Raw genomic sequence first — 72,089 nt, forward strand, 5'->3', positions numbered from 1 at the left:
AAACCTCAATCCTTTTTTTCCGCTGTCATGTCCCACGCAGGTGGAGGTTCGGCAGTTGAGCTGAGCTCCCAAAGGATGCTGTACTTTGTGTTATCACGCAGTTCCCTTGGGACACACGCTGACAAACTCTGCCTTCACACAGCAGGCCAACCCCACTCAAGGGATGCCTCTCCAGTCATTCTGTTTTTAACTGGGAAAAAAAAGAAATCCTGAAGATACATGGATTTTCTAGGTTCCATCTCTGGGGCAAATTGTCAATGTGGATGTTTCAACAACTGAGCAGGAAAACAACTGTCATGTTACGTTAATACCGTGGCTGGTTTTTGTCCAAGCTATTCCCATCTCTCAGCCTCCGCCCTACATGCATCCCGACGCGTTACTGACCCGATGCACATTAAAAGAGTGAAAACGGGGAGTTTGAGCATGTGCCTGTTGAAGTGAACGAGCGGGTCCCCTTTCAGGCTATCGATGTCAGCCCAAAGCGGGGAGAAGCACCATTTTTGCCACATGGGCTCACCAGAGTGTAAAAGCGACCGAGCGTGCGCCGCTCCTTCCCGCGGCAGCGCGGGCGGCAGGTGCTCGGCTGCCGGCGCCCGGGTAACCCCGGGGGCCGTGGGTGAATCGGGGGCTCGACGGGAATTTTTTATTTCCGCTGGAAAAACGAAAAACCGCGGGAGAAAACGCCCGCGCAGGTGCCCCCGGGCCCTCCGCCGAGCCCCAGCATCCCGAGGTCCGGGACCACCCGGGCCGGGACCCGGCGGGCGTCGACGCCTCGGGGCGGGCGCCGGGGAGCCGCCTTCCCCCAGCTCCCGGGGAGCGCCGGCCCCGAGGGGCTGCGGGGGGCTCCCTATTTGGCCATGCGGCGGGCCGGGGGCGCGCTGCCCCGCGCCTGCCTTACATGGGCCGGGCGGCCGGGCTGCGGCGGGGCTGGCCGGGCTCCATTCATGGCTGCGCGGCCGCTCAATGGCGCGGAGCCGACCAAATAAGGAGAAAGGTGGCTGCCCCGGCCCGCGGCGGCCCCGGCCGGCGCTGCCCCTCGGCGGGGTATAAATTGGGGCGTCTCCGTCGACCCGGCACCCAGGCTCTCCTCCGCAGCCCCCCTCCGCCGCCGGTGCTGGTCTGGTGAGTAGCGCGGAGGCGCGCGCAGCTCCCCCGGGCGGGCAGGGAGGGCCGGGCCGGGCGGTGGGTGCCGGTGGGTACCGGTGGTGCCGGTGCAGCCGCCGCCGTGCCTGCTCCCCTCCCGCCGCAGCGTTCCCCCGCCGGCGGCACGGCCGCCGCCCCCCGCGCAGCGCCAGCCCCCGCCGCAGCGCTCCGGGCAGCGCCGGTCTCTCTCCGATTTCGAACGCGTTCCCTCCCGCTCCCATCTGCGGCCCGAGGGTGCCACTCGAAGATGCCCGCATGGGCATCCCGCAAGCCTTTGGCGGGCCCGACTGAAAGCCCTGCCCGCCGGCGTGACCGAGCCACCGCGCACCCTCCCGGGACGAGTCAAATCTCCCGGCGCCGGCCGTGCCCTCGGGGAGGGCGGGCGGCCGGGAGGGGCCGCGCCGCGCCGTCGCCGGGGGTCTGGACGCGCCGCCGCGCTGTGTTTCAGGTCCGTGCCTCCCGCCGAAGATGTGTGACGACGAGGAGACCACCGCACTCGTATGCGACAACGGCTCGGGGCTGGTCAAGGCGGGCTTTGCCGGCGACGATGCCCCCAGGGCCGTTTTCCCGTCCATCGTCGGCCGCCCTAGGCATCAGGTAAGCACGGGGGGGGCAGGGGGCAGGACAGAGCCTTCCCACTGTCTCCAGAAATCGCCTCCACTCACCCCTTCCCTCCTTAGTTCTTCTGTCCTGCCCCAAATACCCTGCCTGTCCCTCTCCTCGCTGCTTGCGGCGGTACCAGCAACGCCTTTCCAGTTCTTCCCAGCGCTTCCCTCAGCTCCCCTGTCTGGCTGTCCCTTGTCTCCTTGCTATCACTCCCTTTCCCCCAGCTATTTCTAACTCACCAGCTTTTGCCTTGACTCTCTCCCTGCTCCCTCTCCTCATGAGCCCAAACGCAGCTTCCTGCAGAGCTGCTGCCCACTCCATCCCCTAGGCCAGACTGGTGCTGGGACTGGTTCAAAGGCCGCTCCATTGGCTGAATTTGCGCACGATGCAGCTTGTTTAAGGCCCTTCCCACCCATCCTGTCCCGGGTTTCATGTACAAAACACCTTGTTTCAATCGCCTCTGCTTCTTTCATCTGTCTCTGATCTTACCTTCTGGCCGCTCTCAGCCTTATTTTATCTGTTCCCAGGTCATTCTCCTCTTTTGTCACAGTTAAATCAGCACACAGAAAATACAGTGCTTTTTGTCCTACAGTTTCCTTGGTAAAAAGTTTGTGAGGCTCTTTTTTTTTAAAAGAAACCACCTCTAAAGTGTTTGCAATTTCTGTGTTGTCATTGTGAATACATTACTGCTGAGGCTCCATAGCAGTAGTAATGTTGGCAGTATCTTCCTTCAGTGGAAGGCTTATTTCCCTCTGTGTCTCCTTGTTTGTAAACTCTCTTTGCATGTCTCTCTGTATCTTTTCCTGCTCCTGATATTGTGCAGTTTGCTTTCAGTTAAACTTTTGGACCAGAGAAAAGTAATTGAAAATAAAAGATGTGTTAAAAAAGGGGGAAAAAATCCTCTCATCTGATTAAAGGAAAAATTATTTTATGAGAAAAGTCCAAGTTCTGTTGGCTTATTGTTTCAATGATGTGGATTTCTTTTCCTAAACAAACTTTTAGTGGAGTGACCTTTCTTGAAAATAGTTGTCTGTGGTGTATTTGTTGGGGTTCTGTGACGGTGTCTTCCTCAAATAATGCTTTTCTGTGTTTTCTTCTCTTAGGGTGTTATGGTTGGCATGGGTCAAAAAGATTCCTATGTGGGTGATGAAGCTCAGAGCAAAAGAGGTATCCTTACTTTGAAATACCCCATTGAACATGGCATCATCACCAACTGGGATGATATGGAAAAGATCTGGCACCACACGTTCTACAATGAACTCCGTGTGGCCCCTGAGGAACACCCTACCTTGCTCACAGAAGCCCCCTTGAACCCTAAAGCTAACCGTGAAAAGATGACCCAGATAATGTTTGAGACCTTCAACGTACCTGCTATGTATGTGGCGATCCAGGCTGTCCTGTCCCTGTATGCCTCTGGCCGTACAACAGGTAAAATAAAAAAATAAACACTGTTCATCAGGAACCTTCCTTCCTTCTCACCCTGAATAGAAAAGAAACTCCATAACACATTCAAATTTACAGAAAACTAGATATTTTCAGTTTATAGCGATTGATGACCACAGTAGTGGGAAAGCCGGTATGTAACAGCCTGTGGAAACAAAAGTGTTGGGCTCGTCTGCATTGCTCTCAGAGGGGCACTGTGGAACTGACTCTCCTGCCTCTTGTCGCTTGTCGTAAAGCAAAGGAGGAGGCATTCCTCCGAAGATACTGCAATTACACAAGTATTACACCAGTTCAAGGGTTTAAACTGGGCCCCAAAGACGCCCGTTACTGGATCAGGACAATCACTCTTGCAAATAAACTTACTGCTCGGTGTAACAGCGGTGGAAGGCTGTTCATACGGATTAGCTTAAAATATGTAAGGGACTACAGTTTTATGGGAAAGTTCACACCAAGCGGGAATGTCTAGGCAAGGAAAGGCAGAAGGAGTGGGCAAGATCTTTATGGCTAAAATAGAATGGTGCTACTTCATACTGCCTGAAAGATCCTATATTTTGTGGTGCTTGTTGCTGCTTACTGTGCCTAAAGGCTCTAAGTGTTTGCTCGGTGATTCGACTGCTCTCTGACATTTCTCTCCCAGGTATTGTTCTCGACTCTGGCGACGGCGTCACCCACAATGTACCTATTTATGAAGGTTATGCTTTGCCGCATGCTATCATGCGTCTGGATCTGGCTGGCCGGGATCTGACTGACTACCTCATGAAGATCCTCACGGAGCGTGGCTATTCCTTTGTGACAACAGGTCAGTCCTTCAGCCTTGCCCTCCTGTGAAAATCCTCATGTCTCTCTTGGCCCATCTTCTTCCTTTAGCATTTTGCTTATGCAGACCTTGATTTGATTCCCATCTATCTGCAGCTGAACGTGAGATTGTTCGTGATATCAAAGAGAAATTGTGCTATGTTGCACTGGACTTTGAGAATGAAATGGCCACTGCTGCCTCTTCCTCCTCTCTGGAAAAGAGCTATGAATTGCCTGATGGTCAAGTGATCACAATTGGTAATGAACGTTTCCGCTGCCCTGAAACCTTATTCCAGCCATCCTTTATTGGTAAGTGTTCCCAGGAAATTCTCCTTTCTGTAGGAGGTATGAGTGAATCGTGAGATCTAGAAGGTGTCCCGCTCCCCTTCCTGCTTATCTAAATCTGGCAGGGAATCAACCATAACTAACGAGTTAGATCATTGGTCCCTGTAACTGTGCTTAATGTGAGCTGGACCAGTGATTTGCTGAGCTCTGGGTTCTTCTTGCAAGTTTTAGATCAGGTTTTAGGGTCACAATATTTTAGGGAAAAAATGTAACGTTAGAATATCATCACGTCACTGATGGCAAGAGTAGCTTTCCGTGCTGTATTTGTAAGGCTTACACTTAAAACAGTATCTGACTCCACGGAGAAGTGTCTGGGAAGGAGAAAAATGGGATGAAGCTGTGTGTATATTTATATGCACCGTAATTAAACATTACCACGGTCAAGAAGGTAAGCTTTGCTGTTTGTGAGTGCAGCTGACGCATATAGCAAATGCTTATACTCTAAGTTCGGAGCAATAAATGCAGTTGTTCATCAGCTGACACCTTTCTGTGGATCTAGTGTCAGCCCTTTCAGGAAGCACCTGTTCAAATTAATAAATTGGAATGCAGCCTACAAACACTTGCTTCTGGTTTCTTTCTCCTTACCACCAAGCACTAGTATCTTGGTCCATGTCTTGATTACATCTTGCCTTGATGTTTGTAAGTGTTACAGACTGTTTTGAGTGGGCTGAAAAAGAAATGAAGTTACTGTCGTCTTCTTTAGTTCTGCTTCAGCTGCTTTCATTGTCTTTATTGCTGTCTTTTCTGTATTCAGCTAATGCTTTTTGTGAGTCACGGACATAACCTGATACTCATGTTTTCTATTCTATATAACTTTCTCCCATTGCCATATACTAAATGAGTTTATCTTGTGTGTCTGCCTCTTCTCCTACTGTGTAGTTTATCCTTCCTTTGCACATGCATTATGATTCTTACCCTTTCTAACAAATAATTTTAGTTTTCTTAGCTAGTTCTGTAATTCTATTTTTTGTACATAGCATTTAGTAATTGGTAAGTAATTTTACAAAAAAAAGTGTCATAGCAGTTCGTATTAATGATGAGGAGAAATGCTGAGAGTTGTCTTCACAAAGACACTTTGTATAATTTACTGATCTGCTGTCTTCTTTCTCCTCAAGGTATGGAATCTGCTGGTATTCACGAAACTACCTACAACAGTATCATGAAGTGTGATATTGATATTCGTAAAGACCTGTATGCCAACAATGTCCTCTCAGGTGGAACAACGATGTACCCTGGCATTGCTGATCGCATGCAGAAGGAAATCACTGCACTTGCTCCTAGCACTATGAAGATCAAGGTGAGGAATTTGTACTATAAAATGTGAGGAAGGATGGGGAAAATGTCCACATCATTAAACTGAGATATAGGAGCAACTCAAAAGTGAGATCAAACAGTTGATGGAGAAATGAGAAGAAATTCCATTTAATCAGTGTAATTATATTGATTGGAAACGAGTGTTAGAAAAGAGGAAAATATGGTTATAGATTTTATTAAGGAATATTACATGTATTGTACCAGCTGCTGAAGATCAATACTTTTGTTATAGAAAAGTCCTTTCTTTGCTTAAGGAAATATCTAGTTGTTTGTTATGTTGGCAATGAGGGTTGGTTGTTCAGAAATGTAACTGTTAAATGAGGATTTTGTTGCTTTTCTTTATCCTAGATCATTGCCCCACCTGAGCGCAAGTACTCTGTCTGGATCGGTGGCTCCATTCTAGCATCTCTGTCCACCTTCCAGCAAATGTGGATCAGTAAACAGGAGTATGACGAAGCAGGTCCATCCATTGTCCACCGCAAGTGCTTCTAAGTACTTTTCCCTCAATTTACTTCCCACTCAGGATGACGACAATATGCTTCTTGGAGTCTTCTGGCAACCCTTCCTGAACTCTTCAATCATTGTACAGTTTGTTTACACACCCCGTGCAATTTATTTGTGCTTCTAATATTTATTGCTTTATAAATAAACAAGATCTGGGACTTGCAACCTACAAATGATTGTCTTTTTTTTAATTATAAGTATTCTTTAGTTAAAAAAATAAGATTAAACACCCTGGGATATGGAAACTCCCATCAAACCTGTCAATGCCTTCACTGCATGCTTGTCCTGCTAACTGATGTAGGCGTATCAGGTCATGGGTTTCTATTAGTAAGAATTTATACTTTATAGTTTTCATTGTGGAACTTCAAACAAAAGAAGCATCATATATCAAGACTTACAAAGAAATAGCCTTGAGGGCAGACCCAGTAAGTGGAACAAATGGAAAGGAACCTCTCATAGTCAGTCAGTGGGTTTAGAAACATTCCTTCTGTTGCATTTATTATAACCCAAGTATTTTAATACTAATTTACTGAAAGCCAAAGTTTCTGTAAAAGAATTATGTTAATACATTTAGAATGTGATTTAGAACTAATTAGCTCAATCCTAGAGTCATACAATTGTTTTCTGTGGGCTATAAACATTTATGACAAAACATTAATTCAGACTGACAATTTACTCATCTCCCTTTATCTCTTCAAAGCCAGAGATAAAGCAGTGAAGACTTTACTGTACTAATGCACAAGAATCAAACTTTCACTGTATAAAATAAACATCCAATCGTTATAATCATGATTATTTTCACATCGTCATTCATATGTCTTAGGAAATTTTTAATCCTTAGTCTTTGCTATTCTTTGTTACTCTTTGACCCAGATACTACAATCATAAATTGCATACTTTCCATTGGTTTTTGTGCTCCTCACGATAACTTTTTATAACTCTGCTTTGTTTTTTTTTTTTACAAAAGTAATATCTAGAAGGTGAAGTACAGAATGATCTGGGAGATTTTCATCGAAACAATGGAACCAGTCAGTATCATAGTTTTAACGACATACAGACTGGAGTTTGCCTAAACTTGATTCAGGAAATCAGTTAAAACGTTTACCAAAGCTGTGCATGTAGTTAGTTAGGCATGTGCTCGGCTGAGAGCCATTACAGGTGTTTGAAAAGATTAGATTTCATGCTAAAATTATACTCAAACACTAATTTAAAAAAAAATTTAAAAGTGATAGCCAGTTTATACAGTTGCGGGGAAATTTTTTCCGTTCTCCCCACCTCTTCTTTTCTGGAAAGGCATTAAAACTGGCCATTAGATATGATCTGCCGTTAAGAAGAACTGATTTTACTGGTTGAATGTATAAAGATGTATTTAGTATCTGTCTTGAATTTACTTACCATCTGAAGATATTTTCCAGAGGTGCCATTGTCATTGGCTACTACTGGCTTGCAAGCGAACTATTAAAATATTTCTAGACATTTTTGCTTTCAGGCAGAGAAGGTGGAGTTGTTAAATATATAAAAAAATTAAATGTACATATGAAATTTTAAAACTTCTTTACAGATTAAACATGAATTTACACATTTTAAACAAACATAATAATGAAATTTTAACATAAATATGAAAATTTAAGCATAAATATGACATACTTATCCTCATATTGCACACAGTATCATTGAAATTCTGCTGTAGATAGGCCTTCTCACAGTATCATACAAATTAATTAACCTGTGAATCTGTTAAGGCAGAGTCAACAGCTTCCACTGTTTTCAAGGTTTCCAGAGTAAGGAATCACTCTGAAGTTCACACCATGGGGAAATTTTGTATGTTTGGAAAACATGGGAACATTTCCAGATTTCTGACCAACACAAATTCAATTATTCAAACTTCAATGGCATTTGCCTATCAAGTTTGCATACTGTTGTTCAGAACCACTGCACTTCTCTTGCTTGGTCTTGCTTGCTTATTTGAAAGATTCGGCTGGACAGAAAGGTCGTCTCAGGTATTAGTGTAAATTAATAGGGTGATACTGGACATAAATTGCAACTAATTGGAGCTTAAAATGTTAAGCAAGCATGCAAAGGGACATGCTAAGTCCGGCCCAGTGGATGCCTGCCTGACTGGCTCTGACTGACGGGTCAGGAATGGCAGGCATACAGCTGGCACCACGGTCGCGGCTGTGGTCAGGATTTCGCCCCTGAGCGTGTGGGCATGAGGAGGGAACCGAAGGAAGCCTCTGACTGCGTGACTGATGGAAAAATTAGTTCCGCAGACATTCTGGGGTTTGTAAATCACAGTTTATGGAAATGGAGATGAGCAGCAAGGATTGTGCAAAATAGTGATATGCTTGCATATATGTAGAATATGACTAAAAACTATCAATGCCTTGCCGCTTTTCTCTTCTTCTAGTGCGTTTCCAGATGTATTCAGTTTTAATACAATAATCCCATCTTTTGCCATTTAAAAATGTGTATTCATACTCAGTGCAGTGCAAATTTTAATAATTCAGTGGGATGGGAATTATGATAACTATTTACGGAAGCAAGGCTAGATCTTTTAAATATGGATAATGCACCTGATCAATTTGATTGAGAGGAATTTGAATATTAAGTCACATAAGCTAGGATTCAAAACACCGATAAGAGATGCCACTGTGAAAGTTTTTCCTCTGTTTACATTTTATAATAAGTCTTAATTACAGTGGTATACATTTCATAGGGCAAATGAAGATTGTGGAAAGGGATGCAGAAATTAACTGGAGAGCACCTGTACAACAACCAGTAAACTTCTTGTGGATACTTGCTTGAAAAAGGCAAATTAAAAACCGGCTATATCCAAACCTTGCTGTGATCGTCTATGGGGGGTCAACCTACAATCTTCACCTCTGAAACACTTTGGCTGATGAAGGCCTTGATATAAAATGATAGGCTTTTACTCTCTGTGTTGGCCATCCCCAGGCGCAGAGATAGATGTGGGCATGTGTCACTGAACCTAGTGCCTGAAGGTTCTTCCCTCCCCTCTTCTCCAGCTGCGATTGTTGCCCCCCTGCTCCAGGCTGTGGTCCCCGCAGGGTAGGAGTGGGAATTACTCACAGTCTTATCTCAGGCCTAACTTCTGGCTGGTTGTGCTACAGAAACTGATTGGAAAAGCAGTATCTTCTCCTACTACGTACCCTACTGCAGTTCAGTAACCCTCCGTAAAGAGAATTTTATAAACTGAAGGAAAAAATTTTCTGGAAGTTGACCACCAAGAGCCTGCGGAGGCATTTGCAGGGTTTTGAGACTAAAGCATCGCAGCTAGCCTTTGTTCCTCTTGATGATATTGTCTTTTGCAGGAAGGGAGAAACTTAATGTTTAGCCAAACTGACACATTCAATGCGTGCATTTTGACAAGCAGTGTGGATACATGGCAAAACCTCTGCCTGCCACACTGAAGCGTGTCCTGTTATTGGACTCTGCAGCTCCTTGTGACTTTGTATGTAAAATGGTGAGGAAGTCGTGCTGTGGAAGTCGTGCTGTGGAAGTCAGTTTGATGTGATTTTCAAACTGGGTAAGGGGGCTTTATTGAGTAATAAGGGCTAAAAAGTATTAAGAAATACTAATATAGGTCAGTAAGAGCTGGGACAAAAACTTAAAGACTTTTCTGGCAGCCAGAACACCACAGCCCAGTATTTCCTCTTTTGACTGAAGGATACTGGGGTTTGGACACTGCTGTCTGACCCACAGATCTTACAGAAAACTTTCCTCGAAGACTGAGGAGCATCTTGGCACTGAAGGAGTATTGAGGGATAGGATTATGATCAGAACAAAAATCTTGTAACTCTCTATGAAATATGTGTTAAGAATCCGAAAATCCTATGATTCTTCACAAAGAAATATTGTTTTTGACAGGAAATAAGGAGATATTTCAGAAGTCACTTGTTAGTGCTTCAAGGCTCTTTAAAAAATAACTGGTAGGAAAGCCATTATAAATTTGATGGAGTTGTCTACTTTGCACTAATCTTCTCTAAAAAGGCTGTTTTAGCTAAAGCTTTAAAAAAGTCCGCCCGAGGCAATGCACTATTACAAAAATTTTTAGCTTGAATAATTAAATTCTGTACAGTGATAATTTTTTTAATGTAGAATAAGAGGGTTTTATGCTTAAAAACATTAGGTGACTCTAAGTATATGTGACAGTCAGAGTAATCTACAATAATAACACAATACTACAAAAAAAAACAGAGAAAAACCTCTTCTCTGCTGGTTGGATAAACTGAATATGAGGCCCAGGCAGAGGAGGTTGTTTTCTTCCAGTAACAGCTGAACTCAGTCTCACCCTGAAGCATTCGGTGATAGAAGCCTCTGTCATTATCAAGACACAAGAAAAAGAAAAAAAATCTCAAAAATTAAGTGATTAGTAAATCTCACTCATTACACCCAAGAAAGAAGCAATTCAGGCAGTTAATGTGGCACCTTTGCTTTTTTGTCCTGAGGATGACTAGAATTGCTGAAACTGGCAAACTCAGCACTCAGAAATGTTAATTATCGGACAAATTTTATTATGCTGATAGATAATTGAAGGATGGATTTATTTTGTGATGAAGCTGTCCTGTGTGAATAAAGTTGGAGGAAATGGATTTAGTGGGCATTAGCAAAAGTTAATATACCTGATGGCAATCTTGTTTTTCATCATAAAGAAATAATTCACATAATACAGTATAACTGAGGTCTACCAAATATAGGGTAGTATGCTCTCTCAGAGGAGATGAATTATATTTTAGAAATATATTTTAACTGGGTGATATATATATGCAGAGAAAAAAGTGGACGTGGAAGTGCGTGAAGGTTTACTGACATAGATTTACATAACATCTAAACAGTATAGTAAGTCTGGGAAGGTACCCAATAAATTGCAGGTAGTAAGGCAGTAAGAAGGATCTTATAGAAGAGTTGTGAGTCTCTAAACCCCTCAGGCTGAGATCACCAGAAAGGGTATGGTCAATGATAATGAGGACTACCGAGCATTCTTTCCAAATGGTGCCAAATGCCTTATGAACTACTTCGTGGCTTCTGGACATGCTTTTGCAAAAAGACGATGCTCAAAGGGAAATTGAGGAGCTCCTGGGTGTTAGAGAGGGCCTACACCTCCAGTTCTTCTAGAGAGAGTGGAAATAGGTGGTTGTAGCAGCACAGCAACTCTTGCCACATGTTTCTCCTCTCCCACCGGCTCTCCGTAGCTGGCTGGGTCTGCCTCAGCTGAGAAGGGAAAGAAAGAAGGTGAAAAATCTAGTCCATTTCCTTCTGGTGAGAAAAGGGTCTGGGAGGCACATATTGCTGGGCCAGTCAGGGTGGAGAGATCTTCCGCACCATCCAGAAGCACAGGGATTTTACAGTAGCAGCTACCAAGGAAAAAAAGATAAGTTTAGGTAATTTAAGCCATATCCTCATGATTGTGTAACAGATGAGTTTTGACACTGAATTTCATACTAATTCTTTATTTTTTGTTTTGATTACATAAATTATAAGCTGTCTCTATTTTATATAAAAAAAGATCAAACCCAAATGCAAACAGAATAAGAAATGTTAATCTTAAGCAAGAAAATTGTCCACCTTGGGTCTTTTTTTTAACTAAGTATTTTTGGTTACTAAAAATGTTTTGAAGTTAACTGTTTGTGTGCGTGTGTGTGTAAAATGCTCTGATTCTCTGATAAGTCAGAAGGGAGAAGAATTCTTGCAGAAACAGAAGTCTCAGCGTATTTTAAAGACAAACCACTGAAGAAGCTGTAAGGAAAAAGCAATTTACGTTTTTAGCATGAGTTATGTCTTGAATTCAACACCTAAACTGGGAGGTCCTTCCTTGTCCTTACGTACTGTTTCGTTCATAATTAAAACACTCAACTCACAGCAGATAGCCTGTTCGTATATGTAGAAATGTGATCTGTGAAAAATAAAATCTGTGGTTTTATTCTTACAAAAGTTTAATGATTTTTTTGATCCATATTTAAAAAGCCATATATGTATTTGCAGGAATGAATATACAGTAGCTGTTCAATATATATTATGGCTTACTAAATGTCACAATCCATTGCGAGATACTACAAAATGCCCAGATATACTTTTAAATTGTAAAGTAGTGTATTGTAAAAACCAAAACCTTTAATATGTGACAAAACCTTTAATATGTGATGAAGAGGTTTACGAAAAGGGTCTTAGGCCTTACAAGTTTTACTGGTGTGGAAATGATTTTAGATTTATTTTTAATTGAATTGGAGCTCTCTTGTGCAGCTCATCTCTGTATGGCAACCAGACCAACCACAGTAATATGGTAGCTTTTGATCTTTTGCCCATGTATTTTGGCAGCGAAATGAAATGGACTTTGAAAGAGACTTACATGGAACTGATATCTTCACTGTACATAGCAAAATGAGTGATTATGTTGCACTGGTGATAGTCACGCTTGCATTTGGTTCTGGGTTCTCCAAAGTGTTTGCTGTAGTAATATATGCATGTATATATCCTTATACGTATGTATGTATACACATATATATGCATAGAAATTTTTTCCCTAAGTCTTCTCTTTAACTTTGCAGTGGAAGAGCATCCCTGGCTTGGTAACAAGTTTCAGAGACCGCATCTGTATGACATAGCATATGAGTACCCTGCCTTGAAAATTAACATAATTGAAGACGAAAGGACAAATATTTCATATCAGAAATATCACAGAGACAGTTGACTAAGAAGAAACTGTGGATATTTTTCAGGCTGTTTCCTAAAACAGAAGTTAATTTGTGATTTAGTTTTCTGCTTAAGGGAAAACCTCAGAACTTTGGAATTTTGAGAAAGAACAGAACTGAAGTGTTTTTAGTGATAATGTGAAATAGTCTTTCCTTCTTACAGCCCACAGTCAAAGTGCCACAGAGGTATGTTCTTCAGATGTAGCCTGAATGCATCATATACTGCTGAAAGTGTAAAAAGTGCCCAAAGTCATGTAGAGAAAAAGTTTGCAATGTCTGGTGTCACGTTCTGTACTTTAATGGCTGCAGCAATAGTTCTGTAGACTTTTCCTTTCTGATCAAACATCAGCTGTTGTCATCAACTGGGTGGACAAATTTGTTTCTGCCTTTTCATTTCAGCTTTGACTATGAATTCTGCCCATTGTACCGGCACCTAACAGAAGTAGGAAACTACCTTCTGACCTTCTTTTTGTAAATAAACTGCATAAGAAACTATCAGGAAGAGTATCCTGCAGGCTCTTCCTTCTGCCAAAAGACATACAAAGGGTTCCTTTGTTCATTCTGTCCATGCTTATTATGCAAAGCAAATAGATCATAATTTAAAATGCTAAAACGACTATTTATTTTATAAGTAATAATAGAGAGATGGTGATTGTGCAATCTCCAAATAGGGTTCTGTGGTGACAGGGAGACAGTGGGTGCTATTAAAAGCTTGACATTTATCACTCACAGTGGTTAAATTTATCATAGTATTTGTGGCATTTGCCAATCTAAGTATAGAGAATGCCACAAATACCACAGACCAGATAAATGCTGCTGTGCAAAACCCAGGAAACTGCTGGTGGTGCTTTGCTAAACCTACGGCACTCCATTTTCTGGAAATGCATTGCAGATGCTACTGGCTAGGAATTTCTCAGTACGGAAAAGGAAAAAGTTTGTTATGCTTTTCTTTTCCTTCATCTTGCCTTTTTAGACCAAAAGGTCTTTGGTATAGCAAATATGTCTTTTTGTAGCCTCCAGAGCAATGGAGACCCTGTCAGAGCTGGAGTGTTCTAAAACTTATAAAAAACAGATCATGGCATATTGTTCACACAGGCAAAACGGTGTCTGTCCAGTATGTGAAGGTTGGGAAATGTTCAACAGGAAATTATATCGAGCATTTTGTGACAAGCAACCCACTGTGCAAGTCTAGTTGTGAAAAATGGTTTTTCCAGCAGAAAATTGTCTTCAAGGACATAATTTAAGAGTTCTAGAGCTCCGTTTAAATCCTGAAGGACAGAATGGACATAGTCGATCACATTGTACACTTACTCTAAGACACACACACACACACAAATCATCATTATTTTCATTCATTTTTCCTTCACCTAATAAAATTATTTTAATGATGGTAGAGGAGATAAAGGCTTTGCCATTGTCTTACAGTGTTGGGGTTTTTGGAGTCCAGGTACCAAAGTCCCATTTGTACCTTGAAAAAATATTGTTTCTTGGCTTCTCCAGGATCACAGAGTGAACATGAAATTGACAGCTGCTCTCCAGTCTTGTCTGCTGTCATAGTTTAACCCAACAGCCAGCAACTAAGCACTAGACAGCCACTCGCTCAGCCCTCACCTTCCTGCCCAGTGGAATGGGGAGGAGAAATGGACAAAAGGGGAAACTCATGGGTTGAGATAAAGGCAGTTTAATAAGGCAACAAAGGAAAGACTAATACGACTAAAGATAATAATAATGTTAATAAGGAATATGCAAAACAAACTGTATGCAATACAATTTTTCTCATGACTCGATGACCAATTCCCAGTCAGTCCCTGAGCAGCCACTGCAGAACCCCAAAATCACGAATTTCAGCAAATTCCTAAAAAAGTTTGAACACCTGGACAAAAGAGGATTTGAACTCATGGAAAGGAGAAGAGCAGGGAGCTTCCTGCCCCCTGGCCAGTCCCCATTCATAAACTGAGCGTGACATCTATGGTATGGATTATTTCCATTGGCCAACTTGGGTATCTGTCTGGCTGTACTCCCTCCCAGCTCCTGCACACCTGCTCATTAGCTGAGTATAAGAAACTGGAAAAAGTCTTGATTTCAGAGAAACAACTGAAAACTTCAGCATTATTAACATTCTTCTCTTACTAAATCCAAAAAGCAGCAGCAGCTGAGAGGAAAATTAACTCTGTCCCAGCCGAAGCCAGGACATCTGCAGGTGCAGTTCTGTCCCTGCTGGACTAGAGGAGCTGCTGTGGTGCTAAAGCACCAGTTCTCAGAGGTATGAAGTTGTCTAAAGGGTGTTTTGCTGCAGCTTAAGAAAGCGTAGTAAAAAGTTGAAAGAATGTGGCAATATTTGTGACTAAATTCTTCATCTTTTGTGATGATGTGCACTTGATGCCTTAACGGGATTCTACCCCTGTAGGACAGACCTAAGCCTAGAGATTGATAATTTCCTTACCATGGAGCTGTTCAGACAGGCTATTTGATTATCTCTGAAGGTTTTGAATGCATCTGGTTACAGCAGATGGCACTGAAGAGTATATAATGAAATTCCTGGGCTATCAACGAAACCTCTGTGTTGCAAGTCAGTCCTGCTGTCAGTCCTTGACATGAACTCTTGAAGTTCATCTGGTGTGCATTCTCCCTCAAACTCCCTGCTCTTTCCCCAAAGACAATTTGCCTGGTGAAAGCAATGGAGGGAAGTACACTAGGGAAAGAGGATACTGTATCCACCTTCAGTCATTTTTATAACAATTTAAAATTTACCCTCATCGTAAGTAAGCTGACCTCTTTAAAAATCTCTTGAAGAATAGAATGTATTTTCTTCAGTGAGAATTATTTTGGAAGACTAGAACTTGAGATGTAACTTAAATGTAGAATAAAAATGCTGCACTGTATTCTTAGGGCCATAAAAAAAAATTAAGGGCCAAATTTTCAGCTCAGATAAATCAGAACATAGCTCTTGTTTTGAAGCCAGTAATACTAGTGGGGCTGTCTAAAGTGGGTGAGGGTATGGCTATTTTCCTAAATAGATTTTTTTTTTCTTCCCATGCTGTATATCTCCCATGCATGCTTCTAATTAACCATTGAATATAGTGGCTGAGAAGAGTCAAGTGGAGATGTGTAAGTTTGTCTTTATGAAAGGGCATTTCAAGTGGATCTTTAAAATTGTGTCTTGGGCTAGATTCTAGTGCAGCTTGCTGCAGGCTCTGAGAGCTAACTTAAATGCTGGTGTGTGCAACTTTTGAATTGTTTATTATGCCCACCAAAATGCTGGAAGTTTCATGTCTTAAAAGCAGCTGTATACTTCTGAATGTAGCTTTTGATTTCTGAGAAGATGACTTTCCTAATAAATATCAAACATAAGAAGCACTGTTGTGTTCTGCAATGCTACGCAGTTGCAGAAGACCACTCAGACTTTGAGTGATGTACTGCTTTTACTTTGCCTTTTCTACAGGTATTGTGCTTTGGTTTTCCTATTTATGTATTCATTTATTTAAAAATAAAAGTATGTTAACAAGGTATTTATAACCATTGTAGCAATGCACTTGATTTGTTCCAGAGCCAGTTGTGATAGGTCATACCCTCTCTGCAGGACCATCGTCACTGCCCTGTGACACAGGTATATTGGCACTTCCTAGTTCTGGAAAACTTGTTTTTCCCTGATGCCAGAGAAAAGAATAATTAAATAACTTTTATTTAATTCTTTTAATATATTCACTTTATATATCTCTCAGACCCACCTTCCCAGTGAAATAAAGCGTAGCTCTCATTTATGTCAAAAATATTGCCTTACTTTAGACTATACTTTTTTTTTTTTCCAAAGCCATCTTGAAAACTGCGTTGTTAGGGAGGGTTAATCACAAGAGAAGAGACCTTAAAAAAGGGGAAACTCATTCCCTGTTCTCTGCTTGAGGGTGTTTCTATCACCACGGCACAGGTAGGAGGCTTGGCACCCAGTGTAGTTTAGCTTGTTGGCCATGCTGTCTTTCAGAGTGAAATATGCTGTATTAATTGCATTTTCCATTTGACAGGAACTCTGCCCACATGGTGTGTATGACTCACCCACCTGTCCAGTTGGTGTTCTTTGGATTAATTGATCCATCTTTGAGCTCATGCTTTCTCTCATGCCTTGTTTGTCTTTGTGGCAGTCTTATTTGGATTTCGCACATTTGTTTTTGCTGCACGTACCGCCTTCAAGCCCAAGGAACAGTTTGCACTGACATTTCAGGTGACATGACACTGGACTTTGATAACTAGTTGGTGTAATTAAACTAAATATGTTTCACAAATATTTATTAAAACCCTGTGGGGACTTGGCTGTCATATTTTTCTCTCTTCCCCTGCACTAGCTTTCCTGTAAGCCTTTCTTTACAATACAATTTCTGCCCTAAGGCAGATCCTTCACTCCAAGGAAATATATGAAATGATGAAATGTATCAAACAACATTAATGAAATAAATCAGATCAGTAATTTGTCCATGACTTTTTAACATATTGCCTATTGACGTATTTTTAAACTAGGCAAGTATTTAAGTATTTATCAGCAAATATTTGAAGTCACCTGTGTATTTTATGTCCACTGGAACTATTCGATGGGTATACTCATATACTGAAATCAGGACTGGAAATCTACTGATTTCTGTTCTTCAACATCAGAAAAGTTCTGGTTTTGAGGAAAAAGTTAGATAGTTGCATCTCAGCATGAGGCCTTGAAATTCCTGTCTGAAAATGCTGTGTGTGTGTGTGTGTGTGTGTGTGTGTGTGTGTGTGTAATTTTCAACTGTTTTAATCATGTGAAAATCTTACTTAAATCTAAAGCTTAGGTGCCCTGGCCCTTCTGTTTTGTTGATTCACTGTAACCTGTCTTATTTTTTTAGGCAGAGTGAAGCCTCTGGGGTGAGAAAAGTTCTCCATAGACTCTTTCTTACAAGTTTCCCCAAGAAAGCCTGTGTTTCACCATGGCTCTGTGCTGAAGGAGGAAAATGACAGTATATCCAGATGGGGAAAAGGAGGCTTACTGTCCCGTGTCAGGAGGCATCACCTCCTGGTTAGTTTGGACACAGCCTGAGCTAGTCTGCTCTGAGTAAGCTGTGTGCAGAATGGAGATATTCTGGAGGTGTGACCAAAGAAAGTAAAATTCTGTATTTTGTTTATTGTGTGTCCAGCAGCTATGGACACATATAAATGTATCCTTCAAAATCTGAAAAACAGAAAATGTAGATAAAACCCGATGTAGTATTTGCAGTAAATCTTATGAATTGATACAAAACAATAGCTGATAAAGTTGTACACATCTTTACCCACTTGCATGCAAGTGTAAACACATGAGACTGTCTCACCCTGTCGTAGCCTTTGAAGTTCGATTGGTGAACATTTCAAATGGCCATTTCTACAGTTCAGCGTCTGTATTAGGTGTTCAGTGGGGTGAGAGGTGGGTGACGGAGCCTTTTTGGTTTCCCTTTCAGCCTCAGCTGGGTGTGGAGCTGGGCAAGCACTAGCGGGAAAGGTCCCCAGGGATGGGTCAGGCAGCTTCTTGGTGCAGCAGTCAGCGTGAACCAGCCTGCCCACACCAGGACCCCGAGTCTCCTGGGAAGGTCATAAAGAGGTGTGGATAGGGTAAGGTAAGATACGTCTTTCCATGCTGTTTCCCACTCAGCAGGACAGACACAGCTTTAGACTAAAGAAATCCTGGAGCAAGGTACCATAAAAAATATATATATATTTTTCCTATAAATCACTGGTGTTTGGTTATCTCACAGGAAAACAGCCCTCACTTTCTTACAGAGAAGTGTGAAAGAGGTTGCAAACAGCTACAAAGCAGAATTTCTAAATCTAAAACACAAACTAAATAGCTAGTTAAAATGAGGACAGATTTGCATAGGATGTGTGTAAATCAGTGCAGCCCTGGAGCAACTCTGACCTATGTGAGAAATTATGCGGGTTTCACTGTTATCTAGAAAAATAAACTGTAACTGCTACTACCATAGCAACATTACTCATAGTGCTGATTTGTCTTTTTCTTAAAAGCACAGAAATCAATCATGCACAATTGTAGGTGTTCTACAATGTTTTATGAATGATTCAATTTATCTTTTTCTCTTGTTGTGTCACAAATTCTTTCCTGGAGCATAGTCAAAAGTACACCATCTCTAATGGATCCTGGAAAATATAGTTATGAATTGAATATTTCAGAACATGATTTTTTTTTTTCAAAAATTGATAAGTAACCACTTCAGTTTTCTGTGGGATAAGAGAAATTGAGTACCATAATCACAACTTTATAAAACTCAGGACTCATGATTCACAGAGAATTTTGATACTCCAAATTTGACTTTGCTCCATTTTGGAACAGAAACATGACAGGAATTTCATGAAATGCTCATCCTGGAAAACTTTTAGTATTGGGAAGAGTAAAAACCAGTGTTCTGAAAACAAGGCATGCTCTGCAGCACTAAGCAGATGCTGTTTGTTAATAACAGTTGTGGAACTCACAGAAATGCCAGTCTGAATTACCACTTGTGAAACTCCAGATGTGCATGACTGGGACAGGTCCGGGAAAATATTCTGGGCCTGTGACTCTGTATTTTCTAGTGAAAGGGTATAGAGCTGTAGACTAGACTAAAGATTCTAGACTAAATAAGTGAAACTTTTGAATGTTTATAGAACTCAAATTCACTTGAAGATTTTTTTTTTATATTGTATGAACTCTACAAAGCAGGTCAAATTCTTCTCTCAAACCCATGACTATATGTTCTTGATACACTTGTACTAATGTCACTGAAAAGATAAGTCAATAGATTTTACCTAGGGCCTTACCTGCGACAAAGACTAAAATCACATAGAATTTAAATATATTCTCCCCACACAGGCCATTTAAATCACTTCAATAATCTTATAGCAGAGGATTCCTAGAAAATAGGATTGCCTATGGAATTCTCTATTAAATATTATTCAATATTTCTTTTTGCACTCTGTCATGCAAATAGACACCAATTATAAAACATATGCGTAAACACGTGCATTTGCACACACATGCCTATGTGCCTATATGCATTTATACATTATGTATCTGTAACAGATTCAATATCAAATATATTTTACATATTGTTATTTTAACTATAGAATCTTTGAATGACAGAAGGATAAAAAAATCTCTGCGTTTCTTACTGAGCTCCCGCTTTTCACTCCCATTCACTGACATAGTTTACTTTCAAATCAATCATTTGACTGCCCTAGTTATTTCAAGGGATTTTATCAGCCAGGCCTCTGAAGAGATGCTTTAAAGTAACATGAATTCCCTTCTGAGACTTGTGAGACGAGAGTGAGGGGCATCAGGAATACTGAAGACATATGGTGGTGTAACAATCAAAACAAAGGAAAGCAACTGTGCCATAAATCACGTTACTGAGCTGAAAGCAGCTGGGAGTACAGGGGTTAAACATTTGGATGAAGACAAATGTAGACAAGGCAAAGCAAAGCTGTAGGTCTGAAAAAAATCCTTGATACAATGCATTCATACTAAAATACTGAAGCATGATTTCTCATAAATATATTTTTTTCCCCCTACAGAATACAAGAAGCATCAAAGTGCTGCTTGGAGTTCCAATATAGAGGACTCTTTTCTTTTTAGTTGGTCTTATTTTTTGCTGTTCTGGGTATTCTGAAGCACTCACTAACTTTCTTATCATTCATATTCATATTCTGCCACTAGAGATTTAAAAAAGTTCTGGTGTAAATAAGATCTTAAGGGTTTTTAAATTCTGGGTCCACTAAAGTCAGTGGGAATTGCTACTAATACCATGAAAATTCACTACCATGGGATGAAGATATCATGATATAAATTAAAAAATATTTTTTCAATTTATTATTGTCATTAAATTTAATGAAGTTTCATCCAATTACAATTTTTCATTCCTTTTGATTTGTAAGGAAAAGAGGAAAATAAGGTTTGCCAAACTGAGTCTCACCAATAGTCTGTATCGGTTCTAGTATAGTGGAAGCATAATTGGGTAGTATTTTACCAGAATGCACTAATCTGTTACATAAGCTTGCATATCTTTTGGAATATGTATCTTTGAAAGAACAGGCTCTAGGGAAAAAACCCACAATTTTGTTATCAATGAAAGATCATTTTCATTCACATATTGAATTTATTATTATGTTAGTATGTGTGTATTTCTTTGCATCTTTACAAAGTGTACTAAATCTGGCTATATGGAATCCTTCACACTCTTCCGTGTCCAAGGTATTTTTGAAAGGCTCTTTCTTTAGTGAGTATGGAAGCTTAAAGTAGACTATAATGGGAATCCACAAGAGATTTGCTCGCAAATTTATGCTTAAGCCGTCAAAGTTCATGAAGCTGCATTAGTGGATGCTTTAGCAGAATAGGAGTGTTCTTTTGAGACTGGCGGAAGAGAGTAGAGAAAATCAGGAGACTGGCAGCAGATGATCTCGCTCCTGGATCATTTTACTTTTTTTTTTTTTTTTTTACTTCTTTCCAGAGCCTGTCAATTCATAAGGATTTGATTCAGTAACATTTTCCTCCTTCTAGTTGCAGCCTTTCTGCAAACAAACCAGAGTTTACTCTCAGGAGTTTGAAAGAAGTGCAGACCCTGCTGCACTGGGAGCTGTATATATGCCAGAAGTATATGCAATTGTGATTCAGTATATATGTCCAAATTATTTTCAAAGAAGTTGATCTGAGCTGTTAGTTTGTTCATGAGATGGTCCTTGTGGACAGCTGACAACACCTTCATGAGACTGGAGTGGTTTTGTCTGTCAGGGAATAAAATATTCTGAAACTGGAAAAGTATGATACTTAAGATTTGTTTTCTAGTCAAAGCAGTTACATTTAAGTATTTTAAATTATCTTAGTTCAAAACACTGTGGAATATTTAGTGAATATATGCTCCCCTCGTGAATATTTCTTATACTACACCTCTGGTGAATACAGCTATAGAAATTCAGCATGACAGATGAGCCCTCACATTAAAAGCTCGTGCATATTCACAGATTTATTCCTTCTTTACTGATAACTTTCACTGAATTTCTGAAAAACTTTCCATTTATATCAATCTTTGGTGGTAGATACGAAACCCTGACACATAGTGGAGTCTTATTACAATCATTAGGGTAACTATTTTGCCTCTTTATGCATTACAGAAAGCCCTGAATTCTGTTCACTTGAAGCCTTGCTTTCTCAAGTGTGGAGTGTATAAATGCAGGCGGTTTTCCACCCTCACAACAAGGAACACAAGCCCTTGCCCTGCTATTGACAGTTCTGACACAAACACTGTTGACCAGCTACAAGGAGTGTGCTACCTATTTCTTGGCAGCAAAATGGCAGTGTTCTTGAAATGGTGCTTTCCCTTGTGAAGGGTTGACATCATTAGCACATCCACATCTCATCCATTTTGGGAAGTCTTTACTTTTCAAACTGTAGGTAAAATGCACTTTCTGGGGTGTGAAACACTAGAGTTGTCTTTTGAAGGAATTTCGTTTAAGAAAAAAAGGCAGAGAGGGGTGTCTCATTAAGATGCACATAGCAGCTGACTGCAGCTGGGATTGCGCTCATAGAGTGGGGAGAGAATGTACGCCCAAATGCTCATTTTAATGAGCAAGAAAGTGTAGGTGGAAGCAGATGACCTAGATGATTTTATGAATAAAATATGTAATCTGATGTAATCATTTCATTAATACACACATGGCACCAAATGAAAACAGAATATAGCAGATGGTTATGAGAGTTCTTAAAAAGGCTTTTTCAGTTTAGTAAAGACGTGAATTTCATGGACTACTCCAAATACTGTTAGAAAGGAAGCACTCCTCATGTCAGTCTTCCAAAGAAAGTTTTATTCCTTTATGAAAATAACACTGAAAAATCCTTCTTTTGTGACACTAGCTAGAAAATGCCAGAAAACTTCTAAAAGAAAAAATTATTTTCTTTAGTAATAGCTTACAATTTTTAATTAAAAGCTCTTTATTTGCTCCCAGTCTGCTGCAATTGGTGGAAACAGAATAGATGTCTGCAATATAATAATGAAATACAGTAATTCATCATGCAGTTTTAGAATCTAATATGACATTTATTAATTTGCTGCAATTATGGATCCACTGAAAAAACTCCACAAAAAATCAAAGAAGGTTGTTGGCATAGTACCAACAATATGTAGATTTATTTTCTAATAAAATCTTTGCAATAAATTTAGGATTAATATCTGTCTTTAGAAGGAGGTAGTATGTGGGGAAGGTTTGTGTAAGATCTGGATTCTTTTTGACATTAGTTCACCGCAGCACAGAAAATAATGAAGCAGGGGAATACTGTGGCTTAGCACAGGGTCTGACAGCAGGTATGGCACTAGCCGTGTGGCTCCTTCGTCATGCCACCCAGTCACGCCATCCACCCCCAGGCTGCAGGGGGTCTGACAGGGGAGCCAAATGTGTCAGCTCTGCTCCCAGTGCGATCCGCTCCACACTTGAGGAATGTTCATCCTGCAAGGTTTGACTGCTCTCCGGGCCATTTACAGAACCAGATGAGGGCAAAAGGGCTGGATTTCTTAAGAGAGAATCTGGCCTACAGCTTCTTAGAGACAGATTAATCTTGGTTTAGCATCAAACTGAGGACACATACAGTCTCATTCTTCAGATCTAATCCAAGATCAACTCATTCTATATTATTTTATCATGAATTAATATTGCGGCAGTGGCAAGTTTGAACATACACAAACTCTGAAGTTTGCTTTTTGCAAAGCTTGTTCGAGCCCCTATTAGGAACAACGCAATTTATACTGAATTTTGTCTGTGGAGGGAAACTCATCCTTTCTGAATGCAAAGCAAAACAGACAAAATTACACTCTGCCTCCTAAAAGCCCATGTGTGGAGTGGGAAGCTGATTTTGTTCTCTTTGTATGCAACTGACCAAAAATACTGAACAGGACAGGCCTGGCCCTGCTGCAGACTGGTATTGCTGCTTCATTAGGAGATGGCTCTTTGTAAGATGGGAGACACAAAGCTTTTACAATCCTGAATGCTTGTGAATGAAATGTAGGCACGGTTTTCTAATGTGAATACCATACACTGTGCAATATGCATCCACATCATGCTTGGCAGCTTGCTGCTCTGCAAATCCGGACTTCACTATCGGCTGAAGCATTCAGAGGAATGGTGTAAAACCTAACATGAACCTTTAGAACCTGAAAATCTGCTTATGTCTACAACTCCCTCTTACAATCATGACTATACATAGTCTGAGCTCGTTGTGATTTAGACAATTTGTCAGGTAAGTCCACAGGTTGCTGTTATACATGTAATGGACAATGGAAATGCAAATAATTACATTCTTCATACACCTTTCACTGTTGCACTAAACACTCAGAGAACATCACTTTGATTCCTATTACTTCTGTTTTTACAGTAAGTCAGGACTCGGATTAAGGACAACAATTCTTGTTTCTAGAAATTGTACATGCAAGTTTGAGATTTATCAAACCCCTTTGATTTTCCAGTCACTTCAAACGTATGCTAGCGTTGTGAAAGAGACTCACGCTGAAATTACATTTTTTTTCCTAAACTCACTAAGGTCTGAAGCTCAGTAAACTTCCTCAAGTCTAAGGCCAAGTCTCCTGCATGTGAATATAGTTGGAGGTTACTGTTAAAAAAGGAGAAGTCAGCTATTTAGGAATGAGGTGCAACTCCTGTAAGAGCAGGCCTGAAAGTATTTAACCTTAAACCATATTTAAATCAAAAGCAATTTCATAACAGTGCTTATATGTTTGTAGCATTCATTTATATATCCCCTCCATGTCCGTGTCTGGGCTGTCAGCAGTAAGTAGAACTTAGCGCACACAGCAAACACCAACTAGCTGTTCATTAGTAGGCTAGTGTTTAATATGATCAGAACTTAATTCCTTTTTATTTACTGGTCCTAAAAGCTCAGATAAGTGGGTTTTCTATCTCCATGATAGAGAACAGCTTTCCTTTGTAGAAATTCTTCTATTTGTCTATGAAGCAAAATCGCCTCTTCTCCCTTCAGTAATTTCAGTCACGGGCTTTCCCTCTCTCTTTGGTTTACTGAATAGGATTATCATCATTAGCTTCTTAGCATATTCCCTGCTCTCTTTCCTTCTATACATGTATTACTGCTTCCTTTAATGCTTTGATTTCTCTCATTTTCATAGCTGTCTCCAAACAGATATGCTAGAGTCCATCTGAGGCACTCAGTTGTCAGGGTAGTTGGATAGATACTACAGTCCTCTTAAAACAAAAGAAACAACCTCTTCTTTTTAGTTATGGTGTTGCTGCAGCAGCAGGTTTAACAAACCACACACAAAAACCAAACGCGGGAATTGTGAGAAATAGCTTTCAAGAAGAATGAAGTCAGATTTTAAGGAAAAACAGTGATTATTCAGTCTTCCCAGTAATTCCCAGTAGTATGGGAAGGACACAATCCAAATTATTGAACGCTTCTTCACAGGCTCTTGACCGGGAGAGAAGAAAAGTCTACCCAACTCTGTGCAGAGGTACTCTTTGATCTTCTCTTATGTGATACTTCTCTAATTCAAAGATCTGGGGATCCAGTCAGGCAACTGACCCGACAGCATGCGAATCAGAGACCATCTGCACACACCGAATGACAAGACAACAAACCTTGGGGTGTCTGAAACACGCAGATGTCCTCGGCACAGATGAAGCATGGTCCTGTCTATTCAGAAATCACTTAACATCATTAATACAGCACGGTATTGGTTCATCAGACAGCTGCAAAGAAAACAAGGACTACACTGCTTACGGTGGCCTGAGCAGTTGCGCTTTTGAAAGAGACTGATTTTACTGAGCTTGGCAGCAGGAGCATTATGACCAGACTGACTGGAATTTTTCTTACCTTGCCTTTTAATAAGATTAGTATAGCAAAAAGAACGGCAGGTATGAAGCTGTACTTGATCTTTATGGAAACACACAGAACACATTTTACGCTTCTCCACCAGGGAACAGTAAATTCCAAACGGTGCCAGTGTTTTGTGTGGAATTGTTTGGTGCTGTCTCAGGTGCAGTCTCTAAGGGTATCTGCGAAATAAAAGATACTTTAAACACAGTATAGTAGTTTATGGGCATAAAATATGTGGACTGATATAACGCAGGGATTTATTCAAGCTACTTTATTCTTGTGCTGTCTAGGGATGCTTTATGTGAAGGTTTGGTGTCTTTCCCAGCACAAATGCAACCTCAGTCTTGGAATTCTCTGCAATGTCTATCTATGGGTTTCTTTTCTCCATAGTGATTCTTATACCTGTAGTCAGGGGAGAATCCAGGCGCAGTTTTAAGCCCAACACCTTCCAAGGGCAGGCAGCTCTAACAGCTCAGGGCATCGCTGTACGGCACCGCCGGTCTGCGAGCGGCAGAGAACACGGCCAGGCTCCGGGAGGGGAGCAAAGCCCAGCAGCCCCCGCAGTGCCCCCGGCAGTGCCCCCGCAGTGCCCCCGGCGGGCCGGCGTTCGGGGTTGGGGGGCCGCGTGTCACGGTGACGCCCTGGAGCCGCGTCCCCACCCAGCAGCCGGGGCCGAGGGAGACGCGGCGGGCAGCGCGTGCCCGGCCCGGTCGCCCCGGGAAGGAGGCGATGGGTTGCACAGGGAGCCTGGCGCCGGCCGGGGCAGCTCTTCCTCCGCCCGCCCTCCTCCTCCTCCTCCTCCTTTATTTATTTATTTCATTTTTGTTGCTGCATTTATTTATTTATATTCACCGGAATAACAAAACCGAGAAAATCCGCGCGCCGCTGCTGGCTGCTCTCCACCGACCTGTCAGTGACGCAAGCGGAGACTACTTAAAGGCAGATTAGAGGCAGCAAGACGCTAAAAGCCAACCTTCCTCCCTCCACGCCGCGGGTCCGCCGCGCCGCGCCGCCAGCCCAGCCCAGCCCGGCCGAGCCGAGCCGAGCCGAGCCGAGCCGAGCCGAGCCGAGCCGAGCCGAGCCGAGCCGAGCCGAGCCGGGAGCCCTCGGCGGGGCTGTGCCTCCAGCCGCCTTCCCGGCGCCGGAGCGGGGTTGACAACGGAGGGTGGGGGGAAGGCGGGCAGGCAGGACGAAGCGGCGAGACCCCCCCCCCCCCCCCCCCCCGTTTGCCGAAGTCTTTTGTCTCCGGATGAACAGCGATGGGGGAATGGACGATTCTGGAGCGGTTGCTGGAGGCCGCCGTGCAGCAGCATTCTACCATGATCGGGAGGTGAGGGCGGCTCGGGGCGGGGGGGTGTCCCCTTCTATCCGAGCCGGGCCGGGGGTCCCGGCCGCGCGGGGGGCACCCTTCGCGCGGGGCTCCTGCGGCGCGCGCCTGCGTGTGCGCGGCACGGGTCACCGAGGCGCGGGGACACCGCCGCTGCCGCCCGCCCTTCCCCTCGGGGAGCCGCGGGGCAGCGGGCGGCCGGCGGGGATATCCCCCCCCACACCCCGCCGCCGGGGTTCCGCTGCCGGAGCGACCCCCGCGCCGCGCCCGTGCGGTTGCCTTTTCCCCAGCGGGAGGGGGGGGGGGGTAGCGCTGCCCGCCGGCCGGGACCTCTGACAGCGGCGGGTCCGCGCGGCGGCGCGGGGGCGCGCTCAGCACTGGACAGCTCCCGGCGGCGGCGCGCGCTGACGGGGCGCTCCGTTGCAGGATCCTGCTGACGGTGGTGGTGATCTTCCGGATCCTGATCGTGGCCATCGTGGGGGAGACGGTGTACGACGACGAGCAGACCATGTTCGTCTGCAACACGCTGCAGCCGGGCTGCAACCAGGCCTGCTACGACCAGGCTTTCCCCATCTCGCACATCAGGTACTGGGTCTTCCAGATCATCATGGTGTGCACACCCAGCCTCTGCTTCATAACGTACTCCGTCCACCAGTCTGCCAAGCAGAGGGAACGGAGGTACTCCACTGTCTTCCTCACCTTGGAGAGGGACCAGGACTCTATGAAGCGCGAGGACAGTAAGAAGATCAAGAACACGATTGTCAACGGGGTGCTGCAGAACACCGAGAACTCCACCAAAGAGGCGGAACCGGACTGCCTAGAAGTGAAGGAAATCCCCAACCCTGCCATCAGAACTACAAAGTCAAAGATGAGGAGGCAAGAAGGCATTTCTCGATTCTACATCATCCAAGTGGTCTTTCGAAATGCCCTAGAGATTGGATTCTTAGTGGGACAGTATTTCCTGTACGGATTCAATGTCCCTTCCATGTACGAATGTGACAGGTACCCTTGCATTAAAGAAGTAGAGTGCTATGTCTCTAGACCCACTGAGAAGACTGTGTTCTTGGTGTTCATGTTTGCTGTCAGTGGGATTTGTGTGGTGCTCAATTTGGCAGAACTGAACCACCTGGGCTGGAGAAAGATCAAAATGGCAGTGAGAGGAGTCCAGGCAAAAAGGAAATCCATATACGAAATCAGAAATAAGGACCTGCCAAGAATGAGCATGCCTAACTTTGGCAGGACTCAGTCAAGTGACTCAGCTTATGTGTGAAGCAGCGACAGAACTGAAACACTGTGCCAGGTGGAACAGACCCAGATACCGTTAGAGAAAGGGACATTGCTTAGGCAAGCATTTTATCAAACCACCAAGAAAGCCATTAAGGTATTGGATCTGCACTTACTGAACTAGCTGCAAAATGCAGTGCTACGTAAAAGACTGAAAAAACAGCTATAAAACCATGCTTGACCTAGCCTTACAGTACAGCTACTATTATTCCTACTTTTCTTTCTAATGATTGGGTGTTATCTGTCGGTGGAGCGGCTTTTCGGTCATCATTAGGATGAGTTTACAGTTTGGACTGTCTGCCTAATTGTTGTAAATGTGTAGAATGTTAATATTAAAAGTCTGCAAGGATACTCTATATGGGGTGGGATGGGGTGGGGGAAACTGTTGCCATGTGCACATGTAAGCATGTTTTAGAAGGAGGGTAATCGCACTGTAAGGAACCTGACCACAGCTCAGTCAGGATGTCTGCGTTCACCTGTCTCACAGATGTCTTCTAGTATTTTGCTTGTCTCAATCACAGAGTTTATTCCTGGTGTGTATTACTAGCTATTTTCTATCATAGTTTGTGCATCAATTAGTTACGCTGAACAATAAATGCTGAATATAATTTTGCCATTTTTTTTTTTGCCTGTCCACACACACACACACACCAGAGCCCTTAATCATCTTACATTAGTTGTGATCTGCCAGATATGTCAGTACATTTCAGTTCATTCCCTCATATGTGCATGAATAAGATGGAGTTGGTTCATGCCAGCCAAGTTACGTATTTACCTACAATTACCTATGATGATACACATACCAAAGGAACAGAGTTCATTGCTTTTAACTGTGAACATATCACCTTCTCTCTGCTCTTATTTGTATAAGAAGTGCCATACTTAAAACGTCTAACTCTGTACTTAAGTCAAAAGGTTGTCTTGGGATACCAGATGGAATAAAGTGATTTTATACTCTCCTTTGTTTATTTTATGATATTTGTTTAGTCATTGCAATGGTGTAAAAAGCAGCCAATATCTCTACTGATAAATAAAATTGCCTTTGTTTTGTAAGCCAGAGAGATTTGTTCTGTAGTATTGTATACAACTGTAGAAACATACAGGGTCAAAATAATTGACTTAGAACAATTGTTCTTCCGGGTTTAAAGTGTCTTGTTGATATTCTAAATTCTAAGTGACAAAACCTGGGAAATCAGGACTATTTTTTATGTCTGTTTTCTCCTTAAGCAAGCTTTCTCTGTCTTTAAAGCCTGATCCAAAGCCCACTGACACCAACAGCCTTCTTTCTGCTGACACTAAGGGCAGCGCAGTTGGCCGCCAAGGTCACTCTGGGAATAGCCAGAGTACATTTACCTAGAAATGAAACAATTGCAGCTTTTCAGCCGGGAATCCAAATAGTAACCTCAGCTTTTCTGCCTTACAGCTGGTTCAAGAAATACACTGTTCGTGTCCCATCAGCTTACCAGTAAGCCACTGGGGCAGCAACAAATAAATCTCTGTTAACAGTAACCATTTTAGTATAGGATATGAAGTTTTTCTTAAAGATCTTATTTAATTCCCACAGAATTCAACAGAAAATATTCCACTGGCAACAGTAAAAGTTGGATCAGGACTAAAAAAAAATACAAGTGCATTCCTGACTAAATATTATCTGCCCTTTAAAGAAAAGGGCCAAAACGGTGCTGGAAAATTTGGGAACAGTTTATAACATAAGAAGAAGGAGACAGGGGCTCAGAGTCACAAACGGCCTTTTGATTGTATTTTATTTCAAGCCTAAAAATGGATTTTATCTATTTTGGCTTGGAGATAATGCATGTAAATCATTTCTTCTTGGCTTACAGTAAATACTTTAACATTTCATTCTTGTGGTTTGCCAGCATTGTCACTTAAAAAATTGTTGATTAATTCTTAGATAGTGTATTCACCATCACTTGCATCTGCAGTCTTTTTTTCTTCCACTGTGAAATGTAAAAAGTCTTTGAGAAGTGTCTTGTTTTTAAATATTTAAAAAATGTTTTTCCTTATGTATAAAATGAACAGGTTTTCCAATTTGATTATAGAAATCTATAAAGACGGATTTTTCAGAGGATTCTTTGTGATATAAATGCACACTGATATTGCTAGTTGACTGTATGCTCACTGGAAAACTGCATGTTATTTTTAGAAGGACAACGTGGCAGCTAAAATCTCCATCTGCAATATAACAAGCTTCTGAAGATTATTATTTGACACACAAATCCAAGTCTGATTTTCATTTTGCAGAGTCCTGAGATGGTTTGCAAAATCTGCTTTTGAATAGATATTGAAGAGAAAAATGTTGCTTGACAGTCATAAGCATCGTTTTAATGTTGAAGAAATGGGAGATTGTGTGCAAAGGGCTCGATCCAGTGCCAATTAAAGTTGAAGGAAAAAACCTCATACTGAATCCACTGGGCTTTGGTTCAGGCTCAGCATAATTTCCTGCTAGGCAGACGCCCTAATGTTATAGCTGTGTGGCTGCACAGCAGTTTTAATCAAACTGTAGTGAAGGTGCATGTCTTGATAGCTGTAAGGTTTTAATACCTTAGAATTCATTAGATAAGACCAAGAAAGAATTTGCTTATAGTAGTCAATGCCAGTGACTCAGTTCATTCAATTATTTTACGCAGTTGCACATTTTGTACTCCAGTAAGTTGGAATTCCTCAGAATTTTCCTAAGAGAAATATATAAGCCAATGCAAATATTAATTTATGCAGCAGGATCAGTGACAAAGTAGGCAAAGATTCATATTCCGATGAACATAAATGCCATCCTCCATATTTACACTAAATAGAATATGGCTTTTCATTTATCGGAACAGAAATGAAGTGGTGTCAAGAGATCAATTGTTCTAGTCTTCCTTTTCAATAGTAATTTTTCATTTTTTACCAACTACTTATTTTTCATGGGCAAGAGAAACACCGCAAACACTTTTTTATCAATGTATCATGTGAGAATCATATGATTAATGCTAATGGACTGTTTGCATGAAAGCTGACTTCATTTACAGAATAAATGCTTTAAAATTGCCACAGCACTGGAAAAGCGTGGTATGTGAACAGAACTGAGTGAACACGAAGCTGAAGGGCACATTGCTGGCCACTTAGGTCTTGCTCCTGCCTTGACGAAATGAATCAGTCTTGTCATTGACATCTATGGAAGAATCAGACATTAAATATGAAAATCGAGTTCATATTTGTTTTATTCATTATATACACTGGTTTGTACAGGTGGACAATATTGTATGTCATCATACGTGCAAACATAAAAATTATGTTCACTAAGCTCTTCTGGAAAACTACAATAGAATTAAATACACTATTGGTTCTGTGGAATTTTAAAATTGATATAAAATAATGATATTTCATTTTCACATAGGCTTGATCTTGTGCTTCTTGAACCCATGTGATTTCAAAAACTATTTATGTAGGGGTGTTGAACCATTTCAGCAGGTGTGTATATAAGTTGCAATGAGATTCTATAAAAAGATTTTTAAAAAATTAGGATTTTTTTAAAATAATGAAAACTAGCTGCATTTTTACATGGGGAAACCGAATTGACTGTTCCCATAAATAGCTCAGTTTTAGAGACCACTGACCATTTAACGGCCATTTTCCATTAGGAAATATAAGGCTTTTCATCTTTTTTAAGGAAATCTGAAGAATGAAGAGGTCAACTGAGATGAATGCATCACAGAAATGATGAGATGAATTTCAGTTTGTTTTACGCTAGAGAAGTCAGAAACACTCAGAAACTCCAAATCGGGCTCAGTGCTTATCCTGCATTTTATCTAATAGGGTAGGATATGGCTGCTGCTACTTAGAACCAGCAGAAAAGCTGTACATGAAATGTTAAGGTTAAATGTGAGGAAGAAATCTGTTCATCCACATCTAAAAGAATACATTTCTTGTAGGGCAAGAGGATGCATCAGGTGGACTTTTCCCCTGCATCCTTCTGGCTTTATTTTATTTGAATATAAATTTTCTGTCTTACCCCTTCAGTGAAACAGGTTGGAGGCTTTTGTTTGGTGTACAAGTATAGAAACGGGAATAAAAAAATTCAGACATATGAGGAGAAAACAGGTATAGCTTTTCCTCCTTTACAGTCTGGTCTTGTTCTTCTTGAATTCAATGATGAGGCTTTGTTTTCTGTGGGATCAAGTCAATTCCCAGCTCGGGGAAAACTCAGTTCCATTATTTCAGGAGATTAACAGGAGAGATTACACCATTTCTTTATTACACATCCATCCATGGACACTTTTGGATACTTCTCCCAGAAATTCTATTTTATTATAAGCTTTTAGAAAATGTACTTGATTAGTATCACCTGCTAACATCAATTTCTAAACCCCACCGTCCTCTCAATGAAATTCTGACAATATCTCCATAAAGAAAAATTGCACTAGGAAGTGCTTAACATTATGTCTATTGAAATGTACTGAAGAAGTCAATCAGGAGTCAGCAGCCCATGAAATAAACAAAGATATGGAGAATTACGTAGCACCGCATTATTAATAAACAATACATATACATGTGTATATATAAAGAGCTAAATATATGCAAGACTGATAAAATAACTTTACCTAAATTACATTACTGTGTTACAGTAATTTAATTTCATAGATGGATACAGAAGAAGTCAGATATCCCAAGACAGTTAAAAACTGTGCAAGTAATGCACAGGCGCATATTCTTACAACTATGTGCAATGACCTGACGGGGTATTTAACATGTAAAAAACCCCAACAATCACCCTTTTCCTGTGAAATTCTGGGCTATGTGCTATACTAATTGCTTTAGCAAGTTTAACTGAGCAGCTGTGTGTCTAAGTTATAGCTAAAAAGAGGCTTGCCTTCATTGCAGGAAAATCTATCAGCTTTTTCCTAGTGGTGACTGAAATACAGGACGAATCAGATCTCTAGCTTGTGGAAACCCACATATACAACAACCCCCTGATGTCCCCTCGAAGTGAGAACCTCTCCTATATTCAACCAAATGTGAAAATATGGTAATTTTCTAGTAGCCTACCTCCTTTGTGGATGTGGTGTGGCTAGAAAGTACAGAAAAGGGCTACCAGTACCTGGAGAATATTTAATACATCCAAAAATGATTAATAATTTCTGGACTTGTAGTTTCTTTCACTGAAAACAACATTTGCTGCATATCATTTATCTATATATATATTTCATGGTACATAATTAAATGTAACTTTCTTTTTTGAAATATTTCATTAAGTTTCTGATGAAATCATGATCAACACTTTCATATTTTTTTCCAAACGCAGGTTGAAATATTGCTCATTAAAATTGACTCAGTCTCTGTTTTTTAAAATCTTTATTAATAGTTCATCCCATAATTTAAGTCTGTTAGCAAAATCTTTTTTGAAGAGCACTAAATTAAATAAATATTTGCACCAGTAAAGCAGCGTTGCCTCTGGAAGAGAGGATTTCCTTTTTGATGATAAGCTTTGCCAAATCTACAAGTTTTTTTTTTAAAATTAATGTTGAGCAGGGATTTTATAACATATTAGAATTACAGGTTGTGAGGAGATAAGATTAAGGAAGTGTATATAACTGCAAATTTGGGAAAAATAAACAATGATGTGCATGTATTAAGGAAAAACACTGAGCTATGGACTTTTCTCTACTCATTATTTTAAGGATAAAAGCATGTTCAAAACACATTCAGAAGCAAATACACAGGATTCCTTACATTATCTCTTATGGAAGCAAAACAATTCTAGAAAATATATACACAAATATTTTTCAGCTTTTTCTTTGATGAATCTAAATAGTACATTACACTGTCTACAGCCATCATGAATACTAACATGCCTGTGAGTATCGCTAGCTTTAGTGAATCTAACAGATCTGGAGGTTTTTTGAAATGCACCACGTTCATCATTGGTCTGCAGTGAAAACAATTTTGACATCAGAAAGCAGATGGTACTTGACATGGATATATGTAGACATGGACGGAGTGATCAGACTTAAAATTTCACATTAAAGGGTGATGAACTTGTGATGAACATGTGTTATGAATGGAGGTACTGCATGGTCAGAAGAACAAATGTAAAGAGGCTTTCACGTTTGCACTGCTTGTGAGGTACTAGATGTTCAGGTGTTCTGAAGGAAGATCACTTCTGTAGGAATTTCTTTACTTTCTCCTTTAAAAAGAGAAAACAAAACCTGCTCTAGCAATGTCCTTTGAGTAAAAGTGCTTGTATTTCTGTACATGTGCAGCTTCTCAGAGGGGACACTCCACATCTGACATTGTTAAATGCCCACAAGCAAGTGTACTCAAGAAATATTTAGTTTACACATATGTAGAGATAATGATTCAACTCTTTACCACCATTTTCTCACATGCAAGTGGGAATATAATGTGTGAAGTAAGGAACTAATTTGTTGTATATGCTATATATTGGTACTAATTTCCCCAAAGTGAAACAGTTCATATTTCTACCTCATGAAACTATTCAGGTTTCTCTATTTATAAAATGGGTGGAAACTCACTTCTAAAAAAGATTTAACATTCTTACACTGATTTCACAGCTTCCTTATTTTTTTTCTGTGTGGTGCAAATTTTCTTGATGTATTCTTCAATGTAATGTTCTGGTTATTATTTGGATTGTGTCCCCAGAGATGTGTAATTTTCCTGGATTTTGTTTTTAATTATCATAATTAACTGAGATTCTGCACGTATTTTAAGGTATTGTAATTCTTAAAGAGTGTCAGCAAATAAAGTCCAGGTTTTTTGTAAAATTTGAATGAGGCAGACAATCACATATCATTGGAATTGTGGGTTTTGGTTAAAAAAACATTCAAGAAAACAGAAGGTTTTTATTTATCATTTGAATTATTTTTCCATTTTAAGAAATCATGTCTCCTGCATTTAGTCATATAATTTGTATGTAAGTAGAGGCTGAAGATTTTCTCTGCATTTAGCTATGTGGTGTGCATCTCAGATTTTGGTTTGCTTTTAGACCAGCAAGACCACAGCATATGAGCAATGAAGGGAATCACAAAGCTTAGCAGGACACATCAAAAAAAGAGGTGAATTTTAGTGATGTTGGTCTTCTAAATAACATACACTAACTGAAATCAGTCTTTATGGTTTAGTCACACATAAAAGAATAGATATCATTGTATATTGTCTGCAGTCTTACTAACAAAAAGGCAGTGTTAGTGACCACTGAGAGATTTTTGTTTTAAAATCATTAATTTTTGAATTTCTAAAATAGTTGTTTAAAAATCCCTTAACATGATGCAAAGATTGGAATGCAATTCTGAAATTGGCCCATCTTCTTGAGTTACTGAAGCACAAGTGATAAATACCTCTCTGTTGAAAAAAGACTGCTTTGCTTATATGCATGTACTCTTTAACTTTGCCTAGCTGGCAGTCAAGAGAGAAGGGGCTTTAACTTTGTAATGTTTATTAAACTGCAGTAAGCACATAGATAAAATATTTCTAGAACAATTTATGAATTTGGCAGCATGACTCTTATTAATATTAATGGGGGTAGTGCAGCCGAATCTTAGTGTATTAAGTAGAAAATATTCATCGCTGCTCTTTACTCAACAACTTGACCTTTACTGCAAATTAACACAATATTTTGAATAAAGTTTAAACTAATTAAACTTAGAGGCCCTCCTATATTCTTCCATGAAAACGCACATCAAGGAGAAGCTAGCTTGTCAGCATGAGCATATGGTTAGCTAAATTTAGCCTATTTTATTGAAAAGGTGTCAAATTCGATACATTGAAACTGTCACACCATTGGAACAGTGGCTTACACTTTGCAGTATTACAGTGTTCATACCGACACGTGCCAAAGAGCTCTGCAGCATCAGCTATTTGATTCCCCTCAGTACAGACAAGCCTATGAATTCCTTCCCCATGTTTCATGACCTTCTGCTTTGAATAAAACAGAGGAAAAGGAATCATGCCAACAGTGTGGTCAGGAGATCTGGCTGTGTTAGAGTCCCTGATCGTGCTGTCTCCTTAGCAAATGTGAGAGTTCCTAATACAAAAATATAAAAATGGAACTGTATTTAGGCTGTTGATCCTAGCCAAACAGGACTTCTGCTCAGAAACCCCTGCTACTCTGCTATAAAGACTATGAATGATACTATAGGGCTGTAACAGCTACTGGAAGGCCGCTGCACTCCTGTGTGCAGGTATTTAAATGTAATTAGCACCTGAGTGGCCACTGGTCAAATGCCTGTCTAGAAGATACTGTGTGGCTTGCATACCTGTTAAAAAGAGCTAACCCCCCAACTTTTACTGGCCGGCATCACTCTTCCTGCAGCTACCCATCACAAGGTAAAATGCGCTCATTCAAGCAACCGTGGTTCCTCAAAGTTTATCCTAGGACAGTGGATCACATTCTCACAGGAACTAAAACCACAGAACTGGCTCCAGTCTGTTCAGCAGCATAAGCAAAACCACGGGAGAGAGGGAACAGTAAGAGCTGGCTTTGCCAGTTTTCTACTGCTGAGGAGAAGCGGGGAAGGAAAGCTGTGATTACCGCTTGTCCTTGCCTTCACTCCTCTCCTCACTTCTCAGAGGCGGCTGTCACCTCACATATGCGGCTGTTCCCCGGGCCCAGAAGCTGTGGCAAGCTCTGTGGCTGTTCCTGTTGTTCTGTCCTGCCTGCTGGTGTCTTTGCAGGGACTGTAATGGGCCCAGCGACTGAAAGACCCTGGCAGTCAGTAGTTCTTGCTTGTCCAGGGGTGGCTTCATTGTCCTTCAGCAAGGCATCAAGCATTTTTCTCGTGCAAGACAGCTGCCTGCAATATCATGTCCCAGGCAACTCTTGATAATTCATGCATTCAATCCATAGCACAAAAAAGAGGGTTTAATAAACACAAGAGTTATTTTATGAAATTAAGGCTTTAATTTCTCAGTTGCTAAGAGATATATGCAACAAAATCCTTTATGTTGGATCATTCATCCAGAAATGCTGACTCATTATAGAACTAATGAACATTTCAAGTTGAATTCTACCTAAGAAAGCGTGAGGGTACTTCTGCCAATGCCAGTCAGAAATCCTTAGACTTACCTCAAAAACAACATAATACCACATGCAAATTAGAGTGAAGAGTAAAAAAAATAAGGGAAACATTTTCTAAAAAGTTCCATTTTAAAATAATAAACTACATATAAAAAAGATCTTCCTTCTTTAATTCTGATGAGTGTAATAAGCAACTGTCCCCTTGCTAATTTTTTTTTAAACACTTTTTATAACACTTGTCTGACACTGAGCATACTCAGAGCTCCAGGATAGTTCAATACTGAAGATGAACATACTTAAATACATAAATACATTCAAGTGTAAAATTATAAATTCAAAAAGTCTTCCAAAGAAGAAATACACAGCTGACTCTACTGTCTAGAAATAATTTGAACTGTTTTTCAAAATGGAATTTACCAAGAAAAATTTTAGACCAGTTCCAGAAGAGATTAACTTGAATTTTCTAAAGAATTGGGGGAGTGAGTTCATACGTTGACTAAAAACTGCTTAACGTATTGTTAGGAGAATAGCTATTTTGCTGGATCTGACAACCTTGAGAGCACCGAGGCTGCTGCAGTTCCGTGCCTCAGGTCCAAACAGAGGATATATTCCCAGCAGGCTCATGGGCACTGCGCACAAACACGTACATCCCTTACACACATGGCTGGCCCCACAGATCAGACAGACACACCAGGCACTCACAGGGACCTCATCCTGCTCTGCTCTCTGGCTGTGCAAGATGGAGGTGCATTAGTGGAAATGTGTATATACACCAGTACAGCGTGGATCCCTCCAGCTTCTGGGTTTAGCCTCTTGGTCTGCCCAGCAGCTGCCTCTGGATCCCAGTCTCCCAAGTTGCTGTCACCTGGACAGAGGAGCACCCTGAGGCTGCAGCCCCACTCCAGCTGCTGGTGCAGACCCCGCACTCCCACAGACACACATCTGAAGCTGGCCGGGACTCCCCTGGTCCCCGGCAGCCAGCTGCTGTAGTCCCATCCTTAGGGACAGGTGATACATGTGCACACTGGCAGGTCTCACCCCCAGAGACCCCCAGACCCCACAGTGTCCCCAGCAGCAGGCTGGGACTCCCTGGCCCCTGCAATAGCCATCTCCTGGCATGATCTTGGCTTTAGAGACACACACCCTTGGCTCCTCAGCCACTTCACCCACTCCCTAGCCAGTCTGGCTTGATCTTCACTTGTGCTCACACACCCATGTGTGCTCATGCGTGCTCTAATTGCTGGTGCCCAGGCTGCTGGCCCTGGCCCCAGTCCTGTGGCTCCACTAGGTTCCACTCACTTGGGTCCCTCCAGTCACCACCACCCAAGCACACACATGCCCCAGGCTGACATCAGTTGCTGGCACCCAGACCCCCCCCCCAGATGCACAATAGAGAGAGTAAGCCCCTCACCCAGGAAAGAGTTAGAGAGGGGTTTAAAAAGACAGGACAGACTGAGCTTGTCAGGTGCAGGGTATGGCCAGCCAAGCATACTGACCAGCAAACTACACCCAGCTGGCCCCTTTGTCTCCCCTTATCCTCACACTCATTCCTCGCCAAATCATCTAGATCCCTCCCCTTCCCCACCTCTGGTCTGTCCACTAAACTTCCCAGAATAAATCTTGAAATGCACTCCCGCTGCATCCCAAAATAAGCCCCACATCCCTAGGCACTCCCCCACTCCAAATTGAGGCAAAACCACTAAATGGTGCTCCAGGCTTGGCTCATCCTGACAGGCTTAATATCTAGACTCCAGTGCTGATGCTCTCCTGGGGTAGCCTTTCCTTCAAGCCCTTAATTTAGGTTCCCTTATTGCTGGTGTGCTCTGGGTTTGTGGAGCTGGGCCTTTTATGGGCTGGTGGCTCCTGTGATGGGTGTGGCAGGAGTTGGGCAGGGTATTATTTAGGCTGCCCTCACCTGCCATTATCTCTCTGTCCTCTTTTGCAGGCATGTAGGTGAGCTTTAACCACATAAAAATCTTTTATCATATGTTTATGTGGCTTTTAGAAGCTTTGATTTTCTTCTGTCAGAGCTCGTAAAAGAAACGGATGATAGAAAACTTCTAAAATTGCCTTAGCTCTATCTGTATGAGGTCATGCAACTTATAACTGCTGGAGTTTTAACTAACATGGTAAGCTTTGTAAAGAAGAAGCTGAGCTGTGCAAGTATGGAAGTTTTTTTTTGCTTATTTTGCAAGGGTAGTCAATCACTTCTTGTAATTTTTTTTCCTCAATTAAGTGAAAATATTTCACAGTAACTTCAGTGAAAGTTGGCTTCACGTTGATTAAGGATTTCATTCCTGATGAGTCTCCTGCAGAGAACAGGAATGGAGAGCTGGGGCTATTGACTTCGTAAACTATCTCAGCTGGCTCATCTGCAATACCTGTCAGCACCCTTGGATCCAATTCTCACTTGTCAAAGCAGCTTCTGTCCTTCAACGGTATGTGCTAAATAGCTTTCCTAGATTGAGACATTAAGCTCTATGGCCAAATCAACAGGAAGAATGCCTTGGCTTCTGTAACGGCAAGAGGATTTCTGAGTATTTAGGGTCACTCCCTCATCAAGTTTTAATCTTAAATATAAAAAAATTGCCCTTTTATCTATAGTATATTTTCAATTATTTTCTTCTTATGGCCAACTTTGTTATTGATAGTACATAGTGAAAATTTAAAACCAGGAAGATTTTGACCATCTCTCATTTAAACTATCTTAAAAACCTGAAGGGATAGATAGGCCTGTCTTACTGCTTTTTTTCTGGTTTCATTCGGTTTATTAATCTGGTTAGGTCAAATGATGGACTGTATCTCAACCCCTACTCTTGTAAGTCAATCCTTATTCTTCAGCTTGATGGCTGTTGACAGGTACAGAAGAAAGTATTTAAGAGGATATAAAATGCCTCTCAAATGTTCTGTTAGAATCCCTGCAATCGTCTACTTGAATATTTTTTCCCTGTTCTATTACAGATGGCAGGTCTGAGTTTACAGTGAAACAGACAGCAGCTCACTGCCTGCCCCCTTGCAAGGACAGTGCACTAAGTGCAGCATGCACGGAACAAATATAAGGGCATAAGCACCAGAATGAAAAAGAATGTACAGAAATGTTTGCAGTGTAGGTTGTGCCTTGCAGTCCGGACAGCTTTCACCAGCGCACAGAGGTAATAACTCCATGGACATTGTTAGGCTTAGTGCAGACTCGCATTTTCACCATGTCAAGTGAGAACCAAGTCTGGCACTGTTTTTACAACTAAGCAATGTCATAAAAATATAATTCAGATTAAATTTAATCTGTTCAGCCATTGTTACAGCTTTATGTCAATAGGAACTGTATGACAGTTCAAAATAAATATGACAGCTTTCTTTTTTTATTCTGGTCAGCTTGCGAGTTTCCCCCATGAACTCACACATGCATCAAAATGTTTACAGATATTGTGAAGATCTGTGGTTGTATTGACTCCTCCATGTTTAAGCTGCTCTTTCAGTCCTTACAAAAGGAAACATTATGAAAGATCCTTTTCATTGCACAGACATCTTAGCCCTTCCCTTCTATGTGGACTGTTCTTTGATAGCTGCTTAGCCATGGGCTTATTTTGACTTCACTCAGGTGACTTTAAAAGCTAATGACAGAAACACTTGTTAAGAGAAGTGAGTAGCTCAGCCCCATGGCACAGCAGAACATCTTGTTGTAGTGAGAGAAAAATAGGTTACCTTTATTTAAGGGTTGTATTGTGCAACCACTAGGGGTTGAATTTAGCAGTTATTCTTATTTATATTTACTCCACTGACCTGGCTGTACTCTGAGGAAAATTATACATGTCTGTAAGCCATCTGCTCCTCCTACCCCTTGCTGCCACTCACTCACTGTAAGGAGTACTTCCATGCTGCTGTCTCACAGGTATGTTCAGATGCTGTTATGAGCCTGGCTGTGGTGTCAGGTAACTTACACTGCACTGTCTGCCGAGCGCCATCCTGCTGAGGCTCAGTGGCCTCGGTCTAAGTGAACTTGGTTCCTTTACACTCTACTGCGGTGAATTTAGGGACCGTATCCTCTGATCTGTGGGTTTTCTGTGAACCTTTGGATTTTGGTGGAGCCACACTGTCATAAAAAGGGAAATGGTGAAGAAAAGCTCTTTTATTTTTCCTGTTATTGAAAGCCAGTGATAGACCAGGAGGTGTCAACGGAAATTTTATGAAAAATCTATTGCATGTTACATTAGAACGGAAACTAAAATAACAGTAAGTTCAATATGTGTGTTCCTTTATTGTAGCTACTTTTAGTTGCTTCTGTAAGGTTTATTCTCTTCATTTCCTTCCTTGAATGTGTAGGACTGTGGTTGCTTGTTTTTTAAACACAGCTTTTTTCATGGACTGTCTTTTGATAGCTAATGTACAAGTAGCAGTCTGTGGATAACAGATAGGGAAAAGGCAAAGATGACTTACACAATAGTAAAGTCATTGGCAGCGTCTATTATAAAGCTTACAGGAAAAGTGAAGGCCTAGGAAGTAACTTCAAAGGGCGGTATCTCTATGACTTCTAGTGTACTTCTCTTCAGTGGCTGAGCCCTTCTTAATAGTTAAAAAGCAATTCAAGCATCTATTTGAATCTGTTTGTTAGCTGATAAATCACACAGTCACATAGATCTTAAGTAACTCAGCTTTGTCAGGTTCATTTATTGTTCACCTGTATAACTCATACGTGAGCTTTGCTGCTAAAGCACATCATTACTACATCTCATCAATGTAATTCAGTCTTCTCCTGACACCCCTGTAACAAAACACAACGACCAAAATACTGCCCCTGGTGTTTCTGAGCAGCTGAAAGCTGTTTGGGAGAGATTTTTAGATAATTTGTCCAAAAGGTTCCCTAATGCTGTTTGCCAGGTTAAACTTGTATTGAAATATGTTGCTCTGAATTAGTTTATTCAAGTTAAGAGCCTGTAATTAAATGGATTTCACACATAATTCCCCCACCCTCTGTTTTAAAGTGCCACAGAAAAAGGAGTAAACTGAAAGCAAAAGTTCTTTCAAATTTGAGATCCACGCTTTTTGCCTACAGATGTGTTTACAACTCTGCAGATACTGTAGGAAAATAAAGCAAGATCTAAGAGTGACTTAAGGTTGTACATCTGCAGAAGGGCAATGGAGAAGTACAAGAAGCAGTTCTTGTGCCGGATTAGACATAGTGGAGTATTGTCAGCTCACCTCAGGTCAGGGACTGCACACAGCTCAAAGCCTGACAGCTACCTGGAAGTCCTGCTGTTGACATGCAGAAAGTTAGCAGAATCTTTGGACTGGGAAGGAAGAAGCTGAGGTCCCTGAAAAACATATAACATTGTCTATGTTCTTCCCGCGTGACGAGATTTGTGAGACTTATGGTCCTTCTGCATGGAACCGGCACTTGGTGCGGTTGCATGTGTTACAGTTTAGGTAGGACCCAGGACTGTCAGAATTATGACAGTTTATGGGTCTAAAGGGTCTGACTACTATACAAAACTCTAGACAAGAAGAAACATTCAGAATTTCAGTTCCTTAATTGACTCTAATCCTTTAAATCCAACCCCAGGAAGCTTATAACAGAATAATGTGTGATTATCATCAGCTCTCCTGAGCAAAACCAAATGAATAGAAGTGAATCTCATTATGCAAAAATCTTGAAGGTGAGAGAACTTGGTATTCCAAAAATATTCTCCATATGTAGTGCTTTGACACTTGATGAGAGCTTGATATCAGAGGGAAAAGTGAGATACACATCTAATTGCAGCCTTCTAGCTTCTGCAGAATGATCTGAGTGGATTACAATGTACCAGCTTTGCAGGTCCACTTTTTCCAACCACCAAATACAGTTTTGATCTTAGTGAGGAATGGATTGTAATCTTGAACTTGTTATCTTTACTTCCATGAAAAACAGTTGTGCGCATGATCTTGTTATGATTTCTTGTGTTTCATTTTTTTTTTTAATCAGTGGGAAGATGAGTTTCCATTTTTTTATAGTGACTGTTCATTCAATTAATATAGAGTCTTTCCTTATTAGTTTTTTCTATTTGTTTGTGATGCAAATTCCACATACTTTTTGCATATTTGTGTGAAGGAAACTTGAGACTTCTTTTACTGGTAAAACATCTTCTTCAGCCTAGGTCATTCTGCTAACTGATTTGCTTAATTTATCAATTTGCCTTTAGAAAATGAAAACGTTGTACCTGATCTGTTCTTGTTGATTCTTCGGCTTGACTGAAAGAGATTCCTGAACGGTGCCTTGGTGCAAGGTTAATTTCAATGACCAGCTTTGCTACCATGGTTTGATACTTAGCAAAGACAATGCCAAATAATTACCACTTTTGGTTACTTTCTTGATTATTTAGTGGGTATCGCATACAAGCATAGCTACAGGATTAGTGCTGCTGCAGTTCTGCTCTATTCCTGTGAAGCAAATGTTTCTGGTTTATCTATATGACACTACCATGTAAATTCATATCAGACCATTATCCTGACAGAATATCTTCTAGTAACTTTTGCTAAGTGTAACAATTCTATTTATTCTGTGTAATCATCCTTATTCATTTAGTGTTACTCTTGCCTCTATTATGGTCTCTCAATTGGTACATGGCATTTAACAATCCAGTGGAAATCTTTCTTCTTGAGCTGATTGGAGATAATCATCCTCTTTACCAAGAAATCTCTGTGAATGTTCTTTATAACCTGTTTGATAAAAATCTAACCAGCTTATATAAATAGCTGTTGTGTTCTATCACTGATTGCAATACAAGAGGGCAGAAGACAATGAAGGGAAGAATGGACAGATCGGGCTATGAAGCAACAGTTCTAACAGTAATTTATTCTTTGGAAAAACTTCCGTTTATTGAAACTGTACAGAGCGCTAGGTAGAAGTTTCATTTATTTGAATTTTTGACTAGTGTCAGAGAAAAAATGTTGAGATCTATACTGCAGGAAAAAATAAGGTGAAGAATATTGATGCAGATCCTTAACATTCATACAAAGTTAATCCTGATTTGCTAATCAACTCATATGAGGATAAAAATAGAAAAATAGAAGACAATGCTCTACCATATATATAAGATACTTATCATATTAAGTGTAGCTGTCATTCATATCTGATTATTCTATGAACATTTATACATGTACAAACCTATTGACTTCCTGTTTCTTGTGTGTGTATCTTAGAGCAGAATTTGGTCCATTGACTTCATCTGCTGTCACACAAAGTAACCAGATTTTTTTTGACAGGAAAATCCACAGAGGAAAAAAAAGGAGAGATCTGTATGAATTAATTTGCTTTAGGTACTTCAGGATGGAATTTAATGATTAAACACACTCTGTTCTCTGGTAAAAAACAGGTACCAGATGGTACGCATAGCAAAATATGTTTGCTTTATAGCTACGGGTTTTGAAGTAAAATACAACCTTCTTAACATCTGGCATACCACCTCAGGACATCTGAAAATGCACAAAGTGCACAGATATTATCATATTATGGAAGGCTATGTTGAGTAGATTTCCTCTGAATTTTACATACGTAGTGGCATGAAATAGTTAGGAACATCAACAGCATACCAAAAAGTATTATTTCTATGCAGCATTTTATATCTAATTTGTAGATTGCTGGCTGTGCAATACCAGCTTTCTTAGAATAGCTACAAATGTCATATGTAATTTATTCTGTAGTTTCCGCTGCTAGACAGAAAAAAGTACACTAAGCGTTATCTAAAAATGTGTTGACATGCTGGCTTGTATATAAATAATAAATACTATTGTACTATCTCCTAAGGGAGCTGTCAGAGAAGGAATCCGACAACACCCTACAGTATCTTTTCTTTTCAGTAGGGTTGACATACACAACATTATTGTTCCAGTCTAACAATGGATCTGCATAGGTCTATATATATCAGTAACTCAACAGAGTTATGGAACCATATGTATACATAAAGTTGTGTTCAAATTATTGCAGACTTTAGAGTGCTGTGAGTCTTTATTTCTAATCTGGTCAATTCCACAGCATATTGAGTGTCTGATTTGAAGTTCCCAGAATATCTAAATTCTATGGCATGTAGAATAACAGGGAGGTAATCATGTGGTCATATGAGTTCATATTTTTCATATCTAACAGCTGCCTTTTTTTCTTTCAAATGGGTGAAACATTTCTTTTAAATAAAGAAAGTAGGAAAAATACACTTTTCTTCTATTGTAGCTGAACTGGTGTAATGCACTTCCTGGTTAAATACTACTTAGCCAGAAGTGTGAGAGGAGTAAGCAGGCTGATATCCATGTTGGATTGACTTTAACTCCCCATTTCAACTGAACAGATGAGGGGCATGGAGCTAAGGCTTCAGGGACAGAAGGCAGCAGTAGTTCTGATGCCATGCTGAACAACCTGGAGGAACTGGTGGAATCTCTCCATGTAACATGTTTAACATGTATTCCAACCACCATTCAGGTGGCTTGTTACGTGGTGGCGAGTTGTTTGAATAACCACAGCAGAGCCTGACCGGGCAGGACAGAGATATTTGGCCAGGATAGCTGATGTGTGTGTGTTGTATAAAAGTGTCTCAGGTGTTCTAATGAAAACCAGCAGAGATAGTGTTATGTTTTCAGATATTGAGAATAATGTGGGAAGATTCTGAAGGATAATCGCCAGACTATGTGTATCTCAAGTTGATCAAATACTTACATGACTGCCTGAATACCAATACTTTCCTAAAAGAGTGTGGTTATATACTTTGCCATACTGTGGCCTATGAGTTTGGATATTTGTTTAGCCAGTTTTATTGAGCTTAACAAGAACTAATAGGCTGCAGTGTTTCCTTTGTCAATTTTGTTCGATGGAAATTTTTTCAGCAACATTGTGATATTTACAGGAATCACTGCTTTGCAACAACATTTTTCCTATGCTCAATCTGAAAATCAAAAACCTGAAAACAATCTCAGCTTTAGGTATGCATTTTTCAGAACCCTAAATACTACTCAGAATAGTTGATTTTCACTTCTGTCACCAGTCTCTGAAATTATATTTGATGAGAAACAAAACTATATTGCAGTAAGTTTTTCCCTCTTCCTTGTATTCTCAGGGACTGACACTTCAAGCAGTTTTGTTGACAGCACCTGTTCCAGGTATTAAAACAGTATCTGTGTTTCTAGGAATGACCATCCAACATTAGCGATAAATAAATGATGTGCCATTCCCAAATGAATCACAATAGTTTAGTTCAGTACAGAACCCAATGAATACAGGAATAAATGTTGCACTCAGAAGAGCTGTCCTGATTCAGACTCTGAATGAAGCAGCAGTCTTTCCTTTTCCTTTCGATCAGTCAGTAAAATTGGATAGCAGAAATTCACTATGCGAACACCTCTAGTCTTTGTACATTCTCCCAAATCCAGTCTGCAGAGTAGTCTGTAGCAGTTAGGACATTTTTATGGTGAAAATCAAGGCTGTTTAGTCTGAAGCCTGGTTCTGCTGAGTGCAGTCATTTAAATTCCGGTTTTGTTTCAGTTTAATCTAAAAACACAGGGAGGGACATGAGCATTTTGTGTCCTTCACCACAGCTGGGAGAACAGGCATTGTCAGCTGCACCACACTGTCATTCTGGAAACCTGCCATTCTACCGAGAAGTTTGGTGTAACCTTGCTGTTTCTTGGGGGCAGGTGGACTGGCGGGTTAGAATGCTGGCTGGCTGAATCACGTATGTTAGTTCTCTGTGAGCCATTTTAAAGGCTCTATTTTAAAGTATTGCGTATTCAAGCAAGTTGTGTAAATTTTTAAGAAAAAAAGGGATGGGTGGATGAGGGCATGGGCAGGTCAGTAGACTGAGTTCTTTTGCTTTCTTGACAGGCTGTAAAAGCCCAGTGGGACACCGAGGCAGTCTGACTCTTACTCTGTGTTACTCTTTGGAGCCTCCTGCCTGCTTCGCATCTCAGGGCGAGATTGGTGGTTGCCTACCAAGCGAGTTGCTTTTTTTGGGATGATGTAAGTTGGACCCTCAGAAGCAATATTCAGAGCCTGGCCAGAGTGGAGTGACAGTGCATTGCACCTCTCAAATGCACTTCTATTTCTGCTCCAATTAGAAGAGTGTGAGAGGTACTAACCTCATCTGACACTGCAAGTTGTCGTGTTTCCTCTGAACTGTGGCGGAGACTTGTGACCTTATGGGTATGTAACTGACCTGGTCTGATGACCACATGTGACTGAAGGAGGACAACTGAAGGGTTAAAGGCAGCCTTAGCTGAAAAATATCCACCTTAGAAGTGGGAAAGTGTCTCTTTGGGAACAAAACATTAACTTAAGCTGTTGTAAATTGTTCATTGCAACTGTGAGACTGTGGAGTGGGATTAATAACGTGTGTTTTATTTTTATCTGGAAAAAAATACTATGAGAGTGGTATCATAAAAGACTGATTGTTATCTTCAACTTGCTTACATGGGGATGCCAGAAAAAGCGAAAGAGAGTGGGGGGGAAAAAAGTAATGAAAATTCCTGGCCTATTTTTTGAGTACAAAGAAATCTTTATCCTTGCACTTCCTCTCAGTTTAAATAACAAGATTTATGTACTTAATTATTGAGCTAGTGTGCTTATAGTGGCCAAAGAATGAAGGTACGACAGGTATATTTGGTAGGTTAGGTTTTCCACATCTCCTGTGGTTAGAAAAAGGGAAATTCTTAATTGTTATCTTGATCCATGCTTCTGGACAGAAATAAACTGATGCATCTGTGAATTGTTAATATTTGATGACACAAGTGTATATTTACTGGGAAATTCCCACCTCATCCATTATCTAAAAGACACAAAAATATCCCCAAATGAGAGTACACTAATGTAGGTCTGGGGAAATTCTGCATCTTTGTAATTAAAATAGCAAGGCAAAGTGCAGAGGTATGGGTTTTGTGGTCCTTATAAGGAGAGGTACCCTCTCAATCTGTTTTAAGACAGCCTTTCTAATGAGTTTGATTGGAGGATAAATTCTATCTCAAGTATCATACTCAAGCCAAACAATAATGTCAAATGTTAACAAAAAGGTTATAGTGGAACCAGAACTGGGAGAAAACTTCATAATTAAGGGTCTCACATATGACATTATCAATTAAATAGTTCTGTCCGAACTGGAGATAGAGTATCTGGACTTCTCGGTTTATCAACTTTCCTCCTGTAATCCTGAAAGGTCAGCTGATAATAATTGCCCCACTTCCCTTTTATTCCAGTTATTCTGCCTATGGCAGAAAAAAAGCCATATGCTGGAGCCTGAAGAGCTTCTTTCGAACTCTAGTGTGAGCCAATACACACATTTTCATTCTCTCTACACTTTACTATGTCTCTTTGTTGAAGGAGGTATTGATTCTCTCAGATTTTCGTAGGCTTGTGGCAATTTTCCTCAATTTTCTGTTTCAGTTTCCCAACCGTCTTTTCCTTAACTGTGGGCAATTGAGCTATATCAGAATATACACTTCAATATCTATAAATTTCTCTGAGACTTTACTTAGCATAGATTAATTTTTGCCTTCTTTGGTAATCATTTTTGCTTCTTTCCCCATGTTAGTACCTGGAATCAATAAGGAGAGCTTGAATCACTAAAGTAGCTTCTTGATAGCACCCCCATGAATCTATTTCTCTTCCCACAACAGCCCAAAGTTTGGGTTATGAAGTACTTCAACTGAAGACATTCCTCTGATCACAGGAAACCAAAAAGTATACTGAGAACTGGAGAAGTGATTATCTGTGGAAGGAGTTTCCTTTTCAGTGTAGTAGCAGTCAGAAATCTGATACACTGAAGGTTCAAATAACTGTAAATGTTTTGGATTTGTATATTTCTGGGTAAAACTGTAGAAGAAGTGGAGGTACTTTCCCAGACCTTGTGGAAAATGTAAGATTTTCAAAGCAATACATCTGTCAGCACTCTGAATTTCGCATCTAGGCTAAAAATCATAAAAACAAGCTGTTTATAGGGATACAGAGCTTAAGGATATCAGTGGCTTCCACAGGTTTGAAAGAGGATATGTACAGGAAAACAATAAAGCAGAAAGTAAACTGCTGCTAATGATTCTTAGCGAGATGATAAGAAATTCCAGATCATTAAAATGGGGTTGCAGTTGTGATTTCATGAAAGATTGGCAGCAAGGGACAGTGAATTGCATCTCAGCAGCAGGCACACTGGGGCCCTCAGCCTGGAGCAAATAATACAAAAAGCAAGGAAAAGAAGATAGAAAGTGGGTGTTTCTACATGTGAGCCACATTAAGAGATTGTGTAAAATCACGTTGTCAAAATCTGCTTAATCTCTTAGTAGTCAAAACATGAAGAAATTGAATGCTGATGAAATACAAGAGTCTGTAGAGAGAGATGTTTTCATTCTTCCTTTCCATGATATTTTAGAGGCAGGAAAGAGCAAAACATATATATTTTTCATATATTTGCTGTGTTAGTTATTATTTTATATTTGTCTTAATATATGACACTAAGATATAATGAGAGGCTAAACTGAATACAGTAAATTAATCAGAAAGCAAAGGGGCAAGGAATGCATAAAATCCAGGCTCAGCATAATGGATAGTCCAGGGCCAAAAGAAGGATGGTATAAGTTTCTTAAAATCCCTGGATTACACAATAAACTTTTTTCCCTCCTTTTAAAAAAATGCTGATTCACAAAAGCAAAAGCATATTAAATCTCTTCTACAGTTTAAAATTATCTTACGTGCTGCTTGACAAGTTCAACTAATTCTTGCAACCTCTTTTTAAACTATCCTGACTGAAACAGATGGATGTATAATTCAAATAATGAGCTGGATCCTCTCCCTGTAGCAGTCAATTGTACATTTTTTTTTTTTTCAGTATAGTATTCAAGAGACTAAGATCTTTCTCTATATATAGATCACCTGAAATGACCTTGCTTATGCAGTGTCAGAGCCAAAATGGAACAGTAGGATATGCATCTTCTTGTGTTTCTAAACACACAAACTGATAGTTTAAGAACTATTGTATCTGACAACGCTTGCACTTAAATTGTTCCCAGTACTTCTCACTGATCTTTTAATGTGATACTTTCTCTAGGTAAATTGCCCAGAGACACCTGATGCCTGAACATGAATGCCATGCAAAGAATCCTAGTAACGTTGTGTTTTGCTGAGAAAATAATGACAGTGAGGGAATGCAAGCTCATTTCATTAGCAATAAATGGCAATCTGTAAACGGTGAGAACCCATGGCAAAGATTTAATCCGCATCTAGCACTCAATATGAAATCATCTAAGGAGCTATCAAGTAATGTGTGTACAGTGCTTATCAAAGCCATTTCACAGGAACTTCCTTCCTCTGTGCTTGTCAACACGCACTCTGAAATATGTCCAGATAATAGTGTAATAACCTTTACTTGTAAAAACCTTTGACTGAGTGCCATGGAAATTTCCCTGGGTCCATAGCAAGGTATCAATGACAAAAGTCTAGTCAGCTGTATGGTAGGATTTAAATACCTCGTTAACAAGTGAAGAAAACTCATGAAAATTGGATAGGGGCCTCAGAGCTGTTCATACACATTACTCATCAGGAATCATCAAGAAAAAAGATCAGCTGCTTGCCTTTGGCTTGCAAGGCTTTGTTGAGAGTGCAAATTATGTAGCATGTGGGGTAAAACCTAGAAAGCCTTGAAAGACTGTGTGGTGGGCTGGATCTACTTGCGAAACAGCTTGCTTGCTGCTCAAAGGAAAACTTCTTGCTCATGGTAGAGCAGCTCAAAAAGTGAGGAGCACAGTCATTTCTGTTCTGTTTTATATGACCTGTGAGTCTCTGTGAATACAAACATTAGTTGTGTGTGGCTCCAGTCAAAACAATGTGGAACTGAAGAATGAGGGGGAGGTAAAACCTGGATCTGCAGTTACAAACAGCCTTAGAGTGCTACTTTTGCAAAGAGATGGGATATAATATGCTAGAATTCATAATGTGTTGAGTTTAGATCTTTTATTTTCTTCACAAAGAGATATAGATAGTTTCTAGAATTCCTGTGTTACATGTTATCCATGAAATAACTTGATTGTACAACTTACAATTTTGAAAGTTTACTGTGTATGAAGTGTTCAAATGTTTTATGTTGGCTAAACAATGATACTGTTATGCTCTGACTTATAAATGCAATTAACAATTGTATTAGTGCACACTAAAAATACTATCATTTTTTTGTGTGCATATGTGTTCAAAAGAACAGTTACAACAAATGGAAGCAAAAGCATTGCAAATAACAAAATATTTTTATTCCTTTTTATATTGAAATGAGAGGCATCACTTTCATTTTTTGGCTTACTGGCGGGCCATTTAATATTTTCTTGTTATTTTAAAATTTTTTCATCTTTCGGGACAATTAGCACTTCTAGAACCCTTAAAGTGTTCCAAACCATTTCAGGTTGTGTTTCTCACTGCTAAGAGTGAGACCTGGGTAATCTCAGACAGGGCATCAAGAAAAGGAAAACCAGTCAGCAGCTAGCCATGGAAAAAGGGGGTTGGGAAAAGAGAATCTTCCTTCATCAGATGGATTTCTATCCCTTGTTCCTCCTCCTGTCTAGGGAAGGGTAGATTTGTATCCAAGAACTATACTACACTAGAAAGGCTTGTGAGTAATAGATTTGACCTACATAAAGAAAAGCCACTTGAAGGAGATCACTCCATCCCTCCCTACTTCAGAGTCTCTGCTCTGGAGACGGACAGGAAGTTTAATGTAGGAGAAAAGAGGGAACTTGAAGGGGGGGGAACTTTAAGAGGGGGGCATAAAAAGATCAGAGTTTGGAACGTCTAATCAGAGAGATGGAAATTCTTGCCCCTGTTTCACTTCTGATAGTTTTGATGTACTTGTTCTGAAGTGTAGATTAACTAAGCACTATCTGCTCTTAGTTAATGTTTATGAGAAACAGTGGGGAAAAAAGGAGCTCTAAATGTAATGTCTGACTTGGTTTGCAGTAAAATATGTGGACTATAATTTATTTCTGCTCAGTTTTGATTCTGACAACACATTTACTTTTCCTAGAGAAGATAAAGGTTTGTACACTAACAATGTGAACCTTTTATGATCTCTGTGAGAAGGAGAAAGTTATGCATTAGGCATGTGAAACAGAGTCTATTTGAGTGATTACATATTATAAGTGGCCATTTATACAGGAATTGTGTGCTTAGAATAACTTTAACCTTGGTCAGTGGCAATGAGGCTGAAACTGATTAAATTAAAAGTGAAAAAAAATTCAAGTTTTTGTTATGAACAACTTTCTTGAAAAAATTTTAAGGTTGCAGGAGGTGTAAAAAGTATATTTGCTCACTGGTTCATCACCGATTGAGCCTGCTTTCAGTTGTATACAACATCTGTGCTAAAGGTCTGTATTTCTTATATGCTGTTGGTGAAACTTTCAGAATTCTTTTAGTTTAGATGTGGGGCAGCTGCTCCCGCAGTCAATGATATAAAACTTGACGATGTGCCACCCTCCTTTTGCAGTTGTACCACATAAACAGAATGACACAGGTGGGTGTATGCTGCCTTATGATACGGTCTCTCACCTAACAATAGATTTTTCCTTAGCAGCAGGTAATGCAAGATTTTTGTTGTCATGACTGCTCATGCTCATTTATGTAAAGTAGTGCAACTGAGGTCTGCTGGGGACTGAGCTATCTAAATGATAGCTAAATCAGTTTTTGTATGTTCTCCATGACACTGAACTACAATAACCATCTTGGTAGTCTAAGCTGTAAGGCTCCAACAGTCAACCTGTTGTTGCCAAAGAATGATTAGTATAAACAGAGATAAATCATAGAATGGTTTTGGTTGGAAGGGACCATCAAGATCATCTAGCTCCAACCCCCCCTGCCATGGGCAGGGACACCTTCCACACCAGGTTGCTCAAAGCCTCATCCAACCTGGCCTTGAAAACTTCCAGGGAGGGGACATGTAGAAATCCAGGTAGAAAATACTTGATTTGTGCCTTTGTTCTCATGTTAGCCTCTGTTTTTAAAAATTAAAAATAAAAATCTTTCAGCAATATTTTTTTTGCTCTTGTATAGACTTCTGAGCTTGCCAGAAGAGGAAATAATATATGCATCCCAATTCCACCACTGCCTTTATTTGTGAAAGGAGCTGAGTCATACCTTTCAGAGCTTAGGGCATTGTCACAAGGTAAAAGGAATTTCTGTTACTGAGTTCAGTGAGGTCAGTCACAAAACATAGGTTAGTGATTTCTGATTATTCTTCACTGTTCCATACCTGCACATTTTTCTGGAATTTGCTGGAACAGGGGTGAAGTCTGGATTAGATTTGGTGTTTTACAGTCATCATATCCTTGATTGACCCCTTCCATTTACAGCATTTGAATTTCCCTTTCAAAGCAACTGACTCTCAAATTCTGCACTCCATCTGCTTTTATAGCTGCAACTGTCTCTCGGGCATCCCTTAAGAAGCTGCTGGTTGTGTTTTTTCCATATTCTTCCTCTGTCATAGCTAAGAATTCTGTGCATGCAGGAGAGTGTGCTCCCCACACCTCTGCCTTCCATCTTATTGTGCTGTTCTCACTTCTAAGTTACCACAGCTTGATTCTGGATTTAAAAAGGAATACTACAAATGTTTGAAACTGTTCTGTTTTCTATTTTTGTCTAGGAAATTTCATTCTCAGAATGGAGTTTTCTCTATACTGAAATACAATATTCTGAAAATAAGAAAAAAATATCCTTTAAAGTATGTTTTCCCGAGTCATGAGAGCTCTTCAAAATGGAAAAGTTCCCCAAGTTCAGTCAGTGAGAACTTAAGAATAGTAAGTGCAATAGTAAAGGAAACACTAACCGAACATAACAATAATAAAAGTTTTAATATTTTTTCTTTAATTGGAAATTTATTGTTTATTAAGAATGACAACACAAAGGTCATTAAATGAAAAAAACATATTTAAACTAATCACGTGAAGTAATTGTACATTTCTGCATGAAACTATAGGATTTTTTGCTAAGAAACATTTTTATATACTAAGTGGAAAAGAATTTTATTTGACAGATTTGTGGAAGCAAAGTTGTTTGGAACTTTGAATACCATCATTTTGGTCTAACCTCTGGTTCAGAACATCTTTAAACTGCAGACTGCTGAAAGCTGAGATAAGATATTGGGGAAGTATAGCTTTTGTATTCATGCCCTGTACATCTTGTAAAGGTCATATATTTAGGTTAACAAAGCATTATTTGGGGTAGTACAACTGTATTTATTAAAAATTATCCTTTACATATATGTGTATGTATGTAAAACCTGGTTCCAACAAAACATTTTGTGATACAAAACAGTATCAACAATAATTTCCCACAATTTATGCTCTCTCCATTCCTGTCTTTATCCAAAACTCAGTCTCCTACGCTATAGACTACATGATACATAAGGGTTGCACTTCTCTCTGTAAGTATCTCCAGCTCCGTGGCACTAAAGTCATCATGATGTTACACTACTTTGAAATCTGCTAGACTAATCTTCATGCTTCCCTGTTGTTTCACCTTCTCCCTCAGTTTCTATGGCTTCTCCTTATCCTTCCAGGTGCTATACTTTCCCGACATCAGTCTGTCTTGCATCAGTAGGTGTTTGGATACCATCTCTTTCAACACTCATATCCACAACTTTTTCCACTCCATATGATGATGTATTCCTAGAATTACTTTTGAGCATGACTAATTATTCAGTTATTTATATCTGCCAAATCACTGCCTACTATCTTTGACCAAATTTTGAAATAAATTTCTGCTATCTTTTGAGGAGAGAAAGAAATATAGTAAAATGGAGCTGATAAAACCTATGTATCTCAACCTTACACAACATAAACTACCTTTCAGAGCCCGTGCACGACCTCGGCTTCTTCTGGGCCATGACTTTGACTTAAAAAGGACTGCTCTTGCTCTAGAGCATGACATAACTTTGATAACAGAAGTGGAGTTCATGGGGGCTGCAAGAAGAGTGGTGAAAGTGAAACTGCATCAGAGAAGCAGGAGATGCTGCTCCTCTTATTGGAAAATCAAAAGCTAACTCAGTCTCACTTTGATGGAAGGTAAGCAGCCTTCAGTTCTGCTGGTGACCTGGAGCAGCATCCACCTCTATTTACTGTGTTGTCCAACTTTGTTTTGTCCTGTGCTATCATGCTTAGACAAAAGAGCCACTTCTTTAAGATTCCCAGTGAATTTCTAGTACTTTCTGACTTTGCATATACAAATAAATTAAATTCCTTAGACCAGTACTTATCTCTGTATTCTTGGAGTAGCTACATGCTGGGTGACTACTGGAAATGGTTCTTGCAGAGTTTAACTCCTGAACCATTCCACTTTAGCAGTGTCATAACTGTCTAGCCAAGAGAAAAGTAGCATTTTGTAGCCTGGTTTCCTAAAGACAATAGGCTTATGCAGTCAAGCTGTCTCTCTGTCTATCCAGCTACCTATTCGTCACCTAACAGCTTTTGAACCCTAAAAGTGATTTCAAATAAGCCTGAGACATCACAAAATCTCAAAAACAATTAAGGTCCTAGAAGTTTTGAGAAAATTAACAGAGTGGAAGACCAAGTAAGAGCTCTCACTGAAGATGAGCTCAGCTGCCTTACTATCTATTTCAGAATAACTCTGTGCAAACGTAGCTGCTAACAAGCCATAGCTTGTGCTGTCTCTCTCACAGTGTAGGTTTCAAAGGGAGACGGACGGAGCAGTAATTATTATAATGACGTAGGCAGCAGGGAGAGAGATTGGGAAAAAGGTTACAAATCTACTGGAAACAATGCTTTTGCAGTTCTGTTGTTCCTGGGACAATATGTCTTCCTCACTTTTAGGTTCTTTTCTTTTGTAAGAAATGGATTATTTCTGTGACTTTCTTCTGTCATAGTTCCTCTTACAATTTCAGGTGTCAGGTTTTCAGCTGTCAGTATCTATTTCACTCATCAGAGTTTTCATGCAGACATTTTCATTCCAACTGATAGCTCTAATATATCTGCGGCTACAAATAGAGAAAACGTTCTTCTGATACCATGGCATAATAATCAGAGCGATCCTGGACTGCAAGCAGCTTTGGTCATGATTCTTAGTGTAAACAAATGACACTGTTTCTTGAGGACAAAAGATGGTGTCATGTGATTTTTATTTATTGTTTTCAAGTGACTCTTTCAGAAACATCAAGAAATTTTGCAGTGTAAAGTGGACACACTGCAGGTAATGCAATAAATGAAAGAAAATGTAAATAACTGAAATAAAGGAGTTCAGTCTGTTACGTGGAGAAGAAATCATACAGTCATTCCCTTTGGCTTAGAACAGGGGAAAATGACTGTCAAATGCACAAGTATTTTTCAAGTATTTTTTGCCTTCAGCTACAGAAAGGGTGATTTCAGTCTTAGGATACATTTTTTAAAAATTGTTTTAATTGCTTTCAGAAGCTTTCAGAGAAGCCAAGGAACCCATACCTGTTTCAAGATTAGGTTAAAGACTTGGAAATCTGGCTAGAAGGTAAAGTACAGCTTTGTGTCATGACGGTTCTAATTACTATATCTCTTAGTTTGATTTGAGTGCATTTCTGTAGGTAACATATCACTATGGAAGAAAGCTGGGCTAAGACAAAAAATTTCTGCATTTAGATGTGTCCTGCATTGGTTGTAATTAGCAATCTTATTTTCAGAAATACAGAACCATAGAATCCTAGACAATTTTCAGAAAGGCTTCTAGGATTGACAGTTACAGTGAGGGAATGTTGTGGTCACTGCCATTCGCTGCCCAACTGGATCTTGGAGAGAAAGCAAAAACTTGATGTGTAGTCATGTACTGCTGAGTAGAGGTTCAGCTTAGTAGCTGTTCAATAAATGGTTGAAAAGCAAAATGTTTTTCTAAAGAGGATTTAAATACATAGAAGAGTTTCTGTGATGATCAGTAAATATGCTTCTCTCCATCTGCTCTGAAGGAATGGTTGGCATGGCATTTGCTGTGGACTTTGCCACTCAGACCCCCAGGAGCAGCTGAAAGCTGCATATCTTGGCTCTGCTAAGCAATCCACTGGAATCCATGCGGAGTTGTGGAATGCTTTTTCTTAGCCACCCCAAGCAGCTTGGCCTGGTGTATCAATAGCAGGTGAAAAAGTAATTTCTCTTTTCTCATCTCTGAATGCAAACCCCTTAATCCAGAAGGGAGAAAAAAAAAGTGGCCTCACTTTTATTTTAGAAGATTGCATTTAAAAGATCTTCAACATGGATAACCAGGACAACAGCAAGGACAGCACAGATTGGGGTTCCTAGACTGTGTCAAAATATAGCAAGCTGTGGCCAAAAATACTGGGCTGCTAGGATTTCTGTCTCTTCCGCAAGAGCAATATTTCCACCCACAAAATGAAATTTTGTGTATTTTTAACAACTTTGCAGCTGCTGTCATCATGAATATCCCTTGGTTGCTGTTCAGAGTCAGATTTGTTGATAACCATATTCAAAGAGGAGGGGCAGTGTTAGACTCATGAGGAGCCTAAGGAGAAAGGCAGGCATGGGCCTCTCCCTCCTTTCACCCACACACTGAATGATTCGGATTTCTTCGTAACTTAACCCAGTGGGACACAGCCATGTACTGAGCTCGGGGCTCAGACTGGCTGCTTTTTTTCTAACACCTGCTCTGCCCAAGAAGATGCTTCTCTCTTCATTATCAGTAGGCAGTGAGATTAGAATGGCATGACAGCTGGATTTATTTATTGGGAGTTTATGACCCAAGTTTTGATTCAAAACACAAATAAAATCTCAGCCCAAACCATTAATTTTGCCTGACTTTCACTTCTTTGCTGTGTTGAATTTTTCATTAAACTATCAAGCCTCTTGTGCTGAGCTTGGAGTTTGTAAGCCCACGTCTTTTGAAGGAATAAGTGAATACAAGGAATGTGATGTGTATTTGTCTTACAGCCTTACAGAATATTGTAGGTAGTCCTTAATGTGTGCTTAACTATTAATAAGAACCTTCCATACACAGAAAAATAGAGGAATTTTGACTTAAAGGTACAGCAAGTAAACCAATAATGTAATAACGTAAGTTGTATCAGATTTTAAATAGGGAATTCATGCAATAGAATCCTTAGAACAAATTAACCGATAATAATTAAGAGAGTCTTATCAAGTTTACTTGCTGCTTTATGTAAAAAACATACCTGAAGGCAATCCAGCTATGAATCCTGGCATTCTATTCAAGCAGTACATTTTCTATTCTAGAAGATGAATTAAAATATTGACTCTGTTCTAAAATCGGATGACTGTGTCAGCGTTGCCTTTGTCACTGTGCAGCTCAGCTGTAGCTCTTGTGTGTTCAAGCATTTCTCTGTAGGACGCAGTTGGAGTTGAGGATCACGTTGACAGAAACATATGTGGAACCGTCAGCCATTAAATCTCTCAGTCAGAATTTTCTGGCAGACACAGACAAAAGTTGTAGCAGGTTTTCTGTATTTTTCATGGAAACAGACTTTTAGTTTTCATGTGGGGCTAAGAGCACTGAGTGTCACACCACAGACTGCAAGAAATAGTACTTGGATTTCTAGCACTTTTCCAGACTTACACTGTTATAAACCAAGCTTTTCAGTAGTGGCTATTTATATTTAGAGAACTAAACACCTGTATTTAAATGCTCAATGGGAAACTCTCCTGTGTGCAAAATACCGATTCATGTGCTAGTTAAAGCATCCTTAAAACTTTGTGTTTACACTTACATCTCTCTATGGTATTTCTGAGAATCTGAAGGGCTAGAGTTCTCTTGCCAACCCCGAAAAATCACTGAGTATCACCATGACATAGTGCTTTTTCTTTAGAAAAGGACTTTGCAGGGTTACCTCCCACTTACATGGCTGAAATACATTTATGGTGAGATCTTGGCCTTGTTTGGTTTGGTAGGGTGCTTTTTGCCATTGACAGCAGCAGAATGATATTTGATCATTTGATCAGGTTATGTTTATGTGGCACAGTGTAGCTCTGTCAGCTAAGTGAATACTAGCTGGGTACTCTGCGTGAGCTGATGAAATCTGCTACTTTGCAGGATGAACCATAGTATCTCTGAACAATTGTGCATTATTTGACGTAGAAATACAGATCTACAGAAATACAGGTGCTCAGTCAGATTAGGAAGCTGGGTCATTATTAACACACCAGCTATTCAAAGAGCAATAACTTTTCACAGAGTGCCATGTCAGTCATATCAAAACAAAGAGAAGCAAAAGAGGGCTCCAAGCCAACCAGTTGCTGCTACAGTTGGCCCAGCAACTGGATGTTAAGTAAAGAGTGAAGTTTAAAACAAGGCTGGGCTCAAAATTCTGTCCACACATTCAGCCTTGTTTTCATGCTACAATTGCTTCTTCCAATGCTGATTTACATTAAGATCTTGCAACAATCTGGACCTAGCTTTAAAATAGTAGTAATTATGCATTTTATATATTTACACTGTAAGTGTATTTAGATATATTTACTCTGCTTTGCATTCAAAGCAGAGTCAGGCAAAAAAATTACTTTTGCCTATGTGGCTAGAGAGATGTGGATATTTTGCATGTGTCATTTAATTTATACATTTTTTTGGATACGTAAATATAAATGTATGTACACTGACTCCGAAACTTTTCAGAAGTTTCCAATATTCTGAAAGTGCTGAAACTTTATTGAATTCAGTGGAGTAAATTTTTATTTATCTCTTCTCAGAGTGCCTACTTATTTTTCTCTCACAGAAGTCACATTAAATCTTTTTCAACAGGGTAAGAGTGTATGCCTATGGTCCTGATTTAGAAAAGTATGTAGTTAAAACTATCCCTTTTCTTCAAAAACTATCTTTAAATACCACTGATGTCAGTGTCCAGTCCCCTGTTTCTAGATGAGCAAGAAAAGGAATAATATAATAGGTCACCAGATTGTAATAATTCATCATGTGTGATTCTTCCGAAGTCTGATGGCTCTGTACACAATATCAGCATCACAGTGCCTGTCCCTTTAGAATCTGTGAATCTACTAAAACAGTCAGAACTGCACAGAAAGCTGCCATATTTCTATTCCATTTTTAAAATACTAAGTCTGAGAGCTAAATTTGAACTTTATTCGTTTATTCTGAGTTTTACTAACAGGCTTTCGGGTTTTGCTTATGCATGGGATAAAATACAATTTTTCTTTGGATTGAGTAAGTTATGGTGAAAAGCAGTATCTAGAGCAAGATCTGGGGCAAGTGTCCAGATGAGAGAAAGCATGAAAAAAATATCAACACTTTTTTGATCGATGTGATTCCACGGGGCTAAGAGAGTAATAATAGTCATGGAATATCATTGTAGAAAACTTGCTGTTAGCTTCTAGATTTAGTAGGCCACTAATGCAAAAAAATCAGCCCGTCCTGTCATAATTCACTCATTCCATACCAGGTGCCGCACAGGAAGAATCCAGGGTTGCGAAAAACCCTGTAACATAGAAAAAAATAATCCAATTCTTAGAGAAAGCATCATCTAAACTGGTTGTCACATTGCTCAGAATCCGAAGTTCATTTTTGCATGTTGCGCTAAGACGAGCTGCCAGCAGCAGTGACACAGTGACTTCTAGATGTGTGCTAGGGTGATGACTGGAAAATAGCTAAGACCCTGGTCTTGTATTAAGCTGTGTATGGATGGTTGGTCCCCTAAGCTTGTAGCACACAGCTTCATCCACACTGTGTAAGGATTTGTAAAAGTCAGGAACAAACATTAGCTTTAAAAATTCACTTAGTGATAGTAAAGGCATTACTCCTTTAGTTTAAAAAAATAGATGTTTTCTCTTATGGCAGAGATGTGAAATACATTTTTACTTGGTTCCAAAGAAGGTTTTTTTGTATGTTGCTAAACATTGATTCTCCAAATACTGAAAGTCAAATTCATTAGCATAGACTTATCCACTGGAAACGGGTGAGGAGGAGGAAATATGCTCTCCCTAACAGAATTAGTAACCACATAGTGGTTTGCAACATGAACTCAGAATACAGAATGCTGCTATTTGGCCTAATCTTCTGGGACATGGCAAGTTCCAGGGTATTGATCATTTCAGATTAAATTTAGTTCTTGATTTGAATTGGTCCCTCAAGCTCTGCTGTCAGATTAATAGCAGCAGTAAGAAAGATCCCTTCCCTTCTTAGGTAAGAAACATTCAGGCAGAGCTTTAGCCCGTCCCCCAAATGCAGCACTGTTACTTTCACAGCATTAACTGCATGATGACTGTGGGTAAAATGATATTTGAAGTACTATGGGGTTTACACTGGCCATTTCCGTTTGATTTTGCAAATCACATCTAGGCAGTTGGGATCAAACTTCTTAGCTGATTGGGTTAAAAAACGAGGCATTTGGATGAGAGAAATAAATTATATGCATTCTCAGATCTGAGTCTCTTGTCCAACTCTTCAGTTCCAGATATATTCAAGTATGCTCAAGAGCAGCATTTGGCCCTCAACTGCAAGCGTTTAATACTGTGACTGTACTTTCTGTTTGTGACTTCATAAAGTCACACACCCAGAGCATGCCTGCGGCATCCCATTGGCTGAGGGACGCAGGAAGAGGTCTGCGTGGCCGATGGCAGCCGGGGCCCCGTGCACGCATGCGACGTGCTGCCCGGCACATGGCTCAGCGAGGACTGTGGCGGGGTGCGGAAGGGGTGAGGAGGCGGGTGCCGCACTGCTTCCCGTGGTCCCCAAGTGTTGCCTCCAGCTGAAGGAACCTTAGCTGATCTGCTCTTTTGGCTGCTGTGTGGAGCAGAAGGGATTCCTCCTGCTGTTTGCCCAGTACTCAGTCCGCCCTGTTCTGGCCAGACACTGACACAGGGTTTTGATATTTAATACATATGGAGAGATTGCCAGGTTTTACTGCTTGTTAGTTACAAACTGTCAACAGGGAAACAATCTGTCTATCAAATACCTCCTTATGTGAAGTTAACTGAGACACGGCACTTGTAAATGATGTAGTGGTGTAGGTGTTTGCTGCTAAAATGAGTGACTTAGAAACAGTACTTAGTCTGTAAGTAAATAAAATAACAAAATGGCCATGGTGCTGGGCATTGTTCCAAGGAACACATGCCACTGATTGAGAACATGGTAACTATAGCATGCAGAGAATAAAGTGTAATAAATCCCCCTCTCTGCTTCTGTCCCAGCTCCCTCTTTCCAAGCTGTAAACATGCACCCATATCCCACCCCCCAGCCTGCTTTGCTGCCTCAGGAATGACATGTCTTCATTTATGGTGGCAGCACTTCCATTCCATCCCTCCCTTGGCATCTACTGCTGTAAGACAACATGGTCACTTCACTGGCACACTGCAAAGCCAGTACTTTACACAACCCAGAGGGAAGGAAATTGGTTCAGTAGGATATTTATAGATTATTCTGATGGAATTTCTGATTGCTTTGGAAAAACAGCAACAAGGAATTAAATATGAAACAGTTGTACCCTTCTTCCTCCCTTGAAAAAGATTTACACTGCAAAAAGAGATATTCAAAATTGTGGAGCATCGGAATGAAAGTTGCCTGCACATTTTTAATTCTGTTCCTCTGTACTTATGCATTATGAAAGGAGAACTCATTCTGAGCCATTCCCATGGCCTGTTCCTATAAAGGCTGTCAGACCAGATGATCAAGATGGGCCCTTCTAGTTTTGTAACCTATGGAGTTCTGATCTAAAACGACGTGATCACATACCATTTTCCCCTCAGCCATGCCTACTTCAGTGCACCAGGTAGATCTGTACTGTGGCTGAATTAATTTGCTGTCTCTGGGATAACTGTTCCATTTGTCAGAGAATTTGTGAGATATATAGGTTGGAATGGGTAAGCTTAAAAAAAAGGCAGTCAGTCTAGGGGTCTGGATTCTATCCTTGACTCTTGTCACATAGTTTCTGTGTAGTGTAGATTTAGACTGGATTTCCACATGCAATTGTTAATTTCTGAAGATGTAGGTTGAATTGCTGTCCACTTTATTGCAAATGCTAAGCATTTAAAGCTGTAGTTAAAAGCAAAAAGTCCTGTGTTTTGTACACAGATGATAGCACAGAATGATAAATTCTTTGCAGAAGTGCTTAAAGTTGGGAATCCAAATTAGTGCAGAATTCTGATATTCATATATCGTGTAATACCAATGACAGCTCACCACAGTGGTACAAAGGTAAGCTCAACGTTTGTGAAGAGCTACTGATGATTTACAAGTAGAAGAATTACACAAGGGGGTAGATAACTATGTGTTCAGAACAGAGACCGACTGATGTGCCACAAATAAGACAGTACTCCATTCATGAAGGTAAAGCAAAATAGGAAACAGCTGTTCATCCTCTACTGCACAAAATGAGAAATGCTTCTATAGAAAATAAATCTAATTGATGAGAGTATTTTAAAGTATATGAAAATGAATGTATATGATTTCCATACATGTTTTAATGATGTAAAAAACTAGATAAAAGCTCAAGTTTTCAGCTTATTTAAATTGTCATCTGCTTTCAGATAACTTACATTAGACAGAGATCTTGAAAGATAACTCAAATTCCAGAGAACATGTTTCACTGTGCTTTAAAATCAGTATTAGCAACTGGGTATCACCAGAATAAATTAAAAGAGGTTAATGCGCACTATTCAAAAGAACATGAAGTACTTTATTTTCAAGCTGACTTTTGGGTCTATAAATTGTATTCTTTGGTCTGTCATCTGCGCAATGCTAATCAGAAATGCTTTTAAGATAACATGTCTAGAATTTTAGAGTTATATAATTCCCCACCCACTATGAGCATTTCCCTTGATAGTTGAGTATCTTTGTTGAACCTCTGCAGGGTTATGTCAGACCCCTTGGCACAAGCAGGTGTGAAACCTTCCAAGGAGATAACTGCGATCTTGCAGCACACAGGCACAAGTTGTGATCCTGGAATACATGGTTTTGAATCAGCCATACTACCGATGAATAAAAGAGAAAACTATAGCCAGTTAAACTCCTAAACTGGAGCAGTGGGGGATACTCGTGGGAAAATTTAACCTGTTAAATTTTTAAACAGTTTTTCTTTGCAAACAGAAGCTCTAGTGACCAGCAACTCTAGGGTCTACAGTGTTTCCAAAGGTAGTAGAAGAAGACTAGACAGAAACATCTAGTCATTGCTACAGCTAGCAGCTCAGAAGGGTGCACATACACCCCGGCTCAGAAATATTTTCCAATTCTTGTATCAGATTCATGAATTCTAGTGCAAGGAACAAAGCACAGTTCTCTGAGTAGTAAAGTCACTTGTAACCATGGCTCAATGTCATTTCAATAAAGAAATAAAAAATGCAATCAGTTAGCAAACCTATATTCTTAGTTCTAAATGTGGGGACCTTCTGAGATGGTGGGAAGAATTTGATTCTTCCTACACGGAAAGAATGCTGCTGTTTAGCTGTAGCTGTGTGCAAGAGTCGCCAAAGAAGGGTTTTGGAAGATGCATCTGATTTACCAGTTTACTATGCTAACATGAATTTGACAGGTGTGATGCATCAACACAGTATTACGAGCTCAAGATAAATTATAGTATTCTTTTTCATCAAGCAGCAAACTGCAGTGGCATATTGCACAAAGCTCAGTGTGTTCAGTCACTAGGCATTTGTGCTCGCTGCCTAAAATAGAATGTCTTTCTGTGATGGGTTAATCCCTCTTTGGCTCTGATCCTGTGTAGATTACTAGTTATAACATGCTATGAAAGACTGCTGTGTAAGGCAAGTATTCCACTTAAGTCACTTACCACGTTCTTTGAACAGTAGAAGTTTCTTGTGCATCTGCTAGCAATGTGGGGAATAATTTCATTGTCTTTGCTAAAGGTTCCAATGTATATTTTAATAATTATTTTTTATTATGTATTAGAATGTTCTTAATCCTGATACATTTTGAATACTAGGGAAGAAATCAGTCTTTGATTTTGCCTAGGAGTGCTAATAAGTGTGTGTTCATAATTTAGAGCACAAAATGTGTTTGGTCATTCTGTATCACTTCTTTTTGTAAATTCTGGGAGTCTAAACATTATGGCAAGACTGCAGTGATAACTGCAGTCCACTTTACACCTCACCTGAACGTCACTAAATATCAGAACTTGGCAAACAAAAAAGAATATTCCTCAAACATTTCACTATAAAAAAATGAGTTTATTTCAGATGAGTTTATGTCCCAATTTGAAGGGGCTTTTAATTGACATTCAATTCATTGAATTTTCCTGAAATGAATGTGTGTAGAAGACAAGATACAAACTTAAAAAAGTTTATTCTTGTCATACCCTTAAATTTAGCACCAAATAGGAATACATATAAAGTGCTTGATTTTTAAAATGTGCTAAACACTAATATTTGTCAAACCAGCTCACTTTGAAATGTCCCAACTTGCTATCCAAATCACTGTCCTGAGGTGCAAGTCAGCAAAATTTTGTTGATTACAAGTATTTAAGCTGCCAGAGCTTGACACCTGATTAGAGAATGGAAATGGAATTGTGCTATAACCATGAGTAAAAAATGCTCCCAGAAGTATTGTGGAAGCTTCATGAGGAAATGTTAAGGCACAGAACAAGTAGACATTGGTCAACAGAAATGAAAATATCACCTCAAAGGTCCTGAGTTACTATTAATAAAGATAATTCTTGAGGAAATTAATTTGCTTACAATTATGAACAGAAAGGAGAAAAACTTGTGAAAGAAATCCACCATTACCTGCAATAAATATAGATAATTAAAAGGAGTGAAAAGAGGTTTTTTTTCTTTATTGGACCCTAATGTCTTTGTTATATTTTCTTATTTTCCATTCTATTGCATTTTGGGTTTTAGCACAAAATGGAGGTACGCTAATCTAGAATATTTGTCAAAAATACACAAATATATTGAGAACCCAAATCTGTCTGTACATCTGAGTTGAATGGTCAATGTGTGTCTTTTGTACATAGATCCAAGCTTGCTGTTCCAGAAAAATGTTCAAGTGAGGCAAAAGTGAGCGTTGACCCTGAGGGTATTTGATCCTGCTTGCGCAGATTGTACTGCAGGAGTAAGTCCTGCTGAAAGACGGGGTGTAAAGCCTGCAGGACTTTCGGACTGAATAGGCTCATATGGAAGCAGCTGAGACTTTGGATATAGTATGCATCATTTAAAAAATGGTCAAATATTATTCCTTTATCTATGGGGATAAGGAAATGGGAAATACTTTCTGTGGGTGATTAATTGTAGAATACCAATCCCTTTTCAGGCAAACTACAGGTCTCTTTTAGACATCAGAAAGGGGTTGTAAAGCAAGGTAGTCTTCAGAAGTTTGCATCAGCAATCATTCTGGGGAAGATGCAAAGAAAAAATATGGATGAAATCAGGTAAACCAGAGATTTTTTTTTTTTTTAATACTAAGCAAAAGGATTAAAGTTCTGCTTCTCAAAGGGGAGTAGGGAATATGAGAAGGGTCAGTATCAGGGCCCCAGTAGTGAATGCTGACATCAGACTTCTCAAGGTCAACCAGAGTAATTGGACTAGAGATATCTGCCAAAATCAACAATGCCATACCACACCTGTCAGAAGCTGCAAGATAATTGCCCTGGAGTGAGTCATGTTAACATCCATGTACTCAGCAAACCGAGTAATTATAAACAGGTCTCTGCTCTCCCTGCCGCTCATTATAGTTATTTGTTCAATTTGTAGCTTTGCATCAATTCTAGTTGATGTGACTTATGAGCACTTAGTGCATGCTGGAAAGACAAAGGAGAGAAGAGACTCTGCTGAGGGTCTGGGCAGTAGTCCAAAAATCCTAACTCTGCAGTGACAGACAAAATGGGGCCTGACTCACAGGAGAGAGTGCAGGATTACAGGGAGGGATGCTGCTGACTGGCATGGAAACAACTGTGAAATTAAACAAAACCTTACAATTTTAAAGGAACCAAACTTTATTTTTTCTAGGGCATGAGAGTAAATGTTTCTGTAACAGTTTCAGACATTGCTGATTGAGCTGGTACTTTTACATGCATACCTTACTTTCAGTAGTTTCATTTCGGAACATGCACTCCTATAGGAATGAGAAAAATACATAAATGCGTATTACCCTCAATGTATTTTATGGGAAATGAGGCAAATGATGTTCTTATGAGCTAGGTTACCTTTAAGTCCACCCAATATCCAGGTGATGACTTAGATTTTCTGAAGAGCAGATGTTCAGAAATTGAGAGGTAGAAGCTGGCCAAGAAAGCTGCCTCAGTAGCAGCTCAGGTTATAAATTCAGCATGGACAATCTGTTCTCCAAAACAGAGCTAAAGTGATTTAAAAGGTGCATCAAGGTCACAGAAGAATACTATACAGAAGTGCTCCAAAGCACCAGCTGTCAGGATTGTCAAGACTTGCTAATGAACTGTGGAATCTGTAGAAAATAATACTGATGCTAATTGAAACCTGAATAGTTTGAAAGCCTAGTAGGTGGTAGCTATCAATTTATTTCCTATTATAATATCCACTACGCAGCATGGGGCAATGCCTGTCTACCTATAGGAGTAGTTAAACCACTGCTGATGCCATTCATACAAGTATCTTGCAGGTTTGAAGCCCTCTTCATGAGAAGGGGTGTTCAGTTACGTACTTTGCAGGTGATGGATCACGTTTTGCTTTTCTAATAAATCCAGAACAGTGGTTTAGCTTCAAAGTAAGCATAAAAAGTGCCCCAAGTCCAAGAAAAGCTTACAATTTGCTAGCTAGGGCTTAGTCCGGGGGCTGGTGTGTGTCTGAATAATTTTGGTTAGAATTTAGCTAATCTCTTTCACAACCTGAGTGTGTGCTTTGGGGATAGAGAAGGAGGCTCTTTTATAAAAGAAAATGCTGGCTGATGATAAATATTTTATAAGGAGCTTAACATCAGTTGTGTCTTAGGTATGTGAAGGGATGTGGACAGAATCAAGTACTCCCCCAGAAGACAAAGGAGAAACTTCTAAATTCCTGAGCTTTAGGGGATTTGGATTTGAGATAAGTGCTAAGCTTCCTGTTCCTATAAAGGTTGAGGATTTTTTAATGCAGAAGTTGACCTCAGAGCACGGGCTGAATTAAAGCATTGAAAGGTATGTCGTTTCTGGGCTGAGCACCTCAAAAACTGGTCAGTAGCTGAACTGGGAGGTTAGAGAAATGCTGTTTTGAACTTATGAGCTTAATTTGCCTTAAGCTACTAATTATGCACCCACAGTCGAGTCTGCATAGGATAACAACTCAGAACTCAGCCTAGCTCTGGATCCAGACATGGTCTAAGTGCAGATGAGTGGCACTGAGTTTAACTGAACTATTGAGCCCTGCTTCTTCATTCAGGAATCTCTACATTACATGGTGTATGTCCCCTATGCCCCCTTTCGAATTCAGTCTTATTTTAAAATCAAGATTTAAATATTACCAAGAACGATATCCATGTCTAAACAGCCTGTCTTTCAAGAAGTTACGTGGAACATGGATCAAGCTTGCTCAATATCAATGCAGTTTTTAGACTGTGTTAAAGACAGCAGTGCTATTCCATAAGAAGTGCCCAGAAGATAGAGAAAACTTCTATAGAACACCAGTCTGGGGCTTGATAGTCCTCAAATGCAGAGGTTCAGGCAGTTTGTTCTCCACTTTAAGTTATGTTGTTCCTTTAATTGATTTTTTTGACTTTATTTTAGAAATCAGGTAAATAGGGATCAGAACTTGCGAAAGGTATTTGTGTGGGTATGTAAAAGACCTACAGAAAGGCACTTAAAGTTTTGGGAATGTGGGTCTATCTCTACCATTCAGATGGTGCAGATCCTCAAAGTCCCTTTCTCATGTCACCAGATGGATCTCCCTTTGCTGCTTGTCTCTGCTTGTATTGTACAACCATAGCAAATAAACTTATTTAGTGACACGATATAATTTTCCAGATTTATGCTGTGTTGGAATATTCCCCGTGGTATCTGTGCATGTTCTGCAATTTAGCCTCTGAAGTAATACTCTGGGTTTTGAATCGCAATTACTTTCATCAAGCAAACAATTAAATACAAAATACTGTTTGGTGAGTGCCCCAGCTGCATTTATGGTCTTCAGGTTTAATTTCACGTTGTGAAGACTATAAGGTTTGTTTGCCAACCAAATCATGAATTTGAGAGTGGAGTTGTTTTAACTGAAATATGAGTACGTGCTTCCTGTATATCAGGGCAAATCTTTACTAATGTGTCAATAACAAACTTGTTTTTATATTGTTCTGACACTCTCTGAAAACAGTTATAAAGAGCTGTTGCTTGCAGATATATAACAGATATGTCTTGCTAACATATGCTTGATCCTGAACAAAATAAAAATGAAGAAATGCTTCAAGTCTCAAGGAACTTAGGATTTAAATAGGGCAGTTCAAAATGCACTGAATGATCCAGGTGTGACCAATGTAAGATCTTGTGTCCTTCCACATTCACGTCCATATATTCAAGCTAACATAGAGCAAGTTACCATTCTTTAATACAAATGAGATGATGAAAATTATTTTTCTCTGAAAGATATTGAAACTTTTAGTACCTCTTTTAGACCGCCTTCAGAGCTTTAATTTTTACAATCCATGGCTGCAAAGAATACAATGAAAGTTGGCTTTGCTTTCATTAATATTTTAGAATTAGCTTAAAGATTCCAACCATCATCTGAACTTTTAATATTTCATTTCCTTAACTTGCTAGAGAAACACGTTCCTGTCAGCCACCAGAAATCCTAAGGTGGCCGCTGGAACTGATATAACTTCTAATATTCAGCCAACGTTATTGGCTTTTCATCCAAAAGCATGTAATGAGTGGCACGCAGTTGGTAACGCTGTTAAGACAGTTGCTCTGAAGTCGAGCTTTCCAGTCAAGTGAGAATGCTACAGAAATTGGAGACCTGTGTGGCTGAGGAATTTGGATATATAGGTTAAAAACAGCTGATGCATCAAATGGGTCAGTTTTCATGTGGAACTTTGATGCTTAAGAGACTGAATCAGTTCACAACTGTTGAAACACATATTCCTACAAAATTAACTGTTTGGAAGCTTGGCCCACATCATCTCCCCCCTTATTGCAGAGGTGGAACAATATACAAGAACTAGCTAGTGACTAGTGAACTGGGAATGCTCACAACTTTCTTTCTGCTTTTAAAAATGATTACATGATTACAGATTTTGATTCAAAAACTTTAACTGTTTAATGAGGTGTCAGGTACTCATAACAGGCATTATATAAAAGTACAGGTCTCAAAACTGTTTGAAAGTAAATGGTAGCCTACAATAAAAAAAATTGTTGTCTTATGAACAAGTCTTGCTAGTAAAACAGTAATTTTAGCATGAAAAGTTTCTTCGTGATGCTATAAAGACTTGGCTGTCTTTAGTGTTTTCAATGATTTGATAAAACACATATATGGTATAAATGCAGTGCTCAAATTCTAATTTTGCTTCCTGTTCTTTTAAGAAATAAACAAATATGATCAAGTAATTTTGACATGTGACTTGTAAATACAGAGATATTTATTTCCCACTTCAGAGTATTAAAAATTTGATATAAAATAGTGCATGCTTAAAAAATATAATAAAATGTAGTTCTTAATAATGGTCATATGCATGAAGAATAAAGAAAAAATGTAGAACGGCAGAGTGACCATTATTTTATTTTTCTAGAGGTGAAATAAATATGGATGAAGGAAATGAAAGAAAGTAGAGGTAAGAAATCTGTCTAGCTATATATCACCATTCTGCTAATCATGTGTTCTGACCACAGCTTAAAATACCATTAAATATCATTATCATTATCCTTAACTTACAGGAAATCCTTAACTTGACTTAGGTGGATATTAAGTACAAACTTCAGTCCTTTATTAAATATGAATGTAATAACTCATTCCCCAAACAAAGCAAGTGTTTTATCAGGACTAGTTAATGAATGTATGAGGGCAGCAGTTACTGGTACATCATCCTATGTGTCAGTCATGGCTAAAATTTTTGTATTTGCTGTAGTGTGTTCTACAAGAACAATTTGTTATAGGAATATAATCTCAGTTAAACCTTCACAATGGCAAGCCAAATTATTTGATCTTTCAGATATCAAGGTCCTGAAAAACTATTTGGCCATGTCTGAACAGGGAAGAAATCCTGTTAAACTATTTAAGCAAAATAATAAATTATGCCTTTGTGAACTCTTTTTCTTACTATTTTGAAATGTGTTTAATGTCTCATTAGATAGCACAGTGACAGTCCTACCCTACATCTTGCAGCAGAAAAGCACTACAAACATAAGAGGATTGTATTATCATTAGGATTCCTTCTGCATTAATAAGCTTAAGAGGTATCTGAATTACATAGAAGAAAATTAGTTACATTAGAATATTCTGCACTGTACTTGGAGTCTAGTTTGGTATCCCTCCCTGAAGCCAACTCAGATGATGCCATTTAGAAGTCTCCCTTTTGTCACTGAAGATAATTAGGCAAGGCTCTATGTAGGCAAGTTTAATACTGTTACTAATGAATGAAGACCGTAATATATGGCATGCAGCTGCTGCGAAGAATATTTTATTCAGTCAGCATTTATACTCTCCTTAAATTGTACTGCTATCCAGTGTTGTGTATGAGTGTAATTTCCCAAACGTAACTACTTATAGTGATAGTAGATTCTAGGGCAAGAAAAGAGTATGGAGATCTGTACAACAGCTGTAGAAAGTCACTCAGTTATGCAGGGATCTCTGCAGTTCATATTTCTCTGAAGCATGTCTCTCAAGAAGGGGATGTAAGCATTAATGACTCTCCACAGT

General features: G+C 39.8%; 2 protein-coding genes across 2 annotated transcripts; both read left to right on the plus strand.

Moving 5' to 3' along the window:
* Positions 1-1,042: 1,042 nt before the first annotated feature.
* On the plus strand, positions 1,043-6,308 carry ACTC1 (actin alpha cardiac muscle 1). The gene is made up of 7 exons (XM_075425444.1): positions 1,043-1,122; positions 1,592-1,740; positions 2,853-3,177; positions 3,830-3,991; positions 4,105-4,296; positions 5,448-5,629; positions 5,995-6,308. Exons 2-7 carry the CDS (start codon positions 1,612-1,614, stop codon positions 6,136-6,138), a joined length of 1,134 nt encoding a protein of 377 aa, XP_075281559.1. The 5' UTR covers positions 1,043-1,122; positions 1,592-1,611; the 3' UTR covers positions 6,139-6,308.
* A 20,625-nt stretch (positions 6,309-26,933) lies between these two features.
* Positions 26,934-28,687, plus strand: GJD2 (gap junction protein delta 2). Its single transcript, XM_075426116.1, has 2 exons — positions 26,934-27,061; positions 27,485-28,687. Exons 1-2 carry the CDS (start codon positions 26,991-26,993, stop codon positions 28,326-28,328), a joined length of 915 nt encoding a protein of 304 aa, XP_075282231.1. The 5' UTR covers positions 26,934-26,990; the 3' UTR covers positions 28,329-28,687.
* The last annotated feature ends 43,402 nt before the right edge of the window (positions 28,688-72,089 follow it).

The sequence above is a fragment of the Opisthocomus hoazin genome, chromosome 7 (genome assembly GCF_030867145.1).
Source record: "Opisthocomus hoazin isolate bOpiHoa1 chromosome 7, bOpiHoa1.hap1, whole genome shotgun sequence".
NCBI classification, from domain to species: Eukaryota; Metazoa; Chordata; class Aves; order Opisthocomiformes; family Opisthocomidae; genus Opisthocomus; species Opisthocomus hoazin.

Coding starts and splice junctions, on each gene's coding strand:
- ACTC1 (XM_075425444.1), top strand. CDS start 1,612: ATGTGTGACGACGAGGAGACCACCGCACTCGTATGCGACAACGGCTCG. Junction 4,297..5,447: donor ATTCCAGCCATCCTTTATTG/GTAAGTGTTCCC, acceptor TTTCTCCTCAAG/GTATGGAATCTGCTGGTATT. Junction 5,630..5,994: donor CTAGCACTATGAAGATCAAG/GTGAGGAATTTG, acceptor TCTTTATCCTAG/ATCATTGCCCCACCTGAGCG.
- GJD2 (XM_075426116.1), top strand. CDS start 26,991: ATGGGGGAATGGACGATTCTGGAGCGGTTGCTGGAGGCCGCCGTGCAG. Junction 27,062..27,484: donor CATTCTACCATGATCGGGAG/GTGAGGGCGGCT, acceptor GCTCCGTTGCAG/GATCCTGCTGACGGTGGTGG.